The 50932-nt window shown below is 48.1% G+C and overlaps 1 protein-coding gene across 1 annotated transcript; it reads right to left on the reverse strand.

Moving 5' to 3' along the window:
* Nucleotides 1-15751: 15751 nt before the first annotated feature.
* On the reverse strand, nucleotides 15752-47518 carry LOC146072911 (uncharacterized). The gene is made up of 3 exons (XM_083180090.1): nucleotides 46426-47518; nucleotides 44903-45763; nucleotides 15752-18489 (listed from the first exon to the last, which is right to left on the reverse strand). Exons 1-3 carry the CDS (start codon nucleotides 47344-47346, stop codon nucleotides 16750-16752), a joined length of 3522 nt encoding a protein of 1173 aa, XP_083036216.1. The 5' UTR covers nucleotides 47347-47518; the 3' UTR covers nucleotides 15752-16749.
* Between the last annotated feature and the right edge of the window lie 3414 nt (nucleotides 47519-50932).

Raw genomic sequence — 50932 nt, forward strand, 5'->3', positions numbered from 1 at the left:
TGTTTGCATACAGTGTAAGAAAGTGAAGGGTAATGAATAAATGGTGTTGAAGGTGTGTTGGTGTGTATGTGTGTGTTTTAGCACAGCGAGGTAGAGTACCTTCATAATAGTGAACAAATCATTACATGACACAAAATGTAATTAATTTAGTAGGTATTTGACATTTATTATGTGTTAATCACAAATTGCACATTTTCAATATAGCATTTGACGTCCAATTAATATATAGTATGCATATATAAAACATAGATAAAGGGGCAACAATGATGTAATACCACTTAACATGATGTAAGGGTTAATCTTAAGTGCAAGTAATGTGTTTAATTATCAATTAGGAATTAATTGATTACATTAAAAATAATCTATGTGTTGAGGTTGGCTAATTGGATAAGTGTGTCATGTTGCTTCTAGCATGAGTTCCAAATAGATCACTAAGGTTTGCGGAAATACACCAACTCGGTGCGTACGGCCAGCTTCCCATCCGTTCAGACGCAGTAAGACCGTGCAGAATCTTTGTGTTCCACCGCACACGCACGTTTGGATGCAGTCCGAAGACACTCCCTCTTCTTAGCGAGTCCGTCCGAACGGATGCGGACGACCTGTGGGCGTGTGTTCTTAGAATGTCCACCATGCGTGGCGTTCGGTCATTTCCGAAAGAGGTTGGAACGGACCGCAATAACCAGAATAAGGCCCACAGTGCATGTTTTCCAGGTCTCCACACAGAATCACAGGTGAAATAATTCTCTCCACCTGTGATCTTTTAAAATGTGTCAGTGAATAATGAGTGCACCTGCCAGGTGACCTCATTGCCTGGTGACCTCCTTCAGGACCGAGGTTGAGAACCATTGCCCTACACTATACACCACATACCAAAGTGCCCCTTACACTATATGCCACACACCATAATACCATATTATCATGACGTTAGGCCAGGGGGTGCTGGGGCTGCCCAGACACCCTCTGCCGCCACCTCCTCTAGCCTGCTTCCTAGCCACCTGCAGTGTCTGTATAAGACAACAGCCCCTCCTAAACTGGTCATGCCATGGAGGAGACATGCCATACCACTAGTGTCTGTCAGAGGAGCGCAGTGTGTCCATTGCTATCCGGAAGTATGGATTCCAGTAGCGGAAAGGAACCCCCTGGGTAATGAGCATGAACTCCCTCCCCACCCGGGCAATGAGCATGTAAGTCCCCTTGGCAATGAGCATGCAAACCCCCCTCCCCCCTGACAACAAGCATATAACTCTCCCTTGGCAGAGAACATATACCTTCCCCTGGCAACAGGCATGTAAGCCCCACCCCCCACAGCAATCAGCATGTAACACCCCATGGCAATGAGCATGTCATTTCCTGTGGCAAAGAGAATTAAACCCCTAGCAAGAAGCATGTAACCCCTGCCAATGAGCATGTAAATCCCACCTGGGCAACAAGCATGTAATCCCCCGTGGCAACGAGAATGAAACTCCTGGCACTGAGCAATATACCTCTGACAATGAGCATGTAGGTAAGTGGCACTTATGTGGCATTATATGTAATAGGCATTAAGGTGTGTGGTATAATGTGCAATAGGCATTACATTTTGTGGTATAATGGGGGTGATTCTGGTTGTTGCAAAAAGCAAATTCCCTCTTTACTGGACAAAACCATGCTGCACTGCAGGTGGGGCAGATGTAATATGTGCAGAGAGAGTTCATTATGGTGTGTGGCATATAGTGTACGGTGCATTACGGTGTGTGGCTTATAGTGTAAGGGGCATTATGGTATGTGGCATATAGTGTAAGGTGCATTACGGTGTGTGGCATATAGTGTAAGGGGCATTACGGTGTGTAGTGTATAGTGTAATGGACATTACAGTGTGTGGTGTATAGTTGAAGGGGCATTACAGTGTGTGGCATATAGTGTAACTGGCAGTCTGGTGTATCGTATAATGTGTGAAGGCCCCCATACACTAGTCCGATTTGGCCAATTTTCACCCGATTGCGACAAATCGGGCTGAGAAAACTGGTGAAAAGTGGCCAAATTGCATGTTTGACTTCCAATCCAATCTGATGCGCAGTCCCATGCACGTTGGATCAAAGTCGTAGGTCGGACCTGCTGCACGTCCATCCTCTGGTACATGGGACCACCTGGGAATATCCAGGGCAGCTCAAGGGGGGTCGGCTGGCCATACATAAGGGGCATTATCAGAGGGGGGCGCCAGGAACTTTTCTGGCTGGGGGGAGCCAAATTTGTAGTTATGCCGCTGCCACTATCCATTACCATCCCTGGCTCCAGCGGCTATTCTCTTCTGCAACCTGCTCCTCTCGCACTGAGGGCCTGATTCTGGTTCACACGCAAAAGCTAATTCTCTTATGGACAAAACCAGACCTGGATGGGTAAAACCAGGGGGGGGAACACCTTTTTGGGGGGTTCCCACTCACCCATGTACCCCGTCCAAGGCTGACCAACCACGGTGAGCATGATACGGCCGGGGGACCTTATGTAAAACGTGTCCCCTGGCTGTGGCATGACACCGCGGGCTGTTGGAGCCCAGTGCTGGTTTCAAAATATGGGGGACCCCCAGTTTTTTAAAGTCAGGGTCTGGTTTCAGAAATACGGGGGACCCCTACGCTTTTTGCCCCCCATATTTTTGGAACCAGGTCTGGCTCAATGAGCCTGGGGCTGGTTATGCTCAGGAGGGGGGACCCCACGCCATTTTACCATAGAAACATGCACAGATCTCAATCTCAAGATCGCACCCCCCCTGGCATTCCGGGGGGGTGGGCATACCCACTGCTCCAGAGGGGGTCGTGCAGGCATAGCCACTGATCCGGGGGGGGGCATGCGGGCAGACCCACTGCTTGCGGTGTGAAGGGTGCGGACATAGCCACTTGTCCAGCGAGGGGGGGGGCGGGTAGACCGGCTTTGGGGGGGGAGTGCGGGAAGACTCGTTGCTCCAGTGGTGGTGAGGGGAGGGGCGGTGCAGGCAGACCCGCTGCTTGAGGGGGAGCAGTCCCGCCGCTCCGGGTGGAGGCAGGCATACTTGCTGCTCCAGCAAGGGGGGTGCAGGCAGACCTGCTCATCCAGTCCAGCGGAGGGTGTTTGCAGGAAGACCCACTGCTCTGGGGGTGCACTGATGCTGGGGGAGGTTGGGGGTGCGGGCAGACCCGCTGCTCTGGGGGTGGGGGGATGCGGGCAGACCTGCTGATGCAGTGAGGGGGGTGTGGGCAGACACGCTGCTCTGGGGGTAGGGGGTGCGGGCAGACCTGCAGATGCAGCGGGGGGGGTGCGGATAGACCTGCTGCCCCAGCGGAGGGAAGGGGGGCGGGCAGCAGTGTTGGCAGAACTGCTGCTCCGGTGGGGGGGTACAGGCTGATCCGCTGCTCCAGCGGGGAGTGGGTGGTGCGCTCAGACCCGCTCCTCCAGCAGGGGTTGGGGGGGTTGCGGGCATAGCCGCTGCTCCAGTGAGGAGGGTGTGTGCGGGCAGACCCGCTCATCCAGAGCGCGGGGGGGTGCGGGCAGAGGGCAGACCCCCCCCCACTTCGGGGGAGGGAAGGCATACCTACTGCTCCAAGGGGGAGTTTTTTCAGGCATACCCGCTGATCAGGGGGGGGGGCGCGCTCAGACCCGCTGATCCTGGGGTTGGGGGCGGTGCATGCATGCCCGCTAAGGGGGGGGTTGCGTCGGTGCAGGTAGACCCGCTCGCGTTGGTGCAGGTAGACCCGCTCAAAGGGGGTGGGGGGGTGGGGTGCAGGCGGTCGCGGGAGTGGGGGTGTGTGTGCGGGTAGACCCGCTCGCGCGCGGGGGGTGCTGGCAGACCCGCTCGCGGGGGGGTGCGGGCAGACTCACTTGCACAGTGTTGACAGTCTTAAGACCCGCTCGCGCAGTGCAGGCAGTCTTGCTCGCGTGGTGCGCGCAGACCCGCTTGCAGATTGGGGAATGCGGGCAGACCTGCCGCTAACCTACACCAGTTGGCTGTGGAGTAATGGTGGATGTTGGGTGTGTGCTGTAGCCCTGGCTGGGCGGGGGGAGGTGGTGGTGTGTATAACGCTGGTCTTTTCCCTAGGGGGGGGGCGGGTTTGTGTACAACGCTGGGCGGGGTGGGGGGTGTCCTAAGGCAGAAACTTTTGTGTGTATAATGCTGTCAATCACTCTTGTAACCCCGCCCAGCGTTATACACACACAGGGGATGAGTGACAGATCTGGCTAAATATATAAGAGATATATTATATATACCACAACCTCTGCCGGAATTCCGTCTATCATGCTGGCGCCTTACCTGCTTGTCATCCATACGTTTGTACAGGTCGAGTATCCCGTATCCGAATATCCGTTATCCGAATTATTCCGAAAACCATACATTCCAGAAAGCGAAGATTTTTATTTTTATTTTTTTTTGATAAAAACTCACTGGGGACATATGTAACAGCACTACTGAGGACATGACATAACTGGCACTATATATGTACAAGAAAATGATTGCTTGCCATTCAAATTCAGTATCTGAGATAGTACACAAATTTTGTTTCATGTTTTGAAACCTTGTTTTTTGAACAAATAAAATATATTTGTGTGTATTTTATGTGGTAATAAAATATATATGTGTGTATTTTATGTGTTTATACAGCATAAATGCAAGATACTTCAAAAAACATCATTGAAATATTTAAATATTCCGAAATACGGAATAATCCATTTTCCAAAATTCTCCTTGTCCCGAGCATTTTGGATAAGGGATACTCAACCTGTATATATATATATATATATATATATATATGTCATCACCTGTTTTAAACAGGGTAATTGATAAGAAAGGTGTTTAAGCACAGGTGATGGTAATCCATAAATTAAGAAGAAAGTCCAGAAACAGAGCAATGTGTCAATGTGTCATGCACCTCCCCCCCCCCCCCCCCCCCCGCCCATTCACAGCATCCCCACGTTTAAATGGCACATGCAAAACACTGACATGGTCGACAATGAAAAAGGTTGACAAGATTTATTTTTCACTTTTTCAATGTTTTCATATTCATTCTCATGTGTCGACATGGATGAAGTGCCACACTTAATGTCAACATTTACATGTGTTGACCTTTCTGTGTTGATTTTTTCTTGTGGCGATTCGTGCCACCCCCCGCGACCCCCCTCCCGCGATTTGCAGCACACCCCCCGCAATTCGCGGCACCCCCGGTGACTCCTGCGATTCGTGGCCCCACCCCGTGACACTCCCCCTCCTGCGATTCGCGGCACCCAGCGACCCCCCCCGTCCCACGATTCGCGCCAACCCCCCGGGCCCCCCCTCCCGCGGTTCACTGTGCCCCCCACGACCCCCCCTACCGCGATTCCTCATCCCTGACCCCCCTCCTGTCATTGCGGCAACCCCCACCCCCACGACCCACCCTCCCGAGATTCACTGCAACCCCCCATGCCCCCCCCCTCCCACGATTCGCGGCAACCCCAGGATTAAATGGCACATGCAAAACACTGGCACGGCTATGGTCGACAATGAAAAAAGGTTGACATGAGTTTTTGAAGATTTATTTTTCTTTTTTTTAATGTTTTCATATTCATTCTCATGTGTCGACATGGACACCAATGAGGTGTCACACTTATGTCAACATTTACATGTGTTGACCTTTCTATGTTGATTTTTTCTTGTGGCAATTTTTTTCCAGTGACAACTATGTGCACGTCAACCTACACATCATCAACCAATTCTTTGTATAATGTATAACACCTGTTCTGTTTTACTGTAGGTGTTTTAAGTCAGATCTTTTACTGCTACTATTACTGTTTATGTAAATGCATTCTGAATGACAGCAACATCCTACCATCCTTCTACAAGAATATATAACCAACTAGGTGATTCATCGCGCCCCGTGCCCCCCCCCCTCCCGCAATTCACGGACCCCCCGCGCACCCCCTCCTGCGATTCGCAACCCCCCCTCGCGCAATTCACGCCCACTCCCACGCTTTGCGGACCCCCGCCCTCTCCCGCGATTCGCCGACACCTGCTCCCCCCCCTCCCTTGATTCACGGCACCCCTAAGCCCCTCTTTAGTCCCCCGTATACTCACACACCCCTATCACTACCCAGCTTCCTGCTCTCCTGAACCGTAACTTCCACCACTGGGGAGTCGCTGACGCTGTTTTGCCCACATGCCCCTATCATGCCTCATAGCCCAGCCTCCTGCTCTCATGCACCCGAACTCCCACCCAGTAGGAGGAGACACTAACTAAGGGCCACCATCCTGTACTGCCACGCTGGACCCACACCCACTGGCAGAAGCTGCACAGTATCTCCCACCCTCCTCTTTAGTCCCCCTTATGCCCACACACCCCTATCACTACCCAGCCTCCTGTTTTCCTGTGTCGTGACCTCCGCCAGTGGGGAGCCGCTGACTCAGAAACACCCTACTATACTATTGCACACACCTAAAAAACATGCACACACAGCCCCCCCCCCCCCACACCCACAAATGTCACTGTACCATCCACACTATCAATGTACATCTTACTCTGTAACCGCTTTTTAATTAAACAAAATAATACACAACCCCTTCCCCATCATATGCTCTCTATTTAACACATTTCACCTATAACTCAAGTTGCAATACAGGCATCTTTCATACAATTCTAACCATCTTTCTCATATACAAATGTTCACAAATTAAGGGGGCGCAGCCCCTTACGACGGTGTGAAGAGCGCCCGTAGGGCGCGATGAATCACCTAGTTTGTATATATTTTTGTATTTTTATTCCTTTTTTTGTATTATTATAGTCGTTAGGTGTTTTATATAAGCTATTTAGCGATTTGTTCACCTTAAGCTTTTTGATAAGTATCAGCGTGCACGATTAGGCTTATGTGCTTATACGTTGTAATTGAATATTTTAATGTGATACTGAGCGGCACCTGTGCATTGAGGTTGTGCGGGTATATAAGATAGTGGATGTCAGGGGATGGCCACACCCCCTGATGAAGACCGTAGTCGAAACGCGTTGGGCGTGGTTGCTGTATCCTGACGCTGAAGACGTCCCGGCTTGGTCCGCTGTTATCCTGTGGAAATCGTGGCTGGTTACTGGCTGTCCGGTGCTCCGTCTGCAATTGATCACTGCTGTCGGGTTTCCATCTGTACCTGGTATCGCTGTTCCGCCCTTCCATATGGGAAGTTTTTATTCCTTTACCTATGTTTGTCAGCTGTATATCAGTAAAAGTGTTCTTACCCGTTGCTGACTGGTGCGCTTCATTTTCTTTTCTCTTGCATATATATATATATAGGTGCAAAAAACAACTTATCCTTATTGTCCGTCTGTCACAACATTCAGTTATTGTTTGTTTCTTACCTGGTTTGTGGCTTCTCCTGTCTGTTCAGCCTGCTCCATGCTGCAAGGAAGTTCTGTGTGGCCTGAGCTTTGCTAATTACAGCACCTGGAGGAGTCCTTGCTGCTGACAGCTCTGTATAGTTGAACTGTGCTGTGAGATCTGAGCTCAGCTAATTAGTAACACCTGGTAACTCTCTCCTGCAGGAGAGTTCAGTGTAAACTGAGCATGCTCAGCCCATTGATTAGTTCACCTGTGAGTTCCCTGTGCTTCCTATAAAGGGCAGCCTCTGGGAGACAGAAGCTGCCAGAGTATAGGTTCACACCAGCTCCAGCGTCCTTGTGCTTAGTATATTACCAGTTTCCTGATTACCATATTTGACCCCGGCTTGTTTCCTGACTATTCTCCTGCCTGATCCTTTGGTACCGTGTCCAGTGACTCTGTGTATGACCCAGCTTGCCGTTTGACTATTCTTCAGCCTTATCCCAGTGTACCGCGAACTGTGCTTCCAGTGTATGACCCGGCCTGTCCTTGGATACTCCTTTGCCTTTCCCTTGTGTTCCTACTTGCCCGCACTGATACCAACTCGGCTAGACAACCACGCTTCCATATTTCACAAGCTACCGCCACTCATACGGGGAACCTGACCAGGGGGCCGCGACCGATGTGTCGGGTGCCGCAGAAGCCCATATCCCGCTTGGAGGGGTCACTGGCAGAAAACCCCCGGCACGGTTAGACTCCGCGCCCTTGTGTCAGGTCTAGCCAATCCCCGAGTGGTAGTGCACCCCAAGTTTGTGACACCGTCCTGACGAAAAGGTGCAAGCCTTGAAACGTAGACAGACCTATAGTCAACTATTATGCATTTTGAATAAATCATCAAGAATCTTCTTAATCCAAGTCCTGTGAGTGCCGCCTCACATATACACACACACACACATACCAGTTTACTGCCTTTATATTAAATAAATACTGACCTTACAAGCTGCTGGTAATACTTTTTTTTACATGGGGAAAATGTAATGTCTGTGTTGGAGCACGTCTTTGTGCACGGATGAAGAAGAGGGGGAGACCTAGAAAGCTGTCTCCCTCCTAAACATAAACAGTCTTATCGCAACTTCAGAGTACAGATATTCCGTCAAGTGCTGTATGTGGGAGACGTCATGTGATTCTTCAGTGCTCTCCCAGTCCCCCTGGCTAGGGATGGCCATCGATGGAAAAAAAGGCAACATACCATCGATAGTGACACATTTTTACAAGAAAAGTAAGTATATTGTAAGTGCACTGAAAGTCACAATGTTTATTTTTAAGATTTAACTTTTATTTCATTCATTAAAAGGTGAAATATTTAAAATATGAAAAAGATAAAGAAAGAAATATAGTTTAAAATATCAATGACCCCTGCTCCCCAAACAAAATTATTGTAGGGTTCTCTTATCCCTGTATGCTTCCTATATGCTTTATATTAGCACTTTTCTCCCTGTTCAGTTTAAGGAAGAGATATTTTGTGCTTAAATGTTGCGAATTTCTATATTGCAATAGATCTTTATGTATCAGATCTTGTCTTTTCTGATTCTCTCAGATTAATGTGTAGAATTTGACGGCAGATAAGAACCACTTGGCCCATCTAGTCTGCCCCTTTTTTTAAACATGTTACCTCAAACCATATTTGATCCTTATTTTTTTGTAAGGATATCAATATGCTTATCCCAAGCATGTTTAAATTGTACTACTGTATTTGCGTCTACCACCTCTGTTGGGAGGCTATTCCACTTATCTACTACTCTTTCTGTGAAAAAATTCTTCCTCGCATTTCCCCTGAATCTTCCTCCCTCTAGTTTCAGTGCATGTCCTCGTGTTCTGTTGCTCCTCTTCCTGTGAAGAATGTCTCCCACCTGTACCTTGTTAAAGCCCTTGATATATTTGAAAGTTTCTATCATGTCCCCCCTTTCCCTTCTCTGCTCTAAAGTATACATATTAAGATCTTTTAGTCTTTCCTGGTACGTTTTGTGATGTAGGCCATGCACCATTTTAGTTGCTCTTCTTTGTACAGTCTCTAATGTATTTATATCCTTCTGGAGATATGGCCTCCAGAACTGAACACAATACTCTAGGTGAGGTCGTACCAATGACCTATACAGTGGCATTATTACTTCTTTCTTTCTACTGCTGATACCTCTCCCTATGCAACCAAGCATCTGACTTGCCTTCTTCATTGCTTTGTTACATTGCCTTCCTGCTTTTAAGTTCCCTGAAATAGTGACACCTAGATCCCTCTCTTCCTCAGTAGTTTCCATTATAGTGCCATTTATACTATATTGAGTCTTTGGATTTCTGAGACCCAAGTGCATGATTTTGCATTTTTTTTGGCATTAAACTGTAGTTGCCATTCTCTTGTGTGTTTAGAGTTTAATTTCGTTACATTCGATTAATATAGCAAACTGACATCTCATATTTTCTGCAGACAGATTTTGTCAAATATTTTGCAGAGAGAAGTACAGTTTTTTGTTATTATATATATCTCTCATGCAGCTGTACTATAGTTCATCGATCATAATAGATTATACCTTGCGGGCTGACAGGGGCTGTGGGTTGGCTGTCAGAAATTGTATTGGTGTTATTATGATTTTATTATTACTGACAGTATTTTACATAACCGCAAATTATGCCCACTGTATTATATATTACAGTACTTGGGGTTTAAGTTTTAATATTACTGATTGCACAGAGGTAATGGATAATTGATAACCTCTTTATTCCGTGCTCATGTATTGGATAGGCACTGATTGTATTATGATTAACTGTCGCTGTATATGTCTCCAAGGCCAAACATTGTCTATTTATTATACAGATTATTAGTTTTAAGATGTACAGACACTGAGCTATATCTGGTATTGGTGCTATTCAGTAAGCGATTATGTAACCCAGCTCATAAATCAGAAGGTGTCTGACAGAACGCCTTATGCAATGTGGCTTTCTGAAGTATTTTATTGCTGACAGTAATTTAAATACACGGTGTTTGTGCCTGCTGCACTAAGTGTTATAATAGCTCTGGTTCAGAAAGAACAAACCAATCGGGCGCAATCAGTGACCACACCCCCTTTTGGGGAAAAAATAGAAAATAATAAAAAACTGGAAAATTACACAAAGATTATTGAATCAATTAGGTAAATATGGATGTAAATATGGTTGGCTGCTCCCAAGTACAAATAGGTATATTTGTAAGAGGACAATATGTAGAAAGACAAGATATAAGCGATAATTCGCATATATCTAGAGAGCGCCACAGTTGGATGAATTCAATACAAATTTATTAATATAAAATAACACACAATAAAATTGTACAGACAATATAAGCTCATAAAAATACAAAAAAGTAAAAAGAATCGATATATTCGCACACACTCCTATTGACGATTTCAAGGGCTGTAATAGACAGCTGATTGTCCTTTAAATTGATCCCTAAATGGATTTGGGGAATTATAAATGTCAGTGGCTTACTCAGAGTATTTATCAATGATTAACCGACCTCAGATCCTTTGAAATTTGAAGAGCCGAGAGAAATATTCAGTTGTGCTGTGTATATTCAACAGACAGCTCCAGCACCCCTGTCAGCGGTCGCCGCCTGTTGACAACCCGCTGATGAGATGTTTCACAGGGGACGAGCCGTCCGTCTCCGGCAAACAGCGCGGATGGAAGTTTGCTGTACTGCCGGGAATCACAGAAGTCAGGACACAGTGCAAACACTCACCCAGGTTGCGGTGGCTTGTATTACCGGTCAGACGCCGGCTGCTTGTTGAAGATAGCAACACACTGGGGAGGTCACTCTGGAATCCATTTAGGGATCAATTTAAAGGACAATCAGCTGTCTATTACAGCCCTTGAAATCGTCAATAGGAGTATGTGCGAATATATCGATTCTTTTTACTTTTTTGTATTTTTATGAGCTTATATTGTCTGTACAATTTTATTGTGTGTTATTTTATATTAATAAATTTGTATTGAATTCATCCAACTGTGGCGCTCTCTAGATATATGCGAATTATCGCTTATATCTTGTCTTTCTACATAAGTGTTATAATACCTAGTGCTTAGGTTCTCTTTTCACGGATTGTGCAAATGTAATATACAGTAAATAACCATTTTACACTGTTTATTAATGTGCAGATATTGCTTTTCAAGTGTACATTCACTGAGCTATTTCTGGTATATATGCTATATAAATGATAGTCATATAACCCAGCTCATAAGATGAAGATAAATGGTTATTATTACGTTTGGTATGCTGCGGTAAATGTGAAAAAACTGCCGCTGACAGTTATTTAATAAATGTTATTATTGCCCACTGCGTTTGGTATCGCCGTATTGCGGGCTTATTTAACAGTTCTCCGGTGGCTATGAGTCAGCTGTAACAAGCCAGAGAATATGCTCATACCGCCGCTGTCTATTATGAATGTCCGGGCAGCTCCGTATCTCACGGGCTGCACGGAGGCTGTGAGCCGGCTCCTGTCAGCCGGACACGCACCCATGCCGCTTCTGTCACTGTATCCCGGCTACTGGTACAGACTGCTTAACTCCGTAACACATCACATACATTTCATTAAATTTCTACAACATTGAGTGCATTTTTAAAGAAGCATAAGATAGGGAGCTGAGGTCATTGCTAGCCAACGACCGTTTCACCAAGCTTCCTCAGGGCATCAACCCGTCTGCCCTCTGGAAGGAGTTTAAATCCCCCGCCCTGGCTCATGATTGGTTGTTCTTAATTGCCATGTTCGGTATGGGAAAAATGATATTATGTCATTATTTTTTATTCTTTCATTGCCAGCTGATCATTTTTAGAATATAACTACACATATGTTTATCCCAATTGTTGTTCTGTGTAATTTATTTATTCTTACTATGATTGCCCACTGACCTGATTTAATATGGTCATGTGGTTTTGTTAAAAAAGATATGGATTTATTATTTTTCATTTTTTAATCTTTTTTCTTTATTTTAAAATGCCAGTCATATTCCATTAGTACTGCACTACTCTTTTGGTAATTTCTTTGTAATTAACAAATCACTGTGTTTTATGGATTTATGTTTTTCATTAAATTGTAATTTATGACACATATTTCCGAGTATTTTATTTCCCTTATATTTAATATATTGTTCATCCAATTCTCATCCTCATAATAATATTCTGTATCATCAATTAGATGGATATCTTGAATAAATTTTTATAGAAAGAAGGGGGGGGGGTTTAGTGAAAGAAAGAAAAGGACAAAGACTTTTATTTATTATTATTGTTATATGTGCAGTGTTTTATGAGTAATTAGTGTATTCCAACCGTGATACTGCAAAATAAATATAAACACAATCGAATGTAATGAAATTAAACTCTAAACACACACATTAATCTGAGAGAATCAGAAAAGACAAGATCTGATACATAAAGATCTATTGCAATATAGAAATTCGCAACATTTAAGCACAAAATATCTCTTCCTTAAACTGAACAGGGAGAAAAGTGCTCATATAAAGCATATAGGAAGCATACAGGGATAAGAGAACCCTACAATAATTTTGTTTGGGGAGCAGGGGTCATTGATATTTTAAACTATATTTCTTTCTTTATCTTTTTCATATTTTAAATATTTCACCTTTTAATGAATAAAATAAAAGTTAAATCTTAAAAATAAACATTGTGACTTTCAGTGCACTTACAATATACTTACTTTTCTTGTAAAAATGTGTGTCTTTGCTTAAGTAGTAGGTGGCACCTCCTTTTTGAAAAAATATAGGGGAATTTCCCCAAGGAATACTCATATTAGAGGAGATAGGACAGTCTCACAAATATAAAAGACTGGTGCGGGAATCATTCTTTGTGTTTGTATATACCATCGATAGTGGTCGAATGGATGAGCATCAATGTTTTTACATATTGATGGTCATCCATTTTCTTTGATTGATTGGCCTGAGGGCCAATCGAAATGCAGGGGCAGGGCTTCGCGGGAGTCGGGGGCGGAGCTAAGCTCTGTGTCCTGGCTCCGTAGTGAAAAAAGCAGAGACGAAACTATTCATTTAAGCTTGACATCAATGGTGGGAAACCATCTGGTTCTTCCCCATCGATGGCAAAACTATTCGACATCGGCCATGATTTCTGATCATCGATGGTCGATGGCCATCCCTACCCAGCATAACAGTTAGGTCAGCCTTGCATGTGATACATGCTGCCACTCGGTCTCGGGCCCCATTTCTGTCTGGGGTCCGGAACTCAAGTACCCCCAGACGCCCCCTCTTGGCGGCCCTGACAGGTGGAACGCATAGCGGCTGGTATGCGTTCCACAGCCCATTTGGGCATTTATTCTATTATACAGTGTCCCATTTAGTTCAATATATTTATTTATTCATGCTGACCCTTTTAAGGGTTAGTTTTAATCCCTATAAGAACCGTAAGTACATGATGGTCTGTTTCCCTATTTAAGGAACAGCTTTCAACATACTTGCCTACTTGCTGGCTGCATTTTCCGGGAGAAGGCAGCCAGCTCAGTGAGGCAGGGGGCGGGGCCGCTGCTGCGAGTGGAAAGGGGGCGAGGCATAGGCAGATTGTCTTGTGGGTGTGTCCGAAGTTGCAGTGTCATTTAGCCACGCCCCTTACTGTGTAATGCCAGTATTTTAGGCATTACACTGTGGTAGACGGCACTAAAATTACGCGATTCGCGTCATCTGACCCACGGACCCCCGTAGAGAGGGCGGCTTTCCGAGAGGGCTGCTCCCCTTTCCGGGAGGCCAGGAGAGGGACCCAATTTCCGGGACACTCCCGGCCATTCCGGGAGGGTTGGCATCCCTGACTTTGAATGAGGACAGTCACTTTCAGCCAGTTGAGGAGCAAGAGATTATACCACACTGGGGTAAGTGTGTACATGTAGGGTGTACATATTGTTGCTTTGTTAATTCTTCAGTGATATTTGGGATGTGAATACATGTTGGAGTTTGTATATCTGATATTCAAGTGAATTGTTAGTACCTTTAACATAGGTTTTTGTGTTTGACTCTGGACTCCTCCCTTTATTCATTGATTGACTATAGTAGTTTAGAACAGAGATTTATTTCTCAGTATAAGGACATGAGGTCATAGAACCTATTGTATAATAAGGGTTAGCCTCTATTATAATATTCTTTGCTATAAATAGAAATTTGTTACAATCCCCAATTTATTTATTTTTTACTTATTACAGGAAATAGGATTTTTTGCTTCTACCCCTCATGTAGTGTACCATCTTTTTAGGTGATTATCTGCGAACTAAAGAGGAGGTACCTTATGCCTTAAATTATTCTACTGAACCCTGTGAATCGTTTATCCTTTTAAATAATATGAATATGGTAGGTGTATATTATTCCTCACCACCCAGGGACAGATTTAAGTAGCATGTCGCCCATAGGCACTACATTGTGTGCCCCCCCCCCCCCCCGTACCTGCTGATGCCACATACACCCCCGCGACACCCCTCTCCTGCATTTTGTGCCCCCCCCTGTGACCACCCTCCCGCGATTTGTGCCCCCCTCATGACCCCCCCTCCCGCATTTTGCAAACCCCCGTGACACCCTCCCGCGATTTGCAGACACCCCCGCGACCCCCCCTCCCATGAATCGTGCACCACCGCGAGAAGGGGGGATGCCGTGCCGCCCATAGGCACGTGCCTCATGTGCCTAGTGGGAAATCGGTGATAAAAACCAGACACTTTATCACTTCACCAAACTTAATAAATCTGGCCCTGAGAGTCTTTTATCCTGGATTGTAGTTTTGCTTGCTCATTCCTCTTCATTTTTAAGTACCTTGATCTATTATATATGTTCTTTTAGATTTTATACCTTTGTTCAAAGAATACCCTTCACTGTGTAGACCTCACTATAAGGTCTATCTTCTATCTCTGTTTTTTCGCATTTATACATGTTTTCTTTGTATTACAATGCTTAAAGTTAGCCTTGAAAAAGCTGCCCCTAGAGGCAGTGAAACGCGTTGGAAAGCTGCTCACTCTCAAGGCCCCTCACTGTCATCGCCACACCGTGTTTGTTTGGATCCAACCAGCCGTCTTCATCTCCCCACTTTTGGAGAAATTGCACATTCGGGACAATCCACTTTGCTCTCCACAGACATCGTGATTCTCAAACGGAGAAAGTTCCATCTACCCCCTCTAACGGAGATCACAGCTCACTCAGCAATCCTATATGGAAACAAGACTCCAAAGGGACAATCAGCGGTAACTATACCCATCTCCAATTACATTTATTTGAATCCAGTGGAAAGCTAAATTGTACCCCCTGTTCAAAGAACTGCATCGTTCCAATTGGGACTCTAACAAGGCGGCATTAATAGGAGCGGATCCTATCAATATCTCTAACACAGTGGCACATAGAGAGGGCCATACGAGAGTTTTTATAATTCATTATCTTTTATTGTTTATTATGTTCATGTAATTTTTTTATGGTCATATGCATATTAAATGTTTTTTACATTGATTATCCCTCATTTGTAAGCGCTACTTCTTTTTTCCTTTTTTACTCTTTTTCATTTTAGGGACCTACTCAGTCCCTTCAAGTAGCAGCTTCACTTGACTCACATCCCATAACAGCGCCCTCTGACCGCCTTCGGGCAGTCTCCTTTCTTGTTTTCATTTATATATATTCTGTTTGATGTTCCAAGATTTGTGAATGGATGTTGGCTAGTGATGCATTCACAATTCATTTGCAAATTTGCCCTGAGGGGGTAGTGTGCAGAAGGCAGAATTTATGCCTAAACAACAAACCTTGCACCGGCCCTAATCTTAAGGCCCCCATACACTATGCCATGGTATCACATGACAGCCTCAGCAGCTCCCTGCCGCTACATCGTTTGCATTGACATCCAGAAATGCGCGTTTCACATGTTTTTAGTAACAGGCTCAGGGTCACTTAAAGAGAAGAGGGGGCCCCTGTGCAGGATTCTATCGGGCCCCTACTCTCTGGCGGTGACATAGACTTGGGGTATATTTTCTACTGTGCAGGTTTTTTTATTTTCCATAGCAACACTCAGATTTTATCTATTATCTTCTAGAACGTGCTAGATAAATGAGAAGTAGAATCTGTTTGGTTGCTATGGGCAACATCTCTACTTGTAAAAACCTGCAATTTAGTAAATATACCCTATGGGGGTGCACACTGGATACCCTATGGGGGTGCACACTGGGTGACAGACAGTTACTGCAGCCAATCACAACTCTCAGTTAATCAGAGGCAGATAAATCTCTCAGAAATGAACATTTATAATGACAGTAACTATCACACCAACATGGGAACACGTCCTGACAGACTGGACACCTTGTTACACAAAGGGGGAGGGGCTCTGTGGTAGCTACACCCATTGCTTCATTATATTGGCTGAATGTTTCCTTCACACCCTGTGATGTCACCAGTCTCTAGGCAGATTACTTATGGTAATTTCTCCCAGCTCCTGACTCCCCCAGATATAGTTATACACCTATTCCCTACATATAATGCAGCATGGAGGGGCTCAGTGAGGGCGGCAGTGTAGGTGTGTAAGTGTCTGATGGGGTCACACAGAGAATAAAAGGACATCTGTCCTGCCTCATAATCCAGGTATATCCTCACTCTGTCATAAGGGATATTGTCAGGTAAGTGGATCTCTCTCCTGTCATGTAGCACTGAGTACTGATTATTATACCACCTACGCAGACACCAGGACTTGTTATTATATCCAATGCCTGACTGACGTCCTGTCCTGGCTATACTGGGATAACACATCCCCACCACCCACCACACTGACTTACTGACATCCACCTCCCAGTAATGTCGCCCTGAGGAGAATCCCCTGGTGCTTATTACCTGACTATACTGAAATCTCTCTGGTGTTACTGGGCGATTCTGGTTTATATCTGACCATGATGCAGATTTCCTGTCACCTGATATCTGTATCTTATTACCAGCTGTGGTAACATCCAGTAATAGGTCTGTAGCTTCCTGCACATAGATCCCTGTATTTATCCATGTTATTATATCAGACTCTGTATTACCAGCTGTGGCTACATCCAGTAATATGTCTGTAGCTTCCTGCACATAGATCCCTGTATTTATACCTGTTATTATATCAGATAATGTGTGTAATGTCCCTGAGATGAGACCCACATCCAGACCTCCTGCACCACGGACCTGGTTATCATGTCTCTCTGTGTCCTCAGTGTCACACAAGTCCCCTGTGTCCGGTTCCTGTAAGATAGTCACTGGGTCAGACATGTTACACAGCTCCTCAATGTGACGCATCTTCCTGGACAGCTCGTCCTTCTTTATTTCCAGCTGCTGGATCAGATCAGAGACTGAGAGTGAAACGCGCTGTTCCTGCCTGGAGATCTCAATCAGGACTCTCTTCTCCAGGTCTTCCAGCTGTCTCCTGATGTCTCTAAACAGGGCAGTGACTGTCTCTGTTACAGCCGCTGCTTTTCCCTGATCCTCTCTCCTGCGCTCCTGCAGTCTCTGGACTCTTTTCTCAGTCTCCGCTCTCTTTGTGGTCAGTTTCTGCAGAACATTCCTCAGCTTCTCCTTCTTCTTATCAGAGGCCTCATCCAGCATCTCCACCTGGTGTCCCCGATGTTCTCCATCAAGTCTACAGGACACACAGATACAGGCAGCATCCTCCGTGCAGTAATACTCCAGGACCTTCTTATGGACGGAGCATTTCCTGTTCCCCAGGGCAGTGGTGGGGTCACATAAGACGTGTTCTGCTGACTTGCTGTGTACTCTCAGGTGTTTATCACACAGAGAAGCCTCACAATGCAGACAGGACTTAGCAGCAGGTACAGGAGATTCCACACAGTAAGTGCAGCAGATCCCGGTCTCCTCCTGATCTGGGTGAGCAGACAGGAACCTCCCCACTATGTTACACAGAGGAATGTTCCGTATCAGTGCAGGAAGCTCCTGACACACTGCTCTGCACTCAGGACAGCTATAAACTCCAGCCCCCTCCTGTGTATCCAGCACACAATCAATACAGACCCGGCAGAAGTTGTGGCCACATCTCAGGGTTACAGGATCTGTATAAATGCTCAGGCAGATGGAACAGTCCAGCTCCGGTCTCAGATCAGCAGACGCCATCGCTGCAGCAGGAGGGAGAAATAAAAGTGAAAGTCTCTGACACTCAGGGGTGAATTTATGAAGCTTGGAGAAGTGTTATCTATCCCCATAAAGAACGTTATGAGCAAGGTGATAATGGTTCAGCCAATCAGCTACAATATGTAAATTGACAGGTAAGAGCTGATTGGCTGAACCATTATCACCTTGCTCATAACGTTCTTTATGGGGATAGATAACACTTCTCCAAGCTTCATAAATTCACCCCTCAGAAACCAGTGAGGTCACATTCTGCACACAGGGGGAGGGGGAGCTGTCACTCAGATACCAGTGAGGTCACATTCTGCACACAGGGGGAGGGGGAGCTGTCACTCAGATATCAGTGAGGTCACATTCTGCACACAGGGAGGCTGAGCTGCATACCTCCCAACTTCTGTGTTGACGAAATAGGGAGCGCGAGCGCCCGAAAAAGGGGGCGGGCGTATGCAAATGATGGCATGGCTTATGCTAATTAGCCGCGACCTCATTTTCAGATGAGAATAGAGCGTCTATTCTATTAGATTGGGGGGTCTCCCAACTGCTACCCCCCGCAGCGGGACAATGCCTGCCGTGATTGGGACAGTGGGACAGGACCCGAAAAAAGGGATTTTTGTAAGAACTTACCGTTCGAATCCCTTTCTCTGATATGGTCCTGGTGACACAGCTCAACACTGGGATGTAGGAGGGTCCGAAGGAGCCAGGCACCTATCCTAAAGCTTTAGAGGGTAGGCTCCTCCCCAACTGCATCCCGGACTCTTCAGTTCAATCTTTCAAAGCCACTGGAATACATTAACTCAGTACAAACGCCTGCACATATTATATGCACATTTTATAACAGTAACTGTTAACTTTTAACCATTTTAACATGAACATCATGAAACTTCTGGCATACTTACTGAGCGTAAGGGAGGGATCGCTGTGTCACCAGGACCATATCAGAGAAAGGGATTCGAACGGTAAGTTCTTACAAAAATCCCTTTTTCTCTTTCAATGGTCCTGGTGACACAGCTCAACACTGGGACGTTCCAGAGCCGGTCCTTTGGGTGGGTACGCTCAGGTCTGCAGCTCTCAGCACTGCTCGCCCGAATGATGCGTCCTCCGACGCGAACTCATGGAATCTATAGAATTTGGCAAAGGTATGAACAGATGACCAAGTGGCAGCCCTGCAAACCTGCTCAGCTGTGGCCCCATGTCGAACCGCCCAAGAGGTGGCAACTGACCTGGTGGTATGCGCATTTATTCTGGCCGGTACAGGCCTACCCACTTTGGTGTATGCAAAGGCTATCACAGATCGCAACCACCTAGCAATAGTCTGCTTAGATGCAGGCCAACCAATTTTGTGTACGTCATACAGTACCAATAAAGTATCAGTCTTTCTGACACTCTTTACTCTGTCCACATAGATGCGTAAAGCACGCACAACATCCAAACTCTTCAACTTGTCCCTTTTCTTAGAACCCTCAGGGGGTTGAAACACAGGTAGAACTATCTCCTGATTTAAATGGAAGGCAGAGACTACCTTCGGTAAAAACTGAGGCACTGTTCTCAGAACTGCCCTGTCCTCATGAAAAATTAGCAAGGGAGATTTGCATGACAAAGCTCCCAACTCTGACACCCTTTTAGCAGATGCCACTGCCAACAAGAACACTAGCTTCCATGTGAGAAACTTAAAGTCCGCCGACCTTAAAGGCTCAAAGGGTGCCTTCTGAAGGCATTCCAAAACCAGTGACAGATCCCAAGGCGCTACTGGTTGCTTGTATGGAGGTTTCAACCTGGATACCCCTTGTAAAAAGGTTTGAATTTCCGGCAAAATGGCTATCCTCTTTTGGAAATAGATGGACAAGGCCGAAATCTGCACCTTCAATGACTGAAGGCTTAGGCCCGATGAAAAACCATCCTGTAAGAACTCCATCATTCTTGATAGCTTAAAATGAGATGTGTGAGCCTTTCTTCTCTCACACCATCGAATGTAAGTCTTCCAAACTCTATAATAATTTGCCGAAGATACAGCTTTTCTGGCTTTTATCATAGTCTGTACTACTGCCTCAGAAAACCCTTTCCTTTTCAAAATGGCGGTTTCAATAGCCAAGCCGTCAAAATCAATCGATCGGAATCCAGGTGATTGAATGGGCCTTGTCTTAGAAGGTCTGGCCGCAGAGGTAGATGCCATGAGTCCACAGACAACCTCTGAAGCCTCGAGTACCAGGACCTCCTTGGCCAATCTGGGGCCACTAAGATCACCGGAACCTTCTGCCCCTGTATTTTCTTCAAAAGTCCCGCTAACATTGGTACTGGTGGGAATGCATAGAGGAGATCTCCCTGCCAGTGAATAGTCATGGCATCCACTGCCTCCGCTAGTGGATCCCTCGTTCTGGCATAGAACCTGGGCACCTGATGGTTGAACCTGGATGCCATCAGGTCCACATCCGGAGTTCCCCACATCGAGGTGATCTGGTGAAACACCTGAGGGTGTAAGCTCCATTCCCCTTCCTTGAGCTCCTCCCTGCTCAGGAAGTCGGCTTCTATATTCTCTACTCCTGGAATGAATATAGCCGATACAGCTGGAACATTCTGTTCCGCCCATAGGAAGATTCTGGACACCTCCCACATGGCCAATTTGCTGCGTGTACCTCCCTGGTGATTCAGATACGCCACAGCTGTGGCATTGTCGGTCTGAATCCTCAAAGGGAGGTTCAGTAACCTGTCTCCCGCCAAGGAAATCACTTTCCAGACAGCTCTCAGCTCCAAGATGTTGATTGGTAACACTGATTCCTCTGCCGTCCACAGGCCTTGCAGCCTGAGATCCAGGACTACTGCCCCCCAGCCCCTGAGGCTGGCGTCGGTAGTTACTACCAACCAGTCCCAGGTCTGTAATGACCGACCCCACTGAAGGGAATCTACATCTGTCCACCATTTCAAGGAGTCTCGAGTGTCCGAAGACAGCACTATCATCTCCAACTTCATGGTCAGAGTGTTTCCTGACCAGGCTGACAAAATGCTCCATTGGAACACCCGAGAGTGGAACCTGGCAAATTGAAGCGTCTCGAATGACGCCACCATTTTCCCCAGGAGCTTGAGGCACCTCCATACTGAAATGCTCCGAGCTCTGAGAATCTCCTGGACTAAGGTGACCAGATCCCTGGCCTTTACCTCCGGGAGAAATACCCGATGGAGATGGGTATCCAGTATGACTCCCAAGAATTGGAGCCTCTGTGATGGTACCAACTGAGATTTTTGTAAATTTAAAATCCAGCCGTGAGCCTGCAAAAAACTGGTGGCCTCTGCCAAGTGACTCTGCAGCATGGCTGCTGACTCTGCTTTGAACAGGAGATCGTCCAAATAGGGTATTACTGTGATTCCCCTGAGCCTCAGCACCGCTGCCATCACTGACATTATCTTTGTGAATACCCTTGGCGCGGTTGCTAGCCCAAAGGGTAACGCCCGGAATTGTAAATGCAGGTCTCCTTGAGCAAACCTCAACAAGGTCTGATGCTCCGGGTGTATAGGGACGTGCAGATATGCGTCCTGGACATCCATGGACGCCAAAAATTCTCCCTGGTCCAGACTCAGGAGTACTGACCGTAGGGACTCCATTTTGAAATGGTCTACCCATAAGTGAACATTTAGGGACTTCAAATTTAGTATTGGTCTGAAAGACCCGTCTGGTTTGGGCACCAGAAACAGAGTGGAGTAAAAGCCTTTCTTCCACTCTGCCCTGGGAACCGGGGTAACCACCCCTTTCTCCAAAAGGGAGTGAGCTGCTTACCTTTGGTAAGGATGTGGGGATGAACCTTTTCGGAGGCGGACCTCTGAAAGGGATTTTGTAGCCCTGGGTTATAATATCTAACACCCAGGCATCCTGGTCTAGAGAAGCCCATGCGTCCCTGAAGTGTGTGAGACGCCCCCCTACCTTTATCACTGCCGGGCAAAACCCCTGACAGTCATGCGGAGGGTTTGTCCTCTCCTTTGGAGGCAGGCTTCTTGTTAAAGGAACCAAACTTGGACTTTTGTGTCTTGCCCCTAGAGGACTGAAACTTTCCCCTGAAAGACTGTCCTCGAAAGGACGCACCACCTCTAGGGGAGGGCCAAAAGGACGGCCTAAAAGCAGAGAATCTGGAGGTCTGTTTAGCCGAGGGAGCCGGCAGAAATGTACTTTTGCCGCCCGTGGCCTGTTTAATAATTTCCTCTAGTTCAGTTCCAAATAGTAGCTTCCCCTTGAAAGCTAAAGTTTCTAGGGCCTTTTTGGACTCATTGTCCGCTTCCCAGGCCTTAAGCCAGAGCACTCTCCTGGCATTAATAGAGACTGTGGACACTCTGGTCGCCATTTTAGGAGCTTCCTCCTCTGCTTCCACCACATACTCTGCAGCTGCCTTAATTTTCTCTGCCAGCAGCAATGCACCAGGGTCAGCCTGCAGCATGGTGCATAATTCACCAGCCCACTCAATCATGGCCTTAGAGACCCAGGCTGAAGCAATAAGGGGGCGTAGGGTGAATCCCACCCCTTCAAAAATAGCCTTGAGGTTACCCTCCAGCTTTTTATCCACAGAATCTTTAAAAGCTGCACCGCCCTGTACTGGCAATACAGTAGCCTTGGACAAACGTGCCACTGAAGCATCCACAACTGGCACCTTTTCCCAGAGCTCCGCATGAGACTCTGGCATGGGGTACAGACTAAGGAATCTCTTAGGCATTTGTAGCCTCTTATCAGGAGTTTTCCAAGCCCCTTCCAACAATTCCTGTAACCCCTCATCTGAAGGAAAAGTAACAGCCTCCTTCCGCTGTCGCTTAAAAACACCTTTAACAGGAGTCTTATCCTCCACAGACAGTTTTAAAGCCTGTTTCACAGCTACAATAAGATCCTCTATACCAGCAGAAGAGGACTCTTCAAAATCATCACCCTGATCCCAGGGGATGTCAGTATACGCTCCCTCCTCCTCATCTGCCAAAGTAGGCATAGCATAAGACCTTTTAGGGGTCTCTGCAACATCAACATCCATTTTGTCTAGTATTTCACTAAACCTGTTGATCCCCTTAGCAGTATCCTGCATCACCTGAATAAGCGCAGGATCTGCCTGGGTAAGAGGCAAGGAACCAGAAGACTGCTGAGATGATGGCATAGGTCTCTGTGATTCTACCAACACATCACTCTGCCTGCTAGAAGCTGCACCAAAGCGTTCACTGACCTGCCTAGGGCACTGGCCCACGCGGGTTCAATCTGCTCTGCCCTATGGGGTTCACTCCCCATGGGTCTCACAGCAGCGCAAGTAATACATAAGCCCCCCTTGGCCATCTGCTCAGGGACAAATTTCTGTGTGCATACATTGCACGCGCTCAGTGCAATAAGGGCTCCCTCCCCCAAAACCACAGCCTGATGCTCAGACATGATGCAAGTGAAAATATATATATATATATATATATATATATATATATATATATACAGTGCAAACAATGTACCAGCGTTTATACAGAGTCAATGCACCCAGTCACTTAGCTGTCTGTTGGTTTCAGATGCGGGGAAACGATGCCCAGGAAATCCAAATCACTCTGCCAGGATCAGTAAGCCAGCTCAGCTCCGCTGCAAGCGTTCTGAAAGGCGCCAAACACAGAGTGAGGGAAGAGACCAAAAGTCCCTGCTGCTGCGGGGTCCGTGACTTTTGGCGCCAACCACCCCCAGTCAGCCGCTCCCTAGGTAGGATTTCCTAGTTCCAGTATCTCCCCCTCGACTGGGGACCACTTGGAACATGCCTGTCACAACGCTGCTGTCCTCTCATATAGGAGCTCAGCGTGTAAGCTCCGCATAAAATGGCCGCCGCCATCACGGAGCGCCTGTCCCCCATGATCCCCACCTAAACGTGGAGCCGGTTTCAGGGTACTCCGGAGCCCAGGCAGCTTCTTAATAGAAGCTGTAAGCGCTGCACAGGGAGGCCAGACAGCGTCTCCCCTGTGCACAGTGAGCTGACAGGACGCGATTCTGTCAGCTCCTGCTGCGCTAGCAGTGTGAGGATTCACTATGAGAATCCTCACACTGTGCCTACCTAGCTAGGGTGAAAGTTAATAAAACAATAAAAATTCTCTAACTACTCTAATTCTTCGGCTGCTCCTGCAGCCCATTAGAATACCACCCACTCCAGTGGGCACCTAACACGAACTGAAGAGTCCGGGATGCAGTAGGGGAGGAGCCTACCCTCTAAAGCTTTAGGATAGGTGCCTGGCTCCTTCGGACCCTCCTACATCCCAGTGTTGAGCTGTGTCACCAGGACCATTGAAAGAGAAATCGGGACTGTCCCGCTGTAATCGTGACAGTTGGGAGGTATGCAGCTGTCACATTCTGCACACGGGGAGGGGGAGCTGTCACATGTGGGTGTGTTTCATATATTCCCACACTGATGTTTGGTGCTGAAGGGGATTATTAGATAGACAGTCAGTCAATAGGTGGATGCCAAAAGGTCCACAGTGTCAAAATGTTTACACGAAAAAAACAGACACGTATTTGTCTCTTCCCCTTTGATTTACTATTGTCTTTTTGCCCTATTACTGTATTGGTAGAATATGATTTGGTGTTTTCACAAATTATTATGTGTTTCTATATTTTATTTTATTATATTGTTATTACAAATTATTTGTATTGAATTGTCTTTTTACGCTTCAATAAAAGAAAGTTTATAAAAAAAGAAAAAAACAGACACATGAAAAAAGGTTGACATGAGTTTTTCTAAAAATGTTGGTTTCAATATCGACAACTATCTACATGCCCCCCCCCCCCCCCCCCCCAATTAGTGTAACTGATCACATACGCTCGCTTCACTCTCCATGCCTCGTGCTTGGCATTGGCACATTATTATAATCTCCCTCTGTGCCGACATGGATGGTGACGTAAGAAAAAGCTGGTTTAAAACAAAAATCATAAAAAAACTCATATCCACCTATAGGAGCGATTGGGATGGAAAACCAGACTGGGATGTTTCTCAAGCAGCCCTCATGGAGGTGGGGTCTGTTGAGGGGGTGGAGTCTGTTGAAGGGGCGGAATCCCTTCTCATAGGTCTTGATTCTGAGTTTGATGCAGTTGCAGCCATCCTCAGGGGTGTAATTCATTAAGGCAATGGAGGCGCCTGCTTTCGGGCTCCAAGCCCTGAAGGGGCACCTGTATATACAGCAGCCCACTGTGAAACCCATGTGTGCTTCACAGTGGGTTCCAAGTGTGACCGCTGCTCTTCCACCCACTGCTGTGCACCCACTACTGCTGCATAGTTAGTTGATCTTTGTCCCAGGAGCCCTGCTAATACCTGTTATAGGGAACGCTCCCACCTGGTACCACTTAGCCTGCACTGCAGCAAGTTCATGGATGGTGAGATGGGACCTGTTGGTGACCGCTGATTCTGTTTGCTGCAGACGGCTAAATTCCATGAGTCTATAGGCCCCCATACATTAGTCTGACTTGTCATAAGGACAAGTCGGACCTAATTGTCCCGGCAGCTCCCCAGGAGGGATCACATGCAATGGCACTTCATGTGCCAAGTTTTGCATGCGATTTATCACATGCAACTCCCGGGGAGCGGGGACAGCAGCGGGGCTATGCCCGTGACCAGAGCGCTGCACAGGGAGGCCAGACAGCGTCTCCCCTGTGCACAGTGAGCTGACAGGACGCGATTCTGTCAGCTCCTGCTGTGCTAGCAGTGTGAGGATTCACTATGAGAATCCTCACACTGTGCCTACCTAGCTAGGGTGAAAGTTAATAAAACAATAAAAATTCTCTAACTACTCTAATTCTTCGGCTGCTCCTGCAGCCCTTTAGAATACCACCCACTCCAGTGGGCACCTAACACGAACTGAAGAGTCCGGGATGCAGTAGGGGAGGAGCCTACCCTCTAAAGCTTTAGGATAGGTGCCTGGCTCCTTCGGACCCTCCTACATCCCAGTGTTGAGCTGTGTCACCAGGACCATTGAAAGAGAAATCGGGACTGTCCCGCTGTAATCGTGACAGTTGGGAGGTATACAGCTGTCACATTCTGCACACGGGGAGGGGGAGCTGTCACATGTGGGTGTGTTTCATATATTCCCACACTGATGTTTGGTGTTGAAGGGGATTATTAGATAGACAGTCAGTCAATAGGTGGATGCCAAAAGGTCCACAGTGTCAAAATGTTTACACGAAAAAGACAGACACGTATTTGTCTCTTCCCCTTTGATTTACTATTGTCTTTTTGCCCTATTAATGTATTGGTAGAATATGATTTGGTGTTTTCACAAATTATTATGTGTCTATATTTTATTTTATTATATTGTTATTACAAATTATTTGTATTGAATTGTCTTTTTACGCTTCAATAAAAGAAAGTTTATAAAAAAAGAAAAAAACAGACACATGAAAAAAGGTTGACATGAGTTTTTCTAAAAATGTTGGTTTCAATATCGACAACTATCTACATGCCCCCACCCCCCCCCCCCCCAATTAGTGTAACTGATCACATACGCTCGCTTCACTCTCCATGCCTCGTGCTTGGCATTGGCACATTATTATAATCTCCCTCTGTGCCGACATGGATGGTGACGTAAGAAAAAGCTGGTTTAAAACAAAAATCATAAAAAAACTCATATCCACCTATAGGAGCGATTGGGATGGAAAACCAGACTGGGATGTTTCTCAAGCAGCCCTCATGGAGGTGGGGTCTGTTGAGGGGGTGGAGTCTGTTGAAGGGGCAGAATCCCTTCTCATAGGTCTTGATTCTGAGTTTGATGCAGTTGCAGCCATCCTCATTTAAAGTACGCAGGCCCACCATGGCAACAAAAGGGAAAGATGTAGTTGTGCACGCGCTGAAGGCGCGCTCCGGAAAAGGGGGCATGGCCACTCAACAGGGGGCGTGTCCTTGAGTGTAGTGTACAACACCATATACAACTTCTACACATTATGCAACAAAATACTAGACCCCATTATACCTGCCCCTTACACATGATGCCAAATGGATTGAACCAAAATTCACATACAGTAGTGCCACACGGATTGAGCCAAAATTCACATAATGCCACACGGATTGAGCCAAAATTCACATAATGGCACATGGATTGAGCCAAAATTCACATAATGCCACACGGATTGAGACAAAATTCACATAATGCCACACGGATTGAGACAAAATTCACATAATGCCACATGGATTGAGACAAAATTGATATACAGTAATGCCACACGGATTGAGCCAGAATTCACATAATGCCACACAGATTAAGCCAAAATTCACAATACGCTTCATAAACAGGGACATTGTCCACCAAAGACGCGCATTAAACATTTACACCTTAATGTTCACTATACGTTAAGTTACATGCCATTATGTCCATTATGTATTATGCCAAAGACCATAATGCCTATTAAAAATAATGCTACATAAGTGCTGCTTATCTACATGGGGTTCCATGCTCATTGCCAGAGGTTCCATGCCCATTGCCAAGTGGGATTACATGCTCATTGCCAAGGGGGAATACATGCTCGCGGTAAATGGAGGACAGCCACCGCCAGGCAGAAGGGATAGCCACTGACAGTGGCAGGGCCTGGCTGTATTCAGAGCACTGCAGGTCCCGGCTATTTGAAATAATACCCCTTTCACACCAGAGAATGCATTCCCAGGTTGGCCCCTTTTACACCAGCCTAGTCCCTGTATTTTCTGGTGTGAGGAGGAGAGAAAACCCCCCCTTTAACCAGTTATCTCATTTAACCGGCTATATCTTCGGAACCAACTGACCCTTTTACATGAGACAAGTATCATATTGAAGAACTTTTGAGTGGGCTTTGAATGATTTTGGTCCAGTGAAACTGGAACATTTGGTTCCAGAGTAATCTGCCCTCAAAGAAAATGAACAGCCATGAAATTACAGTTCAAAAATAAAAAAATCGGTTTACATGCAATATCTGTGAAACCGATTGACCAATATGGACCAGCCTGATATCATATTGAAGGCCCAGCGATTTGGAATTGAATGAGATCAACCACAAGCTGCTGTGATGCCAGGGGGGAAACTGGCAGCCGTCGGAACCGGGTGGGGGTCGGAATTGACGTGTCCCATATTATCCTATGGGGGAAAAAACGTTACAGATTTACCAGGCGATATCTCCGGTTCCCGGGGGGCTAGAGACACAGGGCTGGGCTAGTTGGAAAGCCCTGGTCCTCAGCTACAAAATGAAATGACAGCGGGGGCACGTGCCCGGGTGTCCCTCCCCCCTGAATCCGCCACTGGGTACTCGTGTATCATCACGGCGCCCAATTTGGCTACGTACGTACGGAATAGAGATCACATCGCATGCGATGCCATGCAATGCGATTTAGCACCCCCCACTGTCCACGTCACCCCAAAGCGCAGCGAAACCTGCAAGGGGAAGCGGAACGCAGACTTTTTATAAAAGTCCCCCTGGCCAAAGCATTCATCCCCCTGACCAGTCAGCATGGGTAGGGGTCCTGGGGAAGTGGGGACCCCCCCCAAAGAAGGGGTCCCCCCCTCCAGAACTTATCTGCCCATACTGAAGCCCAGGGCTGTCCCCGATACCCTTGGTCGGTGGGCATCAGGCTGATAAATGGTATAAAAATAGAAAAAAAAATTGAATAACCTATTTTGTATTGCTGTGGAACTATAAGTCCCAGCATGCCTGCACCACATGCAGGGACTTGGAGAACTACAAGTCCCAGCATGCAGGGCCCGCTGGGACTTGTAGTCCCACAGTAGTACAACTAGTTAAATAAATACACACACATACTTACAGTAAAACTTTATTACACACGGAGCCCATACACACAGATATTTACATATGTTGACACGGAGCATCGGTACTTGTTGAAAGAAAACATACTCACCAGACGTCTTCGGTGCTTCTCCGGGACCCCTGCAACGCTTTAGTGACAATCCGGTCATCTGTTTACTTCTGGGGCTCTGCCCCTAGACCGGGAGTTAGGCCCACCTACCAGCCAATCATGGTCCGGGAAATCCGGATGGCGGACCATGATTGGCTGGTGAGCGGGCCTATGTCCTGTTCTGTGGGCAGAGCCCCGGATGTACACAGAAGACCGGATCATCTTATACTATCTTATACCTGACCAACTGTATGCTGTTTTGCCATGGACACCATTTGATTTGCGATTTATAAAGGCTTTATATTGTAAGTGCAATCTACACTAAAAATCTCCATTTATCCAGAAGATGTTTGCACTATTCTGTGCTTCTCTCCACCTCCCATGAGTGGCTCCTTTTAAGTATTCCACCTTGTTTGACCTACATGAAATTGGATTTATTAGTTTATTAGCAGTTTCTTATATAGCGCACACAGATTCTGTAGCGCTGTACAGAGAATAGTTGAACGGTCACATCAGTCCCTGCCCCAGTGGAGCTTACAATCTATATTCCCTACCACATGTACACGCACACACAGACATTCTAGGGTTAATTTTTTTGGGAGCCAATTAACCTACAAGTATAATTTGACCCATTTATGGGTGATATTTTTGATTTATTATTCTTGGTCACCTTCTGAGCACTGGTTGTAAATGTACTATTTTTCACCAATACTATACACCACACACCATAATACACCTTACACTATATGCCACACACCGTAATGCGCCTTACACTATACGCCACAGTCTGTAATACACCTTACACTATACGCCACACACCGTAATGCGCCTTACACTATACGCCACACACCGTACTGCACCTTACACTATACGCCACACACCGTACTGCACCTTACACTATACGCCACACACCGTACTGCACCTTACACTATACGCCACACGCCGTACTGCACCTTACACTATACGCCACACACCGTAATGCACCTTACACTATACGCCACACACCGTAATGCACCTTACACTATACGCCACACACCGTAATGCACCTTACACTATACGCCACACGCCGTAATGCACCTTACACTATACGCCACACACCGTAATGCACCTTACACTATACGCCACACACCGTACTGCACCTTACACTATACGCCACACACCGTAATGCACCTTACACTATACGCCACACACCGTAATGCGCCTTACACTATACGCCACACACCGTACTGCACCTTACACTATACGCCACACACCGTACTGCACCTTACACTATACGCCACACACCGTAATGCACCTTACACTATACGCCACACGCCGTACTGCACCTTACACTATACGCCACACGCCGTAATGCACCTTACACTATACACCACACACCGTAATGCACCTTACACTATACGCCACACACCGTAATGCACCTTACACTATACGCCACACGCCGTAATGCACCTTACACTATACGCCACACACCGTAATGCACCTTACACTATACGCCACACACCGTAATGCACCTTACACTATACGCCACACACCGTAATGCACCTTACACTATATGCCACACACCGTAATGCGCCTTACACTATACGCCACACACCGTACTGCACCTTACACTATACGCCACACACCGTAATGCACCTTACACTATACGCCACACACCGTAATGCACCTTACACTATACGCCACACGCCGTACTGCACCTTACACTATACGCCACACGCCGTAATGCGCCTTACACTATACGCCACACACCGCAATGCACCTTACACTATACGCCACACACCGTACTGCACCTTACACTATACGCCACACACCGTAATGCGCCTTACACTATACGCCACACACCGCAATGCGCCTTACACTATACGCCACACACCGCAATGCACCTTCCACTATACGCCACACACCGTAATGCTCCTTACACTATACGCCACACACCGTACTGCACCTTACACTATACGCCACACACCGTACTGCACCTTACACTATACGCCACACACCGTACTGCACCTTACACTATACGCCACACACCGTAATGCACCTTACACTATACGCCACACACCGTACTGCACCTTACACTATACACCACACACCGTAATGCACCTTACACTATACGCCACACACCGTAATGCACCTTACACTATACGCCACACACCGTAATGTACCATACACTATACGCCACACACCAGAATGAACCTTACACTATACGCCACACACCGTACTGCACCTTACACTATACGCCACACACCGTAATGCACCTTACACTATACGCCACACACCATACTGCACCTTACACTATACGCCACACACCGTACTGCACCTTACACTGTACGCCACACACCGTAATGCGCCTCACACTATACGCCACACACCGTAATGCACCTTACACTATACGCCACACACCGTAATGCACCTTACACTATACGCCACACACCGTAATGCACCTTACACTATACGCCACACACCGTACTGCACCTTACACTATACGCCACACGCCGTACTGCACCTTACACTATACGCCACACACCGTACTGCACCTTACACTATACGCCACACACCGTACTGCACCTTACACTATACGCCACACACCGTAATGCACCTTACACTATACGCCACACACCGTAATGTACCATACACTATACGCCACACACCAGAATGAACCTTACACTATACGCCACACACCGTACTGCACCTTACACTATACGCCACACACCGTAATGCACCTTACACTATACGCCACACACCGTACTGCACCTTACACTATACGCCACACACCGTACTGCACCTTACACTATACACCACACACCGTAATGCACCTTACACTATACGCCACACACCGTAATGCACCTTACACTATACGCCACACACCGTAATGCACCTTACACTATACGCCACACACCGTAATGTACCATACACTATACGCCACACACCAGAATGAACCTTACACTATACGCCACACACCGTACTGCACCTTACACTATACGCCACACACCGTAATGCACCTTACACTATACGCCACACACCGTACTGCACCTTACACTATACGCCACACACCGTACTGCACCTTACACTGTACGCCACACACCGTAATGCGCCTCACACTATACGCCACACACCGTAATGCACCTTACACTATACGCCACACACCGTAATGCACCTTACACTATACGCCACACACCGTACTGCACCTTACACTATACGCCACACGCCGTACTGCACCTTACACTATACGCCACACACCGTACTGCACCTTACACTATACGCCACACACCGTAATGCACCTTACACTATACGCCACACACCGTAATGCACCTTACACTATACGCCACACACCGTACTGCACCTTACACTATACGCCACACACCGTAATGCACCTTACACTATACGCCACACACCGTAATGCACCTTACACTATACGCCACACACCGTAATGCACCTTACACTATACGCCACACACCGTACTGCACCTTACACTATACGCACTCAATGTTTTGCGTACGTGCATATGCCAAGTGTGTGCGTCAAACCGACTGCTCGCTGGGTGCACAACATTGCTGGCGGTGGTCGTGGGGGGGGGGCTGGCCAAGGTACTCGCCCATGGGAATGCCCAGTATTTCATGGGTGTTCCCAATAAAAACGCGGACCGTTCCCATGGTAATCGCCGGGTGATGTGGATGCCGGGGGCGGGCAGCTGACATTACCGGATGTCAGCTGCCCGCCCATTTCCGCCCAAAAGTGCACGCATATATAAGTGATCTGAGGGTCCCTTTACATATGTGTGTACGGACCACATCTTCGATAGTTAACGACTGATAAGGACCAAATAATTACTAAGAATGAAGTCTCCTTGAAGATTCTTTTGTTCTGCACTGTGTACCATATATATATATATTTAGCCAGATCCGTCACTCAAAAGCAGTGTAGGGAACGGTGGGCGGGGTTCCACGTGTGATTGACAGGGCCGTCCACCGTTAGCCACACTGCAGAACCTGGACACTTCCGTTCTACACAGGCTATGTCCTACACAGCAAGCTCCCGCCCCCTCCTCGCCCACTACTCCCCATGTCCACCCAAGCACACCCCAAACACTGCCCCACGGCTGCACACCACGCCCCCTCCCACCATAGCACTCCACTCTCTCCTGCTTTACCGTCGACCACACCCCCCCCCCCATCATCCATACCCGTACTGCTGCAATTTCACGGCCACCCGCTGACCTACCCTATCTCACTCCAGCATCTCCCCACCTGCAGTTCCCATCTCCGCACCCCCTGCACAGCTCAGTGCGCGGGGGGTTAATGCAGCCTGCCAGAGAGCTGTTCTGCTCTCCTTCTGCCCTTCCGGCAGCCACAGCTTATGCGCCGCTGCTGCTTCCTCCCCCCCTTCTCAAGTGCGCATGAGGGTTGCGCTTTAATACAGCCACTTTAGCTGATCCTGGCCTGCCACGCATCCAGGACCCTGCGCGACCGCTTCTGTCATCCCCCCCTCGGCACCGCACACTGTAAGCCGGGGGGTGTGGGCACTCCAAGCGACAGCGCACTGTGGAATAATACACTCTTAAAGGTACGGCAGCTGCATTTTTTTTACACACACCTATTTATTCACCAGTCAGCGTCTCTGCCCTCACCCTCTCTCTAACTGCCCCCTCAGCCTCTCTGCCCTCACCCTCTCTAACTCCCCCCTCAGGCTCTCTACCCTCACCATCTCTCTAACTGCCCCCTCAGCCTCTCTGCCCTCACCCTCTCTCTAACTCCCCCCTCAGCCTCTCTGCCCTCACCCTCTCTCTAACTCCCCCCTCAGCCTCTCTGCCCTCACCCTCTCTCTAACTCCCCCCTCAGCCTCTCTGCCCTCACCCTCTCTCTAACTCCCCCCTAAGCCTCTCTGCCCTCACCCTCTCTCTAACTCCCCCCTCAGCCTCTCTGCCCTCACCCTCTCTCTAACTCCCCCCTCAGCCTCTCTGCCCTCACCCTCTCTCTAACTCCCCCCTCAGCCTCTCTGCCCTCACCCTCTCTCTAACTCCCCCCTCAGCATCTCTGCCATCACTCTCTCTCTAACTCCCCCCTCAGCATCTCTGCCCTCACCCTCTCTATAAGCCCCCTCAGCGTCTCTGCCCTCTCTCTAACGTCTCTGCCCTCACCCTCTCTCTAACTCCCCCCTCAGCGTCTCTGCCCTCACCCTCTCTCTCTAACTCCCCCCTCAGCCTCTCTCTAACTGCCCCCTCAGCCTCTCTGCCCTCACCCTCTCTCTAACTGCCCCCTCAGCCTCTCTGCCCTCACCCTCTCTCTAACTCCCTCCTCAGCCTCTCTGCCCTCACCCTCTCTACTACTGCCCCCCAGCCACTAACCCACACACACCACCTCTGAGTTCCCTACCCCACCTTTGCACCCCACCCTCACCCACCCACCCACCCCATTACCACATTCATTACACCTCCAAAACCCACGCTCTACTGGACTTATGCCTTTCTACAACACACCCCATCCATCACCCAAGCACACACACACACCACAACACCCACTCCAACACCACAACACCCAGACACAACCATCCCCTACCATTCCCCACCCAAATGCTGCACCTGACCCTCCATCACCTACAGCACCTAACAAAAACAACACCACCCCCACGGCACACCCTCACATCTGCATCGCAACCACCACCAGTATCCAAACAACCCACCCACACAACCCCCAAACACCTTCACCCAACCATCCAACCCTTGCACATAACCCTCACCTACCCAATATACCCTCACTTTCAACATGACTGCAGCCCCACCTCAAACATCTACAGCATACCACCATCCACCTCAAAAATAACATTATCTTCACATGCCCATCCACTTCACCCACCCATCCCACACCCACAGTACACACGCGCAAACACCACCACCACCACACCCAACTACCACACCCACACTAGAACACCTGGCTCTCATCCACCAAACGCACCCTCACATTCAACACCACTGCACCCCCACAGCACACCCCCATCCACCTCCATAGTAACAGATTATCTTCAGAGCCTACTTCATAGCAACTTTCACCCTGTGCACTGCTACATGCACACCTGTCCCTCCCACACCCATGGCACACTGGCTTCTCACCCATCCCCACTACAGCCAGACCCTGTCCCTCACCCACGGCAACAGGTTGCACCCCCGCATCCACCTATGAAAACACGACACCCGCCCCTCTCCAACCTTACGTACACCCCCACCTACCCCTAGGTTGGCGTTCACAGGTTAAGGGGGCGGAGCCCCTTACGATGGTGTGAGGAGCGCCCGTAGGGCGCGATGAATCACCTGGTATATATATATGGAGCATACAATAAGATGCTGTAAGCTGACACATTTATGGTGTGCACAGACTTTTCTACTGTAAGACATTTGTATTTCAGATTCAACATAAACCAATCAAATTAACAGACCAATCATATACTTAGGCCAATCAGATATCAGTAATGATAATAATTAAACACCCCTTGCACCCATGGCGCCCCTTATGTTGATTTTATATAGTGCAAGCATCTTAGGACTTGTCTCGTGATAATGACTATTGTGTTAAAAATATAACCTGCTAAAGTTTGAATTTTCGTTTCCCTTATCTCAAGGACACTAGCTGACCGCAGACAATGATTCAGCGGCAACTGACTCTAAACTTGCTTAACATACCAAAAACAACAGTTTCATTAAATGCCTTTTAAATCATTCTTAAAGCAACAGTTTCTATTCCAACTTAAAAGCAGGGTTGCCTACCTGACCCTCTCCTTCAGGGAGAGAACATGCTCTGTTCCTGGGCTTCCCTGGTAATGTAGGATTGCCATCACCTGTGGTGAAAACACCTTTATTATAGCAACTAGGTGATTCATTGCGCCCTACGGGTGCTCTTCACACTGTCGTGGGGGCTGCGCCCCATTAAAATGACACTGACGGAATCTGCTGCGCTATATAAGACACTGTAACGTAATCTGCTGCGCTATATAAGACACTGTAACGGAATCGGCTGCGCTATATAAGACACTGACGGAATCTGCTGCGCTATATAAGACACTGTAACGGAATCTGCTGCGCTATATAAGACACTGTAACGGAATCTGCTGCGCTATATAAGACACTGATGGAATCTGCTGCGCTATATAAGACACTGTCACGGAATCTGCTGCGCTATATAAGACACTGTAACGGAATCTGCTGCGCTATATAAGACACTGTAACGGAATCTGCTGCGCTATATAAGACACTGTAATGGAATCTGCTGCGCTATATAAGACACTGTCACGGAATCTGCTGCGCTATATAAGACACTGTAACGGAATCTGCTGCACTATATAAGACACTGTAACGGAATATGCTGCACTATATAAGACACTAATGGAATCTGCTGCGCTATATAAGACACTGTAACGGAATCTGCTGCGCTATATAAGACACTGTAACGGAATATGCTGCACTATATGTGACACTAACGGAATCTGCTGCGCTATATAAGACACTGTAACGGAATATGCTGCACTATATAAGACACTAACGGAATCTGCTGCGCTATATAAGACACTGTAACGGAATCTGCTGCAATATATAAGACACTGTAACGGAATCTGCTGCGCTATATAAGACGCTGTAACGGAATCTGCTGCGCTATATAAGACACTGTAACGGAATCTGCTACGCTATATAAGACACTGTAACGGAATCTGCTGCGCTATATAAGACACTGTAACGGAATCTGCTGCGCTATATAAGACACTGTAACGGAATCTGCTGCGCTATATAAGACACTAACGGAATCTGCTGCGCTATATAAGACACTGTAACGGAATCTGCTGAGCTATATAAGACACTGTAACGGAATCTGCTGCGCTATATAAGACGCTGTAACGGAATCTGCTGCGCTATATAAGACACTGACGGAATCGGCTGCGCTATATAAGACACTGTGACGGAATCTGCTGCGCTATATAAGACACTGTAACTGAATCTGCTGCGCTATATAAGACACTGTAACGGAATCTGCTGCGCTATATAAGACACTGATGGAATCTGCTGCGCTATATAAGACACTGTCACGGAATCTGCTGCGCTATATAAGACACTGTAACGGAATCTGCTGCGCTATATAAGACACTGTAACGGAATCTGCTGCGCTATATAAGACACTGTAATGGAATCTGCTGCGCTATATAAGACACTGTCACGGAATCTGCTGCGCTATATAAGACACTGTAACGGAATCTGCTGCACTATATAAGACACTGTAACGGAATATGCTGCACTATATAAGACACTAATGGAATCTGCTGCGCTATATAAGACACTGTAACGGAATCTGCTGCGCTATATAAGACACTGTAACGGAATATGCTGCACTATATAAGACACTAACGGAATCTGCTGCGCTATATAAGACACTGTAACGGAATATGCTGCACTATATAAGACACTAACGGAATCTGCTGCGCTATATAAGACACTGTAACGGAATCTGCTGCAATATATAAGACACTGTAACGGAATCTGCTGCGCTATATAAGACGCTGTAACGGAATCTGCTGCGCTATATAAGACGCTGTAACGGAATCTGCTGCGCTATATAAGACACTGTAACGGAATCTGCTACGTTATATAAGACACTGTAACGGAATCTGCTGCGCTATATAAGACACTGTAACGGAATCTGCTGCGCTATATAAGACACTGTAACAGAATCTGCTGCGCTATATAAGACACTAACGGAATCTGCTGCGCTATATAAGACACTGTAACGGAATCTGCTGCGCTATATAAGACGCTGTAACGGAATCTGCTGCGCTATATAAGATGCTGTAAATAAATACAGCATCCCCGCCCCTCCCCCGGCCCCACCAATCCCCCAAACCCCAAGTTTATAACATCATTAATTAGTTATATAAAAAAAAATCCACCTTCACCTTGTAGATAAGGATCAATGATTGCAGCAGGTCCAGGGCAGCACGGGCAGCTGCAGAACACCTTCTCCTCCAGGCTACAGCCAGCGCTTGGGATGGCTGATAACGCTGTTGTAGCCAGGGAGGAGGGTAGCATGGGCAGGTGGGTGACTTAAGAGGAGTTATGCTGCGCTGCGCTGCCCGGAAGCCGGCCCGAGCAGCAGCAGCAACAGAGAGCAATGAATTAGCCGCCCGGCCTCACCGTCCGGTCCGTGACGTTTGGACCGGGTGAGCAGGGCAAGAGGCAGGCGGCGGGCAGGGCAGCCGCCGGCGCACGCTGCCTGTTAAGTTGTATTCTTAAGATCTAGTGCACCCTGCATCAAATGCTTTAAATGCCTCCAGGCTCCGGCTGTCAGCAAGGGGGATTCAAGCAGCTCCACGCTATTCCATCTCCCTGCCGAGTGAGACAATCCTGAGGGTGAGAGGAGTCACACCCTCTGGGTTGTCTCACTCGGCAGGGGGATGGCATAGCGCAAAGCTCCGGTCCACTGCTGCTTGAAACCCCCTTGCTGACAGCCGTAACCTGGAGGTAATTAACTCACTTACCACTACACTGCGGTGGGGGTGGTGTTGTTATCGGGGCAGGTGGCTTTGGCGGCGGCAGGACGCTTGTTAGGCTGAGCTGAGTGTCCTGACTCCTGAGGCTGCGCAGGCCAGACATTATGGTGCCCGTGCGCAAGACGTAAAAGCTGGCTGCAGTGCTTAATGCAGCCTAAGCCAGCCTGCCTGCTTTTGGGGAACTGCAATTGTGGCCAGACATGATGGGTGGAAGGAGGCGGAATTGAGTTCCAGCTTCAATAAGAACTTCCGCCCCGTTCCGGCCCACTTTAACCCCTGGTTCTCTTCTTCTGTTATATATTTGGCTACGATCTTGCAGGCTGGGTGGTGTGTGACCCCGCCCAGCGTTACAGCCGCAGATGATTGACAGATGTAGCCAAATATATAAGAGATTACCCAGCTCACCACAGGTGACGGCAATCATACATTACCAGGGAAGTCCAGAACAGAGCATTTTCTCCCTGAAAAAGAGGGTCAGGTAGGCAACCCAGCTTAAAAAGCATTGCACAAACATTCTTTGAATTATTCACATCCCAGCTGCTGCTGCTTGTAAATGACCATAACAAAATGTCTGGGCCCTTACAACAGACATTTTTTGAGGATGCTAGAGGAGGCTTGCAGCCTCCTCTAGTATCCTCAAAAATGGTCTGCTGCTAGAGGGCAACCATTTTCTGATGGTCTTTTTCAAGCAGCAGCAAGGAGGAGCACCGGGACCCGGACTGCAGACAAGGAGATTTGCGGGTCCAGTGGTGGTATCACATTTGAGGGGTGTAAGGCAGGGTTGGGGAGGATATTTATTTTATGGGGGGGGGGAGGCAGTTCTGTCATTCCTGGCGGGGGGGGGGGGGGGCTTATTATAGTTAGGCCACTGATTTTGCGTACCATTCAATTCGATCCCAATTCGAATCGCAAGCAAAGTTGCACCGATAGAGTACCCACTATAAGACAGGAGGGGCCCCTGTGCAGGCTTCTGTCGGGCCCCTCCTCTCTGGCGGGGAAGTAGTCTTGGGTATATTTACTACTGTGTAGGTTTTTAGAAGGAGATGTTGCCCATAGCAACAATCAGATTTGATGTTATCTTTTAGAACACGCTAGATATATGATAAGTAGAATCTGATTGGTTGCTATGGGCAACATCTCTACTTGTAAAAACCAGCACTTTGGTAAATATAGCAAACAGTTTTACAGTTACGTTTTTTTACTTGGAGCCTGAGGTGGTGCATCAAACACCCAGTACATGAACTAAATCAGTGCAAAGGGGGCAGTAAGAACGTGTGGACCCTCTCCCAAAGGATAAGGTACCCATTACTCCCCTAACCCCTTTCAGCCAAAAAGGCCCAAGAGGGGAAAATAGGGATTGGTGGGTTCTCCTCGCCGAAACTTGGAGAGACCCTCTTCGCTCAACCCCCGAAAGGGTTAGGGTGGGTGGGTCCTTTGCGTCGAAGCTTGGGGAGATCTTGGGCTCTCCCCAAAAAGAGAGAGCCTCGGTACATGGGAAGACCAGCAGCTCATAAGGGTCGTACCACCAGCCCACCAAAAATGGTGACAAAACAAACGGAAAACAAAAAACATGAAAAGTGACAAATGAGTGGAAAGGAAAGGGAAGAGTAAATAAAAGGGGACCCCAGCCGGAAGGCCAGAGTGTGTGTGTGTCTGTGTGTGGGGGGGGGAATGGGCCTGCCCCAGCCAAAAGGCCCAGGGCAAGGATGTGCAATGCTTCCTTAAAGGGAAGTGTGCAGTGCTAGTGCCAGAAGGTGAATGGTGGGGACACAAGTGAACGTTTAAGGCCTTCCGAGTTTCCCCGGAGGCACGCTACACCTCAGACTCTAAGCAGCCGGTCAGTCAGCTTCCAACCAAGTGTTTCTCTGCTCCTACCTAGGGTGTTTTCCAACCCCTGGCATGGGAATGGATACTCCACCGGGCTTTTCCATTGACTCCCTTGAGGTTTGAGGCCCCTCCGGAAGAGCAATCTACTCATTACCAGTGTTTCTCATATCCCAAGGTTAAGGTACTAAGCTGGGCTTTTCGCTTACTCCCCATCAGAGGCTACGGTGTTTCCCCGCTCTTTGGGAATGGATACTAGACTGGGCTGAGTCACTTAATAGGCCGGGTGTTTCTCCCCTCCCTACCAGTGTGGGGAGGAGCAGGCTATCCCCTCCCCCAGCAGAGTGAAGGTACTCAGCCAGACTTTTCCCTGCTCCGGGCATGGGGGTTCTGATCCAGGGGGGTGGGGGTGGGTTATGCGGAGGTGGGCAGACTCGCTGCTCGCGGGAGTGGGGTTGGGCTCGGGGTGAGTGGAGTTAGGGTGGGCTCGGGGTGCGGGCAGACCCGCTCACGGGAGGGGGGTTGCGGGCAGACCCGCTTGTGGGGGGGGCATGTAGACTCGCTTGTGGGGGGGTGCATGCAGACCCGCTGATGGGGGAGGGTTGCGGCCAGACCCATTGATCCAGGGGGGGGTGGTATGCGCACAGACCCACGGCTCGTGGGGGGAGTGGTGCAGGCAGACTCGCTGTTCACAGGGGGGAGGAGTGCAGGCAGACCTGCACACACGGGGGTGGGGGCAGACAGACCCGCTGATCCAGGGGGGGTGGTATGCGCGCAGACTCACTGTTCACGTGGGTGGTGTGCAGGCAGACCTGCACATGCGGGAGTGGGGTTTTGGGGGGCGGGCAGACCCGCTTGAGGGGGTTGTGCAGACCCGCTGATGGGGGGGTTGCGGGCAGACCCGCTAATCCAGGGGGGGGGGGAGGTATGCGCGCAGACTCACTGATCCAGGGGGGGGGGTGCAGGCAGACCTGCACATGCGGAGGTGGGGGGAGGGGGGCGGGCAGACCCGCTCACGGGGGGGGTATGCGGGGGCAGTGTGTGTGTGCGGGCAGAGGGGGCATGCAGACCCGCGAAGGGGGGGTGCGGGAAGACTAGCGAGCGGAGGGGGGGTTGTGGCCAGACCCGCAAGCGGGGTGTGTGTGTGTGTGTGTGTGTGCGGGCAGACACGCCGCTCACCTGTTGGCTGCTGTGATGTATAATGGTGGATGGTGCTGTAGCCCTGTCTGTGGGCGGGGGAGGTGCTTTCCAAGGGGGTGGGGGTGTGTATAACGCTGGTCTAACCCTAGGGGGGGCGGGTTTGTGTATAACGCTGGGCGGGGGGTGTGCTAAGGCAGAAACTATGTGTGTAAAACCTCCTGTTTTGAGCGACTTTCAGCTCAAAGTCGCCCAGTGTGTATGGGCCTTTACCCTTTACGCAGTGCAATGATTCATATATCAAATGAAAGGAAATTTAATACTGAATTCAACACATAGGTCAAATATTTGCATTACAGGAGAAGTTATGTTATTTTCAAGTCAGACAAAGAAGCACAGATACGTGAGATTAAATAAGCAGATTGTTGTAACAGCTACTGCCAGCCAATCGGAATTGTTGTTCTGAGGACCAATGATCAGCTGTCATATATGAGCAGGTGCAACGTCATGTTCAAAGGTGGGAAAGGTCGGTTTGGCTGTTTCATTTTGCAGAATAAAGTTGGTTACTGAAGTGCATTTACGCATGGATGTTTGTGTGTATTGTTTAGTGCTATTGACAGTGTAAAAAATAAATAAAAGTTTTGTTTACGCTATCAGGAAACACAATCTATACAAAACAAAGAAGGAAAAGGCTGGAAAAAGTGCACAACAGCTGTTGATGATAGGAGAATAAAACAAATTTGTGTCAGGGACAGATGGATGTCATCTGCGGCCATTAGCAGTGAACTGAATGCAACTGGTGTTTTTGTCAGTTCAAGAACGCTACGGAGAAGACTAACGGAGGTTGGCCTAAAAGGTAGGAATCCCCGAAAAAAGCCATTGCTGAATAAAAAGCAGCTGCAGAAACGAATACAGTGGGCAAAAGAATGTGATATGGAGTGACGAAACTAAGATATCGATATTTGGTAGTGATGGGAGAAAATATGTGAGATGTCGCATCGGGGAAGAGGTACGTCCAGATTGCATTCAAGCGACAACAAAGAATCCTGCAAGTGTTATGATCTGGGCAGGTATGTCAGCCGCCTTCATGTCATACGGTAGATGGCACACTGAACAGTAGAAAGTACACTGACACCATCCTACAACCAAAACTTCTACCTTCTATCAGAGATCTATTTCCAGATAATGCCCCATTTTTTTCCAGCAGGATTCAGCTCCCTGCCACAATGCACGGATATATAAACAGTGGTTCACAGAGAATGACGTACAGGTGCTGGGATGGCCAGGAAACAGCCCAGACCTGAACCCCTTAGAACATTTGTGGTTCCGTTTGAAAAGAACTGGTACATCGGAGGCATCCATCCAATAAAAGAGAATTCATTGAGGCCATAATTGTCTCCACCTAATAAAGAAGGAAGAGCTCCAGCCATTGGTTGGCTCAATGCCACATCGCTGTGCTGCTGTCTTACAAAATAAAGGATACCCAATGAAAGACTGATATGACAGTGACATCACCCCAAGTGTGATTTTCACCCCAAGTGTGGTTTTCACTGCATAACTTTCATTGTAATGCAAATATTTGACCTCTGTTTATTGTGTTGAATTCAGCATTGGCTTTTCTTTCATTTGATATATGAATCATTGCACTGCGTAGAGTGTAACAGTTGTTATAAGCATTCAAAGTTGAAAAAGTTGAAAAACATTAGCATTTCAAAAAGTGTCCACAATTTTGGCCACCAGTGTAGATGTTTTATACTATGGATTTCAAATTATTTGTAAAGAAATACACGTTATAGTTGTCAGCGTATGTTCGCCGCTACGGCCGCTAACGGATATTGCAGACACTTATCAGGCACAGAACAGAGTATAATCTACAATACACAAGGCTATAATATAAAACCCCTATCAGAGAAGGAATGCGACACCAATACTTAGTATCAAATGCTGTGGTCCGAAGCAGCAGCAGATCTTTACTTTGGAAGCCCCCCCTCACCTCCGCTCCGGCGTTAGTACGCCGGCGCTTCCCTGCTGCCTCTCTCCCCCCCTGCCTAAGCCGCCTGTCATTCCGCACTGCAGTGACGTCGGCGGAAGGCTGGAATTGTTCGCGTCGGCTCGGGAGGACTCGGGTGCCTGAGCGCTCCCGAGTCCCCCCGAGCCGCGCCGACCATACCCGAGCCTGCCGCCGACGTCACAGTAAAATGAGTGACGGGCCGGCTGCCAGGCGGGTCAGGGCAGGGGAGCTCCGGCGCACCGATCGCCGGAGCAAAGGTGACGGGGGGACTGGAGGGAATTGGGGGGGGGGGGCAGAGGTGCTGCGCCACCACTGGCGCACACCTATTCTATATTAGTGGTATGGCCAGAAATTTTCCGGGACAGCCCGCTGCGGCGACGCCGCTGAGCGCTGAAACTTTCAGGCCATACCGCTCCAGGGGTTAATACATATTCTTATTGTCTTAAATATCAATGTCTTATTTGGGTGTCAGCTTAACTCACACGAAGGTCTGTGCAGACAACATTCATTGTTTGTTTGATGACACAGTCAGGCATTTGCCTGTTCTTGGATTTTTGTATGGTGTATTGTATTGTTATTTATTCTGACCTATAGTTTACTGTATACAATCAAAGACTAGTATCTGAGTGACACGATAAATGAGTCTTGTTTGTCGTTAGCAATAGATGCATACAAAAGCTATTGAAACATAAATAGCAGTGCAGACATAGGTATTGTTTCCCAAATGCAAGTTGTCTGTAGATAAGTTGATGGACTGGGAGTGGGGAATACATTATATGAATGTGTTATTAGGAAGTGATTTTGTGGCAATTCTGTGCGAATGGGTATGTTACCGCATCGACTCATACCACGTGCTAGCACACAGGGCTTCACGAGCCAATGTACACAGCGTCCGGGTCTGGGCACGCACTGCTGGTACGCACAGAGGCCACTCTGATACATGTGGCTATAATATTTTCGAGTTCCACACAGTACCATAACCGTCCAGACAGACTAGTCACCTGGTTACCCATGGGGAGGGGCTCCATTGTAGCTCCACCTACTGCTTCATTCTATTGGCTGATTGTTTTTTTCAAGGCATATTTCCCTCCCTGTGATGTCACCATTCTCTGGGAAGATTTCTTCCTCTCTACCATTTTCTTTTATTGAAGACAGATTTCTTATGGTGATTTATCCCACTCCCTACTCCCCCACATATAGTTATACACCCATCCCATACATATAATGCAGCATGGAGGGGCTCAGTGAGGGCGGCAGTGTATGTGTGTAAGTGTCTGATAGGGTCACACAGAGCATAAAAGGACATCTGTCCTGCCTCATAATCCAGGTATATCCTCACTCTGTCACAGGTGATATTGTCAGGTAACCGGATCTCGGTACTGTCATGTATCACTGAGTACTGATTATACCTACACAGACACCAGGACTTGTTATTATATCCAATGTCTGACTGGTCTCCTCTCCTGTCTATACTGGGATAACACATCCCCACCATCCACCACGCTGACTTACTGACATCCACCTCCCAGTAATGTCGCCCTGAGGAGAATCCCCTGGTGCTTATTACCTGATTATACTGGAATCTCTCTGGTGTTACTGGGTGATTCTTTTTACCTGACCTGGATGCAGATTTCCTGTCATCTGATATCTGTATCTTATTACCAGCTGTGGCTACATCCAGTAATAGGTCTGTAGCTTCCCGCACATAGATCCCTGTATTTATCCATGTTTCTATATCAGACTCTGTATTACCAGCTGTGGCTACATCCAGTAATATGTCTGTAGGTTCCTGCACATAGATCCCTGTATTTATCCCTGTTATTATATCAGACTCTGTATTACCAGCTGTGGCTACATCCAGTATAATGTCTGTAGGTTCCTGCACATATATCCTTGTATTTATCCCTGTTATTATATCAGATAATGTGTGTAATGTCTCTGAGATGAGATCCACATCCAGATTTCCTGCACCATGGACCTGGTTATCATGTCTCTCTGTGGGGCAGATTTATGATGGTGCGCTATGGGGTATATGCGCTATCCCCGTGCGCTAAAGCAGGGGATAGCGCTTCCCCTCAGTTATCATACCCGCTGTGCGGGTACTTTAACGGCGGCGGTGCGGGGGCGGGGACTTAGCGCATGTACTAGTTTTAGTACAGCGCGCATTAGCCATACCTAATTTATGATTCTTCTTTATGTGCCCTTCGTGAGTCTTTGGGGTGCTGTCCTTATCGCCAGAATTTTCTGGCGCTGCGGGTCTCCTCTATGAAGTTACGCGACGCTTGCTGGTCTCCAGCGTCTTCAAATTCAAACTGCGCATGCGCCGGGTACTACAGCATCCCCGGCGAACATTACCCGGCGCATGCGCAGTTTGAATTTGAAGACGCAGGAGACCAGCAAGCGGAAAACTGCGCATGCGCCGGATACACAACGCGAGACCAAGGTATCCGGCGCATGCGCAGAAGACGCCGCCGGACGCCTACAGCATTCGTTATGGGAGGAAACGTATCCCCGGCAGGAGGGGATAACGCACTCCCATAACGTGCGCACACACATTAATAGATTCGGGCGAAAGTCAGGTTCTCTTCACCACGATAAAGTGGTGAAGCGAACCTGTGCCCATAAGGTTCCTTAAAGCAGGATTAATAAATCTACCCCTGTGTCCTCAGTGTCACACAAGTCTCCTGTGTACAGTTCCTGTAAGACAGTCACTGGGTCACTCATGTTACACAGCTCCTCAATGTGACATATCTTCCCGGACAGCTCGTCCTTCTTTATTTCCAGCTGCTGGATCAGATCAGAGACTGAGAGTGAAACGCGCTGTTCCTGCCTGGAGATCTCACTCAGGACTCTCTTCTCCAGGTCTTCCAGCTGTCTCCTGATGTCACTAAACAGGGCAGTGACTGTCTCTGTTACACCCGCTGCTTTTCCCTGATCCTCTCTCCTGCGCTCCTGCAGTGTCTGGACTCTTTTCTCAGTCTCCGCTCTCTTTGTGGTCAGTTTCTGCAGAACATTCCTCAGCTTCTCCTTCTTCTTCTCAGAGGCCTCATCCAGCATTTCCACCTGGTGTCCCTGATGTTCTCCAGCTGAGCAGTACACACAGATACAGGCAGCATCCTCAGTGCAGTAATACTCCAGGACCTTCTTATGGATGGAGCATTTCCGGTTCCCCAGGGCAGTGGTGGGATCACATAAGACGTGTTTTGCTGACTTGCTGTGTACTCTCAGGTGTTTATCACACAGAGAAGCCTCACAATGCAGACAGGACTTAGCAGCAGGTACAGGAGAGTCCACACAGTAAGTGCAGCAGATCCCAGTCTCCTCCTGATCTGGCCGAGCAAACAGGAACCTCCCCACTATGTTACACAGAGTAATGTTCCGTATCAGTGCAGGACGCTCCTGACACTCTGCTCTGCACTCAGGACAGCTATAAACTCCAGCCTCCTCCTGTGTATCCAGAAAACGATCAATACAGACCCGGCAGAAGTTGTGGCCACATCTCAGGGTTACAGGATCTGTATAAATGCTCAGGCAGATGGAACAGTCCAGCTCCAGTCTCAGATCAGCAGACGCCATCGCTGGCACTGGCAGCAGGAACAGAAGGAGAAATAAAAGAGAACTCTGATACTCAGAAACCAGTGAGGTCAGATCCTGTACACAGGGGGAGGGGGAGCTGGGACTCAGATACCAGTAAGGTCACATTCTGCACATAGGGGGAGGGGGAGCTGGTAATCAGATACCAGGGAGATCACATTTTGCACACAGGGGGTGGAGGAGCTTTCACTCAGATATCAGTGGGTGTGTTTTATATGTTTCCACACTGATTTTTGGTGTGGGTGTGGATTATTAGATAGACAGTGTCTAGATCAGGCATGTCCAAAGTCAGGCCCGGGGGCCAATTGCGTCCCGTGCTGTCATTTCAAGCTGCCCACAGCCTCCAGCTGGAAGTGGGCAGAGCATCAGATGTGGGAAGCACAGTACAGGACACTAAAGGTGGGGCCCCAGCGAGTGTGCCTTTACCTGCTGCAGTGAGGAGGTGCCGGCCGCCACAGTCAGATGTGTTTGTCGTCCTACCCCTGCTGCTGCAATTGTATATCACCCTACTCCACAATCACAGTGACAGCAGTGTTTGGGAAGGGGGGCAGCATGGGGGAGCTCCTGTAACATGCAGAGTGGAGGAGGGCAGCAGTGGGAGCCCAAGCATCTCCTCTCCTTGCAGTGCCTGCTTTGCCTCTCTGTCCTCTGGCTTACACAAGGGGCTGGGAAACATACAGAGAAGGGAGGGGGCAGAGTGGGGGACATACAGTGAAGGAGGGTCAGGCTGGGGGACATACAGTGAATGGAGGCAGTGATGGCCATTCAGAAAAGGGGGGGGGCAGGGGCTGGCTGGGGGACATACAGTGAATGGGGGCAGAGTGGGGTACATAGTGAATGGGGGTCATACAGTGAAGGAGGGTCAGGCTGGGGGACATACAGTGAATGGGAGTCATACAGTGAAGGAGGGTCAGGCTTTGGGGCATACAATGAATGGAGGCAGTGATGGCCATTCAGAGAAGGGGGAGTAGGGGCAGGCTGGGGGACATACAGTGAATGGGGGCAGGCTGGGGGACATACAGTGAATGGGGGCAGAGTGGGGTACATAGTGAATGGGGGTCATACAGTGAATACGAGTCATACAGTGAAGGAGTGTCAGGCTTGGGGACATACAATGAATGGAGGCACTGATGGACATTAAGAGAAGGGGGACAGGCTGAGGGACAGAGTGAATGTGTGCTGAGTGGGGAACATACAGTGAATGGTGGACCATTCTCATGTGATTAATGATTCAAAGAATGTCAGGCTGAATGGTTGGGCCCCAACTTTTTCACCTCACCAAAACTGGCCCTCGTCGCAAAAAGTTTGGACACCCCTGGTCTGGATAGACAGTTAATAGGTTGACGCCAAAAGATCAACAGGGTCAAAATGTCAACATGGGAAATGTCGACAGTGTCAATTTGTTGAAATTAGACTTTCTAAAAATGTTGGTGTTCATATGAATAACTGTCAATTAGTGTAACACATAATCACCCCCCAATTAGTGTAACACATACTCTCGCTTCCCTCTCCATGCTTCGGGCTTGGCACACTATTATATTCTTCCTCTGTGCTGACATGGATGGTAAGAAAAAGCTGGTTTAAAGAACAAATAATTAAAAACTTATATTGAAGTATAGGAGCAATACGCCACACTCCATAATGCCTCTTACACTATACGCCACACTCCGTTATGCCACATACACTATACGCCACACTCCGTAATGGCACTTACACTATACGCCACACTCCGTAATTAGGGTTACCACCCGTCCGGGATTACTCCGGACAATCCGGTAATTAAGCAGGGTGTCCGGAGTCCGGACGGGTGGTGTTTCCGGACTATACATTGTCCGGGAACAGAGCAGGGGTGGAGCGTCGGCGTCAAACTCGGCGCCGTGGACCAAGTGCCAGGAAAGATTGTATCTGCTGCTGCCGGCTTGCCCGTGAAAGACAGAGTGTCTAATTGACGCTCGGCGCTCTGCCCCCTTCCGCTCCCAGGGTGCCCTACGCCGGAGATGCTCCTCTCTGCTGAACTCTCAGTGCTCCACCCCCTCCCGCTTCAACAGTGGCTGGAGACGAGGCATCTGGAGCACAGAGGGGAGGCGGACAGAGCTGCTACTGGTAATATGATGTCTGTGTAACTATGGCGCCGGTGAGGGTAGGGTGACTGGGGACACGCCCCCAGGCCCTTTCCCGACTTGCCCACCACTGTGTTACATTGTTCTCTGTTTCCAAAGGCAGCCATCACCCCCTTGTTATCATATCTATTTTACACACAGGGGGCTTCTCACACCCCAACCACATACTGCACTTACTCTGTGGTCACCCACATAATGCCCCATCTTTCTGCCTCAGATGCCTCACTTGTCAGGGGAGTCCTGCCTTGTTCATGTGACATGGGGTCTGACAGGGTCAGCTTACACATTACCCTGGGCTGGGGGACAGAAGGGGGCAAAGTCCACTTAATAGGGATGGCTAGGGTTACCACCCATCTGGGATTACTCCGGACAGTCCGGTAATTAAGCCGGGTGTCCGGAGTCCGGACGGGTGGCGTTCCCGGACTATACATTGTCCGGGAACAGAGCATGGATGGAGTGGCGGGCAGCGGCGCTTCCTCCTTTGGGAGCGTTAAACTCTCCGCCACCGCTGGGGACCAAGTGGCAGCAAAGATAATGACCGCTGGTGTGGGCTGCGCTTCCTTCAGTTCTCTGCCCGGCTGCCTGGCCTCACCGCTCACCCTGCCTGGCCTCATCGCTCACCCTGCCAGTGCCTGGCATCACCGCTCACCCTGCCAGTGCCTGGCCTCATCTCTCACTCCCCCCTTGGCAATGAGAATGTAACTCCTGGCAGAGCATATAACCCCTGGCATAGTGTATGTAACCCCCCTGGCACAGAGCATGCAATCCATGACATCGAGCATGAAATATGAAACCACTGGCATCAAGAATGAAACCTGTAGCAACGAGCATGTAGGTAAGCAGCACTTATATGTAATAGGCTTTACAGCATGTGGTATTATATATAATGGGCATTACAGTGTGTGGTATAATGTGTAATGCGCATTACAGTGTTAAATATAATGTATAATGGGCATTACAGTGTTTGGTATAATGTGTAATGGGCATTATGGTGTTTGGTATAACGTGTAATGGCATTACGGTGTTTGGTATAATGTGTAATGGGCATTATGGTGTTTGGTATAACGTGTAATGGGCATTACGGTGTTTGGTATAATGTGTAATGGGCATTATGGTGTTTGGTATAACGTGTAATGGGCATTATGGTGTTTGGTATAATGAGTAATGGGCATTATGGTGTTTGGTATAACGTGTAATGGGCATTACTGTGTTTAATATAACATGTAATGGGCATCATGGTGTTTGGTATAACGTGTAATGGGCATTACAGTGTTTGGTATAACATGTAATGGGCATTACGGTGTTTGGCATAACATGTAATGGGCATTATGGCACGTGGTATACTCTGTAATTGGTGTGTGACATGTAATCGGCATTACAGTAAATTTTTTTTGGACGCTCGCCTTTCCGGGATTACTCCGGACAGTCCGGTAATAAAGCCCGGTGTC

The sequence above is a fragment of the Crinia signifera genome, chromosome 4, assembly GCF_055691185.1.
Source record: "Crinia signifera chromosome 4, ASM5569118v1, whole genome shotgun sequence".
Taxonomy (NCBI): domain Eukaryota; kingdom Metazoa; phylum Chordata; class Amphibia; order Anura; family Myobatrachidae; genus Crinia; species Crinia signifera.

Bases quoted from the DNA above. Each gene is read 5' to 3' on its own strand.
- LOC146072911 (XM_083180090.1), bottom strand. From the start codon at position 47,346: ATGGCGTCTGCTGATCTGAGACTGGAGCTGGACTGTTCCATCTGCCTG. The intron at 45,764-46,425 runs GTAGATTTATTA...TGCCCCACAGAG, and splicing joins GTGACACTGAGGACACAGGG to AGACATGATAACCAGGTCCA. The intron at 18,490-44,902 runs TAGAGAGGAAGA...CACTTCTCCAAG, and splicing joins TCTTCAATAAAAGAAAATGG to CTTCATAAATTCACCCCTGA.